Below are 72,089 nucleotides of genomic sequence, written 5' to 3'. Positions count from 1 at the left end.
GTAGCAACATCTGGTCGTGCATTGTCTTACTGAAAAATGGTGTCTGGGGCGTTATGCAGAAAGGGTATGGCTACAGCTCGCAGGATGTCATTTACCTAGGTCACACTGGTAACAGTGCCCTGGACGCGCACCAGCTGTGATTTGTGGTTGTACCCAATATCACCCCACTCCAAATGGCCTTGAGTTGGGGCTGTATGTCTTGTGCGAATGCAGTCACTGTGATGCCGCTCCTCCTAATGCGGCGAATCAAAATGCGGCCATCATTTTCGAACAAAAAGAACTTGGATTCGTCCGAACCATTCCTGTCCCTAGTGACGTCGTTCCATAAACCACTGCCGTCTAGCGTATCTCTGCACATTCGTCAAAGGTAGATGCAGAAGTGGGCGACGCGCACGAAATCCATTCTGTAATAAACGGCGACGGACTGTCACCCCTGATAGTGTAGGATGTGTTAAACTGTTCCACTGTTGCGCCAGAACCGAGGAGGACGCAGATTTGTCCTACAGTGCCATTCGAATGCGGCGTCGATCTTCTCAATGGTGGTCTGGTCGGTGCGTCCTGACCCATCTCGTCGTGTTCTACGGCTTTCCGTGAACCATTCTGCACACACCCATTGCACTGCCGACACACTTCGTCCCACACGAGCAACAGTTCCTCGGATGGATGCATCACATTCTCTCTTGCCAACAAGGCGCCCTCTTTCATAGTCACTGATTTTACGGTTAGGCTCGCGCATACGTCTGCGTGACATTCTGCACGTCTGCTCAAGCTATACTAATCCATAACCTTCAGTTTATAGCAACAACGAGAGCCGCAGGCACATTTTACTGGTGGGTGGTGTAGCGCCTCGACAGCGATGTTCATATTAAACAGGCGGGCTGGCATGTTTCAAATGCTAATCATTTCTGCAGATTATGTACACTCGACAGCAAAAAAATTGGGTCACCCCTGAATTCCAACGTGTAGGCTGCACCTGAATGTATGCAACCAACATAGCATATCTGTGTTGCACATAGTCGCAACCCTCCACAGTACAGTCGTTGTTTAGATACACAATGGGTACCGCTAGAGACTACTAGAGCACACCAGTCTTTATGACAGTCCGTCCAGATGTAAAGTAAAACCACGATAGTACAGAAGAGATCAGACAGTCCTTAACGTTTGTAAGCTAAACTTAATTACAATAGGTGACCTTTCAAATGTTATGGGACAACCAATTTTGTCACATAAATCGTTCAGTAATCCTTAGGCACAATTAAATATTTGAGACAGTATATGGATTTATAAAGTTGTATGGCAATTGGAAACAAGTTCTTTGCTGCCTGAAAGGTTTACCCAACACATGCTGAACGTCGTTCAACGTCCAACGGGGAGTGGTTTCGCATCAATTTTATGTAATACTAAGCAGTTAAGAGAAAACGTGATTAACGGCGGCAAACACTCTACGGAAATCCCAACATTAACAGCGAATCACAAGTAATATCATTGTTCACATTAGTCATCAACAGTTACTTGTACACGAAGTTGTACTTTAAATGACATGACCAACGTTTTCGTTCTGGATCCGGATGCAGACCCAGAACGTAAAGCCATTGTTAACCAAGCAAAGCTTTGTGCCTTATCGAGACTCGATCACTAGGCAGAAAGAGACGTCAAATATTGACGTTTGCACCAGTATCAGTTATCAGTTCTCAACTTCAACGTAAATGACGATAATGTTTGTACGAAAGCAGGAACCCTAACATGACAATTTCCTTCTTGATAATTAACCTCGAAAGATGTTGTATAGTGTTGCATTGTCAAGGAATAAAGGATGCACATGTTTAAAATTGAAATGCCATCATGTAATGCTGGGAACAAGGATGCGAACCCAGCACCTAATCGGATTGTTGAATAAGAATCAGAATATAGATATCACAGTTTGTCACCAGTATTAGGATTGGAACCTTAAATGACGACTGAAGTTGTATTGCCTGACCGGGATTCGAACCCGGCGCCTACCGCCGTCGTTGTCTAACAAGGAACAGACGAGAAATGTCCAATGCTGGTTCACCATCAGCGAGATGTGCACACGTTTAACTAGAAATAAGGTGACGAAAACGTCTATGCTGACTGAGAGTCGAACCCCGCACACATGATTATGAAGACACGTTAATAATCAACTGCATATTCAGTAGTAACTAGGAGTAACATGTTTAGTTGCAAACCTTAAGGATTTACTCATCCCTAGTAACGTGTTGCCTAATATCTGCGATATCATGATGTTAATTGACAAGTGGATTGACTGCCGTAAAGAGCAATGTTCTCTAGTAGTCGTGTATCATTGAGATGTAAATGAAGTGCGTCAGCAGAAAGTAATTTCCGTCGTGCAGCACGTATTGTTTCAGAGACACTGAGAACATGTTATAAGTGCACAAAACGTGTATTATATGCTAAGTATATACTATTATTTGGAGAAGCTGCCGCCAAACGCCGACCGCGGTGGTCTCGCGGTTCTAGGCGCGCAGTCCGGAACCGCGCGACAGCTACGGTCGCAGGTTCGAATCCTGCCTCGGGCATGGATGTGTGTGATATCCTTAGGTTAGTTTGGTTTAAGTAGTTCTAAGTTCTAGGGGACTGATGACCTCAGCTGTTAAGTCCCATAGTGCTCAGAGCCATTTTTTTTTTTTTTTTTTTTTTGCCGCCAAACCTGTTTACTTTTACATTCCGCTCAGTTGTCGTGGTTGAATACAGGTTTTCTTAAGGCTACATCTAATGCACAGCGCTTACAAGAAAATATAGTTTCCTGCGTCATGCTATTGCTAGCTAGGTGAAATATTTTGTGGTAGCTATGTTCAAAATGAATGTATTTTTGAACTTATAGTTCGTCAAATATTTGAATAAATCGTCAACTGTAGGTGTGCCTCCACATGTTATAGCATAATAGCTGTAGCTGCGTTAATTTGTACTAAAGACTTGAGTAGATTAGGTGTAACTTTTGATCCTTCAAGGGGTGATCGTGGCCCTGCGGCCCGGGTCTGTACTAGCCGCGGCTCGCGAGCTACGGGCCAGCCAGGCTGGCCGAGGCGAGACGCAAGTGAGCGAGCTGGCGGTGGCGTTGGTGGGCCAACAGCCCGGGACGAGCCAGCTCGGCTGCGCCGCATACCTCTGCCTCTGCCGCTCTGTTTGACGTAAATATGTTTACCTCTTCTCCTGGCATCAGTATAAGAGCGGCAAGCAGAAATACACATCAGGCTGTCTCTCCCATCCCGGAACTGTGGGACTGCTACGGTCGCAGGTTCGAATCCTGCCTCGGGCATGGGTGTGTGTGATGTCCTTAGGTTAGTTAGGTTTAAGTAGTTCTAAGTTCTAGGGGACTTATGACCTAAGATGTTGAGTCCCATAGTGCTCAGAGCCATTTGAGCCATCTCCCATCCCCGCCCCCTGACACGTCTTCACCGTTGTGTCCCCCCTACCCTCCATCTCTACACCCTCCATCTCCTTTCCCAAGGTGGCTTCCGTCAACTCCCCCTCCCGGACGATGCCCTCTCTCCCTCCATTTATCCTTCCTATCAACTCTGATACTCACTCCCCCTCCTTTCCTCTGTCCTTTCCCTGGGCTCCCTCTTCCCCCCTTCCGTCCTGTTTTCTCCCCACTAAACCTCTCCCTACCTCCCTTCTCCCCCCCCCAAGTCCTTTTGTATTTCACTCCTCTGCCTACCCCACTCCCTGTCGCGTCTGCCCCCCACCCATCTTCAAGGTCCTCATCCTCCATCAGCTCCTTTCCCGGTTTCACCCTTAGCTTTTACTCTCCTTTCCCCCTTTTTTGTTTTCCCATCTTCGGTCCAGTTTCCCCCCACCTGCTCACGACTGTGGTATGTCCGTTTGCCAACTTTTTAGTGCAGTGTTCCAGTGACTATTCAGTGTTGTTTGTCTTTCTCGTGTTGCGAACAGAAAGCATGCTGTCGCTAGGTGTGAATTTTATGTCTTTTGCGAACAGAATCCAGACTGTCGCCGTGTTTTTTAATTGTCTATTGTTTTCCCTGTCTGCTTCGTATGTATTTTATTAGCATCATCATCCCTCTGTTGTTTGTTTTAAATTCCACGATTTCTTTTCGCCATGTTACTCTCTAAGTCTCCGATTTTATCGCCTGTTTTTAATTATTTATTCTCTAAAACTTTCTCACAAAATCTGTAGGCTGAAGAGCGGCATACTAAGCTGCTGCCAGCCCGCCCCCTTCGGGGGGAATTGAAATTCAATAAAGGAAAAAAAAATAATTAGGATGTCTGCCGTAATGGCTCACTGGGAGAAGTCTATTCGAGGTAAAGTCAAAAAATGGTTCAAATGGCTCTGAGCACTATCGGACTTATCATCTGAGGTCATCAGTCCCCTAGAACTTAGAACTACTTAAACCTAACTAACCTAAGGACATCACACACATCCATGCCCGAGGCAGGATTTGAACCTGCGACCGTAGCGGTCGCGCGGTTCCAGACTGAAGCGCCTACAACCGCTCAGGCACTACGGCCGGCCGAGGTAGAGTCGTCGCTCTCATTGAGGAAGGAGCGTGTTCCATCAGAGAAGATGGCAGGCGGTATGGCGTACCACATACCACTACAACGAGATGGTAGAGGATCTGAATTGAAAGAGGCACCACCAACAGGGCTCCTGGCTCAGGCAGGAAGTGGCTGATCTGACAGCAGGAAGACAAGGACCTAGTGTCTAGGAGCAGTTGCGGCGTGAGACCAACTTCCCCGGCTCCAGTGACACGATTCGCCGAAGGCTGAGGGGCGCTGGACTGCATGCACGACGATCCGCCATGAATCGAGAGCTCAGCGAAGACAACGTTTTATACCGGCTAGCATTTGCGGAGCTCCATCTGAGGGTGTCGTGGGACAACGTCATTTTCACTGGTGTGAAGGTGTTTTCCACCAATAACGACGGTCCACGAATCGTTTAAAGACCGCAAGGGACTCGCCATCGACGCGAATATGTAACCACGACGAGAAGAAGTGGCCGGCTATCTGCTACCTGCTGGGGTTGAAATTCTGCGAGAGGGGCAGGAATTCTTCACAGGATAGAAGGAACTCTGGATAGCGCGCAGTATGCCCACATATTGGAAAATGTGATGCTTCCGTCAGTGCGAATGCTGTACGCAGAAGGGGACCATTCTCCCATTCACAAGTCTGCATTTGTTCAGCAGCGGCTCTCCACGACTGGCGCAACGCCACGGGCGGCTGATATGAACTCCATGGAAAACATGTGGGCTGAGGGTGCCAGAACATTAACAGAGAACTGGCCATGAAACCAACCAACTACTGCGGACGCTCTTTGGGTTCAAAATGGTTCAAATGGCTCTGTGCACTATGGGACTTAACATCTGTGGTCATCAGTCCCCTAGAACTTAGAACTAGTTAAACCTAACTAACCTAAGGACATCACACACATCCATGCCCGATGCAGGATTCGAACCTGCGACCGTAGCAGTCGCGCGGTTCCGGACTGAGCGCCTAGAACCGCAAGACCACCGCGGCCGGCTGGACGCTCTTTGGGACTGCGTCCTGGAAGCCTGGGAGGAAGTTGCTTCTTCAGGCTGTTACGTCCGACGGCTTATACATTCTATGCCAAGACGCGTGATAGAAGTACAAAATAATGAAGGATTCTGGATAAAATATTAGAGTTCTTAAAATGTTTTGTTATGTCTTCTTTTTCGTCATTTTTCCTCATTGGAAGCTAGTGGAAGATCGCGTAGCAACAGAAAAGATACAATAAGGGTTAGCTTTCCTTTGAGTTGCCCTTTTAATTCAAGTGGGTTTCTTTTGAATATACAGTTTGTTAAGTATTATATTTTGATTTCATTTATACCATGTCTACACACTTACAAACTAATCAGCGTAGATGGACTCTGTCACAGTAGTTCTTGTTATTTCATATACGTCTCTCTCTTCCCCTCCATCCAAGAATACACCCTCCGTCCTCCACACAATACGCCAACGATTTCATATTATGTTTAATCGCCGCGCGGGATTAGCCGAGAAGTCTTAGGCGCTTCAGTCATGGACTGTGAGGCTGGTCCCGGCGGAGGTTCGAGACCTCCCTCGGGCATGGGTGTGTATGTTTGTCCTTAGGATAATTTAGGTTAAGTAGTGTGTAAGATTAGGGACTGATGACCTTAGCAGTTAAGTCCCATAAGGTGTCACACACATATGAACATTTATGTTTACTCGTTGTTAATAGCTCTTGTCTCTCACACTCTCTCTCTCTGACACTATCGCTGCAAGTGCCTTTCAATTACACTCCCCCAAAACTTTGTAAACAAATCTAGCGGTTTCCAATGAGGCTACATTTTCTCTTTTAACTTCTGCTGTCTTTATTCTCTATCATTCCTCTCATCACCTATGAAACCGTATTCGTTGATCTCCCCTTCCCTATAACCCATTCTTCGTTCTGAGAACAGTCCTTCCTTATCTCTCGGTCCTAAGATAAAACGAACTGTGGCTCACGTCTAAGTAAGCAATACTTTGCAAGCATTTCACGCTTATATTTTGCACTTCTGCACTTCTATCCATTCCCAGATCCCGCCCTCCTTCCTGTTACGCGTCCCTTGACATCTGCATCTACATCTAAATGAATACTCTGCAATTCATAATTCTGTGCTTGGCAGGGGGTTCTGTGGTTTGGTGGATTAATCTTGTATTGATGTGTAAAACGTGTAGGTTCACATCTCACGTCGGGCGTAGATTTTTAAAACACACAAGTAGCTCTCCTTCACCCCTAGTAACTCCAAGTGCAGAACGACTGTAAGCTCCGTAGTTCAATATCCGCAGTAAAGATAACATCCCTTCGCTGCCGACTGGGCATTCGTTTGAGCTGTGACAGATAGAGAAACCCCGTAAGGCAGAGACTCTGTCACCAGCAAGCCGTCGTAAACTAGAAAACGTATTTCATTTAATGAATCAAAGGCCATGTAAGTTCACAAGGGTCTTACTTTATTTGAAACTGAGACGTTGAAAATTGTGGTGCTGGACTGGGATTAGAATTCGATTTCACTATGTTCCCGAAGATTGAAAACTCTTCTAGGCGTCCTCGAAAGGCATCTATCTGGTTTCGAATCCTGATCAGAACAAAGTATTCATTATTTCATTTCAAGCCCTAGCATGTGCACTCCGAACTACTAGTGAAAAATAGTTGCATTTTCAACGTCTCTTCGTGCGTTGTCAGCTGTAACGTGTTCGTTTCAACTCACAGCCACATGATGAGCATTTTATCACAACATTACAAGATCAAACGTTTCCTTACATCTTTTCAAGTTCAAACATTCCTCTCCATCCTCCTGGTGAAAACGGATTTGGGTTTGACGTTGTGTTCGTTGTGATCACCAACGACGACATGTTGTGGATTCAAATTCTAGCCAGCAGAGTATTTTCCATCACATCATTGACAGTACAAACATGCCATTTCTAGATATTATTGGAATATAATTTTATAGTTAAAGTTTCTTCATGACCACGTGTGCGGGGTTTGAATTCCATTCAGCACAGAACTTTTCGTCGCCTGATGTCTAGCTAAATATGCGCCCATCTCGCTACTGGTGAACCAACAATAGCTATTTATCGTCTGTTCCTGGCTAGAAAACGACGGTACTAGATGGTTCAAATGGCTCTGAGCACTATGGGACTTAACATCTGAGGTCATCAGTCCCCTAGAACTTAGAACAACTTAAACCTAACTACCCTAAGGACATAACACACATCCACGCCCGAGGCAGGATTCGAGCCTGCGACCGTAGCGGTCGCGCGGTTCCAGACTGAAGCGCCTAGAACCGCTCGGCCACAATGGCCGGCGACGGTGCTAGATGCTGGGTCCGAATCCCAGTCAGGCAAAAACAATTCTATGGTCAATTAAGGTACCAGCATTTCGCTATTGGTGAAAGCATTTGATATTTAACTTCTGATTTTATGTACAGTCGTGCTCAAAAGTATCCGAACGACCTGAATTGCATTTCACCTGACTCCCAAGCGACCTACATAACGCAGCTGTCTAACAGGTCCGCTAATCGCTCCTTGGTACAGTCGTTTGACGATTGAAAATGGTTCCAACAAGTCACCACTAGAAAACACTGCTCTGTGTAACGCAATAACTCAGAATCTAAAGTAATACCACGATACTAAAAATATCAGGGAACACCTCATCACGGATAAGACTGTCCTTAAGGCTTGTAAGCTCGTATTTATTACAATAACTGACATACCTGAATTGTTCGTCGTATTCATGATTTCCTCTTCAAAGTAACATACCATACTTGTTGTTTAACACAAAATGTCATTAAAAATTTACGTTATTCACGAGCAGCTAGTTCAGAATATGTGTGAACTTCAAATGACACGACGAACCTCATCGTTCTGCATATGGATTGAAACACAGGTCATGCAGGCTAGGCCGCGGTGGCCGTGCGGTTCTAGGCACTTCAGTCCGGAACCGCGTGACTGCTACGGTCGCAGTTTCGAATCCTGCCTCGGGCATGGATGTGTGTGATGTCCTTAGGTTAGTTAGGTCGAAGTAGTTCTAGGTTCTAGGGGACTGATGACCTCAGATGTTGAGTCCCATAGTGCTCAGAGCCATTTGTACCAATCATGCAGGCTAAGATTTCGTGACTGACGGAAATTAACAGTCACTCCTGACTAGGCATAAAAAGAGTGATATACCTCATTTTTTGACAGTATCAGTTAGCAAATATCAACTTTAAATTACAGAATGTAACATTTTTAACGGTCACGAATTCCTACCCAGCATCTATTGTCCTCGTTAACGAACTACGAGAGATGTTAAATATTGCTACTTCACAAGTAACTTACTTGAAATTCAGTGAGGTAATGCCTTGTTTTGGACACGGATTCGAACCCAGAATCTAATCGGATTGTTATCGAAGCACAATCAACTTTGACATATCGGATTTTCTCGGCAGTAGCTAGAGATATTAAATGAAATGACGAGACGAAATATTAATTTTTCCTTTCCAGGACTCCAACCCGGCACATATCGCTGTTATATTCCAGAGAAAAGGAACGTTAAGTATGGGTTTGTTACACCAGCAGTGACATGTGAGCATGTTTGAACTAGAAATAATATGACGAAGTGTTCGGTGCTGACTGAGAATCGAACCCCAAACATATCGTTGTTGACTACACACAAAGAGGCGACACTTACCGAATTTTTCTCCACCAGCAGCTCGGCATAACATCCCTGAACTTACAGTGATCTCGCAAATAGTTCTGTGTCTCACTGGGAGTCAAAAACGTCAGATATCGTTAGTGTTGACAACGAATGAAAATGCATTAAAAATAAAAAGTATTATCCACCAGCAGATATGTGTTTTCATGCTAGAGCTTGAGAATACATTGTGAAAAGTTTAGTGCTGGGCCAGGATTCCAACCCATTCATGCGCAATATGTGGAGATGTTGAGGAATCTGCAGTTTTGAACAAACAACAAACTGTAGTCGAGCTGTATTGTCACGAAGGGATCAAATTCCGCGTTAAGGGCGGTCTGAGTTGCATTCCCAGTTCAGAACCAATTTTATCGACATACAGAAGCTCAAATTAAAGACGGAATAAGTTTCCTGTGGCCATACACAGGGTTTTCTTCGTCACTAGAAATAAATAACTAGTATAAGAAAAGTTACTGGTGATAGAGTTTCTACATGTCGCCACTCCTTACTTTATTGTGGTTCCACCTAACGTCTACTTGGTAGAGAAGGAATATCATGTTTAATGTGATTTTAAGACCACAATGCCATTATGCCCTCTTCACTTGGCGTAGCCAGCAGAGAATAGAATCTACCTCTACCTATCAAAAAACATCGGCAGAAGTTGGAATCGAACCGAGACCAACGGCATATGAAACTAACATCAGTCCAACAGACCACCACACCTATTTCTCTATGATTCATTTCTCTATCATAACACCGTTGCGGCACAAAAGATGAGAATTCCGACACACAGGCTCCCTGTAGTGGTTTGCAGGATGTTCAGTACATTCATTTACTTGGTTGACTGAATCGCCATGAACTAGCTGCCTTGGCTACCCAGTGCATACATTCGACTCTATTTTGTAATCACCGAAATAAAATAACGTAACTGCCACCTCCACAGAACTGCCAACAGTGTAGGATGCAGAAATTTAAATAGGAAGTGTTCCTTTCCATTTGAGCTACTCTATTGCGCTATCTGTTTGTTGAAACCATCGTGCAGTGCAAAAGAAATGCTGTAACTGTCTGTCTCTCAGAAGTCTATATCCGGCCATATGCATTATCTCACAGCACTGTGGAATCCCGAAGTTCTGGAGGAACTGTTGTTCACTTCCAGAGGTGCTGTACCGATGTCACAGCTAGTAGCGTAACGGTAAGTGTCGTGCACTGTTGGTAAGACGTCGCGTGTTGTATTACATTTTTTTTAAACGCAATTCTGCTGTCTGCTAAAGTTATCAATTTAATTGAACTTTGAACATAATTCTCTTCACTTCTCAACCCAAAATAGTCGCATGTGGAAAAAAGGCTAACTTCTGCGCCATTTTGTTCTTTTCAGGTTTAATAGACGGCCAGGCAGCAGATGCGCTCGAAGCTTTTATATTATGTATGGGGAGAGCGCATCGTGCCAAAATAGTCAGAAAAGTATTTTCTACATTAGCTGTCGTCTGGTAGTGGCATTTTATACTTCTTCAAAACTTGTTTGACAACTTTAGCTCAGAACAAGTTTTCTACATGCATGTAATCAATAAACTGCATGTGCATTGTCAGACTGTTATAGATAACATCAGAGAATTCGCATATATCGTTGATGATTAATTTCTCTCTCATGTTTAGTATTGTTTTAACAACACTAAAAGAAACCGTACGAAAACTGTGGACTGTATTGTAAGAAATGAAATAAAACAACCCACGATAACCTTACGACGAAAGTCTGTTTTAACAAAACTGAGTATCTGTACACAAGCGTGCCTCTATCTGCACGAATTAGTAAAACACTATTCACTTTGATTCCGATTGGGTCTGTGTTTAAACGGTATGCTGTGTCATACTCAACAGATATGCAAACGTGGCATATCATAAATAAAGTTACGTATTCCTAGAAACCCTTAAATTTGCTTGTCAGCAGCGGAAAGAGGCGTTACCTGTTGTGCAGCATTGTAAGTTTTTCACGATTGCACAATGAGCTGAAAGTATTTTCTTTCGATCTGCTAATCAATTTATTTCCTTCATACTATCACCCTGGCATGGGAGTCTTAAGTGAAGAACATTATTGAATTTCGTATCGTTGACGGTCGATTCGAATTTCTTCAGAGACGCTTGTATTGTATAGCAGCTTGGCAGTCAGAAAGCCGAGATCTACTACCATTAACACAACTTACTGAGTCGATCTGCCAAGAGAATTTGATGTGTAAAGGTTTTCTTCTGATTTTGTTACAGAATTTTTTCTGGGAATTCGCAGCTCCATGAAATAATACACAAAGAAAGCTCGCACGGTCTGCCCCTACCACGGTTAGAACTGACGAATTTCTTAACCGGTGGAACACGAGACACGGGCGGTACCACGGGGCTACGGACACACGGCTGCCAGCACTCCACTCTCGTCATGGTATTGGGTGCTCAGCCTCATAACGCATCGTGAAAGATGTTAAAAGTTGTCACTTATGTGAAGAATAGCATTTCTTAAGCCAAAAAATTTAAATTTCTGTCTCAGTGTTTTAGTGAGGATTATATACCACGAGTCATTCAAATCGAAAGGGAATATCAAGTGAATTTAGCAAGTCAGTTCAGTGCCATACGCGGAAGTAATTGCACTGTCACAGTGTTGCCAAATGTTTGTGACGTTGTTGCCAATTCTCAGCTGTGCTAGGAACAGCTCTGTAGCGTTATAGGAGGAAAATCTTGTGCTCGTGTCATAGGAGGATACGGAGAGGAGGCGCGGGGTTTGGTTAATATGCAGCGTTTTCTCCTACCAGCTGTGTCAATCATTTAGGTTTGTAATCTTCCATCACGATTGTAGTTTCCCACAAAATATATACGAATAAAACACTTACCTTGTTACTTTGTTACAAAAGATTATTTCAGTACAATAAAAAGTCTTTGGAAATGAACTTTGCCAACCTGTCACGAAAAGTAAGATAACAAACACTTTGCACCTCGAAATCGATTGCATCTATGTCCAGTCTTGTGATCATACAAGTAGAATTCCATGAATTGCATGAGAATGTAGAAAAATGTTGGTGCGAATGGAAGCTGTGAGAAACACAGTTACCTAATTATTCTGTACCACGTAATAATCAATTCATTTGCTAATTCAGAAGAGAAGAAACTAAAAATTTTGGCCATTAAGACAGAAACTAAAGTGCAGATGCGGGCACTGTGCAGATCTGCGCTTTTTCATCTTCAGATCTATACAAATAATGTATACTAACCGACGTATTCATTGCTTTCGTAATGTTTCCCTCTTGTTTAGTCTTCTTATGATGAACTTATGATGAACTGGACCCACACCCATGAGTCTGATTTTTTCTTTGTATCCTTCCATCTACTATCTTTATGTGTTATTGTTCGGTGTTCAAAAAGCAAAATATTATGTCTGCTCCCACGAGGTATTAAAATGAGGTCGCAAACTGTGGGAAGTTTGTTTTACAACCTTCGTACCTGGATAAAGAGCTTTTCCTATTTGAGATATCTGTGAACGTTGATGCATAAGACGGTTTAAGAAGAAACTAAATTCCTTCAGCTACGCCGATGTTTAAAGAAATCGTGTTAACGGCACTAAATCGTGGTTTGTAAATCGTTTACCAGCCGTACTCTGCCGCATTTCGCTGGTTCGAAAGTAAAAAGCCTTCTGACAAATTTCACAGAAGGAAAAGGGGGCGAAATGTCTCCTACTCGAAGGTCATGTTGTTTTACTTAAATGATTACAAAATCGGGTAAAACGAACAATGAGGTTGTCAGTATAAGCACATTACTGTTATCAATATGATGTTGCACCGCCCAGGGACTGTAATGATAAAGGGCCCGTTTAGGTCAGTCATATTGTACACAGAAGTGGAAGAGAGAGCACCACTAAATTCTACAATCCGTATGCATTGCATGCACACAGAAATTACTGTTACAGTGTACTTAAGGAGCCCAATGAGTGACTTGCATATTTTCCGGTGAGAAAGAGCACTGGCAAACAGTCTTCGCTACATTAGGTTACTTAAACTGGCGTCACTTTGAGCTAGAAATTATGGACAGCGACTAAGTTTAAGGACAGTGAGTCGGATGCGGGTTTTGCAACTGTGAAATACTTTCCTTACATTATGGAAGCGAATATTAAATTTGAGCTAATATTGCGAAAATTTTGGACTTTGATAGCTTAGAATGAAAATCTTTCTGTTTATTGCAAAGAAAAACAATTGATTTTCTAAAACATTCTGTGTCATATACAACTTGAAACAGGCCACGTCGACCAAATCATATCGAAGAACCGACAGCAACATATATTGGAAGGCAGTAAGATCCCTTGGCTTTTGGTTTGGCAGTATTCGACAGCCATTTCTCGGCGCAAGTAAATGAAGAAAGGCAGCGCGTTTTCGTTATCAAGTAAGGTCTTCATCAATTACTTTAGTTTTAATGTGATGTACGAGTAATTGGTGATTTTTGATATTAACATGAAAAGGATTCCGTCGACGGGGAAAGAGCTTGTTCTTGGGCAACTACTTCTATAAAGACCAAAAGGACTTAAATGATCTTGAAGCACATGTGTTCCAGCAGCGGTATGAAGAAAATGATAGTAATAATGACGGTGATAATCGAATTATCCGGTAACTTCACGCTTCACAGTGGATTTTCTGGAACTAAGAAATTTCCTGAATTAGTGAAAATTTCAAAATGGCTTCAAATCGAGGCTATGACGCCTAGAAGAGTCTTTACATCCTGCTGACATGAGAATAGCATAATCTCCACTTCAGAAGCTTGCTTCTACTTAACTATTTAATAGACTCGCGTTTTTTCCGCCGTGACTAGTTTAGTAAGCTAAGCACATCACACATTACAGCACACTCCTGGAGCTGGGAAATGTGGCCACAATGGTCTGGTGGAACGAAGTATCACAAGTGCAATGCGTGGGTTCAGGCATTTATTTTTAAGAGGCACAAACGGATTTACTTTACCTCTGGTAACCACAAGAGAAAGCTGTTATAATCCAGAATCCGCATTAAACATCACGTTCCTTCATTCCAAACTGGGCAGAGCCGGTTTACGTTGGAAAATGACATAGGTGGAGGTCAGGGTAAACAGAAATACTGTCACCAGTAAACTTACTTACATTAGAAAATTTTATTTTATTTGAAGAACTGATAGCCGCCTAAAGGAACAGGGCTCTTATTTTACTTGTACTTGATTGAACTAGAGACGTTGAAAAATTTGGTGCTGGACTGTGATTCGAATTCGTATCTCCTCTTTCGAGGATCTGAATCTCTCGGAACAGTATAGTTCAATCATTTCATTCCTTTTCCCAAAACTGCAGTCTTCTCTAGGTCTCCTCCAAAGGTAAATATGTGGGTCCGAATCCTGATCCAGTACAAAAATATTCATAACTTCATTTCAAGCCCTATCACGTGCACACCGACCTGCTAGTGAAAATTAACGTGCATTTTTAATGTCTGTTCATGTTGCCAACAATTTCTGGACAAACACGCACACATCTTACTGTTGGTGAGTAAGCAATTGATACTTAAGCAATATTCGTGGACAGTAAAGAAGAACGATAGGAGTGCGGTTCGATTGTCGCTCAGGCACAAAAATTTGTGTCCTTATTTTAGATTAAACACCTAGTAGCTGGCAAGAAAATCCGATACGTAACATTTGATTTTACTTAGTTAACAATCCGATTACGTCTTGGGTTCGTATCTCCGTCGCAGAACTTCACATCATGCGCTTCATCTTTAAATTCATACACACTTCGTTACTTCTGAAGTGAGGTATGTGAGACATCTTTCATGGTTAGTTAACAGGAATGAAAGGGTCTTGATAGGAGTCCCGGTTTATTACAAAAACTGTCGTCTTTTATTTTCAAGTTTAGATTTGGTTACTGATATAGGCGAAAATTTCGGTACTTCATGACTCATCATGGATAGTCAGCAATATGATATGATTAGATTAATGCTTGTTCCATAGATCATGAATACGACATTTCGTAATGATGTGGAACGAGTTATTTTAATGAAAGATTTCTTTACATACCAGTATTCAATTTCTTTACAACAATTTTTTACCCCCCCCCCTCTCTCTCTCTCTCTCTCTCTCTCTCTCTCTCTCTCTCTCTCTCTCTCCCTCCCTCTCTCTCTATGTCTCTCTCTCTCTCACACACACACATACACACACACACACACACACACACACACACACACACACACACATATTCTCTTTTTCTTTTTATTTGTTTGTTGTGCTCGATTATCTGCGAGTCACGAAAACGTCCGTGAATGAATTTCTTAGTTTTGAGTACATTTACGAAAGAAATATAAAAACAACTATGAGAGTTACTGATTTATGATGCTTAGTAGCAGTCAGTTCTGAGTATTATTAGCAGCTAAGCTCCAGTCCCTAAACCTAGTTACAGAAATGCGAATCAGACGCATTACGTATTTCAGGCCGTAGCAGCCGCGTCTCTGAGGCGCTAGCTATGGTCACTTCCCATCCCGCTGTAGGATCACATCGGTTCGTCTTCTTCCTGCTCGTAATGTAACTGAGACTTGGCAACAACGCAAGGTATGAAACTTCCTGGCAGATTAAAACTGAGTGCCCGACCGAGACTCGAACTCGGGACCTTTGCTGTGAGTACCGGACGTGAGTCGTGCTTCGGTAGCTCAGTTGGTAGAGCACTTGCCCGCGAAAGGCAAAGGTCCCGAGTTCGAGTCTCGGTCGGGCACTCAGTTTTAATCTGCCAGGAAGTTTCATATCAGCGCACACTCCGCTGCAGAGTGAAAATCTCATTCTGGAAACATCCCCCAGGCTGTGGCTAAGCCATGTCTCCGCAATATCCTTTCTTTCAGGAGTGCTAGTTCTGCAAGTTTCGCAGGAGAGCTTCTGTAAAGTTTGGAAGGTAGGAGACGAGGTACTGGCAGAAGTAAAGCTGTGAGTACCGGACGTGAGTCGTGCTTCGGTAGCTCAGTTGGTAGAGCACTTGCCCGCGAAAGGCAAAGGTCCCGAGTTCGAGTCTCGGTCGGGCACTCAGTTTTAATCTGCCAGGAAGTTTCATATCAGCGCACACTCCGCTGCAGAGTGAAAATCTCATTCTGGAAACATCCCCCAGGCTGTGGCTAAGCCATGTCTCCGCAATATCCTTTCTTTCAGGAGTGCTAGTTCTGCAAGTTTCGCAGGAGAGCTTCTGTAAAGTTTGGAAGGTAGGAGACGAGGTACTGGCAGAAGTAAAGCTGTGAGTACCGGACGTGAGTCGTGCTTCGGTAGCTCAGTTGGTAGAGCACTTGCCCGCGAAAGGCAAAGGTCCCGAGTTCGAGTCTCGGTCGGGCACTCAGTTTTAATCTGCCAGGAAGTTTCATATCAGCGCACACTCCGCTGCAGAGTGAAAATCTCATTCTGGAAACGCAAGGTATGTTTGGCAACTCTGTGATCGACGAGTTACTTCCTGGTGTGCTCGGAATTAAGCCTCAAAGTTCACTTGATTTCTCGTGTCATTTCCATTGAATAACCTCAGTTCTTATCGCTTGAAGTGTAACAGAAGATTGTAAATTTACGGTTTTCAGCCCAGCAAAGTCATTGAACGTGGCAATCGTAACTAATCTCGTCCTGTAAATAGCGGTTTACGAGTTATAGCCACTATTGACCTAAGAGGATAGCGCAAACCATATCTATCCGCTAGCTCTGTGTTGACGTGCTGACCTGTGGAAGCGGGACTGTTATGGTTCGCTGTTACAGCCTCGCTGAATGTACCGTTTTTATACCTTCTATGTAAGAGGTCCAAGCAATCAGATCAAACATCGATAAGCAAATCGTAAGAAAATACTTTCAGCTCATAGTGCAATGGAGAAAAACTTACAATCCTGCACAACAGGTAAAAAAGAGTGCTCTGAGCACTATGGGACTTAACTTCTGTGGTCATCAGTCCCCTAGAACTTAGAACTACTTAAACCTAACTAACTTAAGGACATCACACACATCCATGCAAGAGGCAGGATTCGAACCTGCGACCGTAGCGGTCACGCGGTTCCAGACTGCAGCGCCTTTAACCGCACGGCCACACCGGCCGGCCAAACAACAACAACAACTGGTAACGCCTCTTTCCGCTGCTGACAAGCAAATTTAAGGGTTTCTAGGAATACGTAACTTTATTTATGATATGCCACGTTTGCATACATGTTGAGTATGACACAGCATACCGTTTAAACACAGACCCAATCGGAATCAAAGTGAATAGTGTTTTACTAATTCGTGCAGATAGAGGCACGCTTGTGTACAGATACTCAGTTTTGTTAAAACAGACCTTCGTCGCAAGGTTATCGTGGGTAGTTTTATTTCATTTCCTACAATACAGTCCACAGTTTTCGTACGGTTTCTTTCAGTGTTGTTAAAACAATACTACACATGAGAGAGAAATTAATCATCAACGATATATGCGAATTCTCTGATGTTATCTATAACAGTCTGACAACGCACATGCAGTTTATTGATTACATGCATGTAGAAAACTTGTTCTGAGCTAAAGTTGTCAAAAAAGGTTTGAAGAAGTATAAAATACCACTACCAGACGACAACTAATGTAGAAAATACTTTTCTGACTATTTTGGCACGATGCGCTCTCCCCATACATAATACAAAAGCTTCGAGCGCATCTGCTGCCTGGCCGTCTATTAAACCTGAAAAGAACAAAATGACGCAGAAGTTAGCCTTTTTTCCACATGCGACTATTTTGGGTTGAGAAGTTCCATTAAATTGATAACTTTAGCAGACAGCAGAATTGCGTTTAAAAAAAATGTAGTAGTGAGTGTAATACAACACGCGACGTCTTATCAACAGTGCACGACACTTACCGTTACGCTACTAGCTGTGACATCGGTACAGCACCTCTGGAAGTGAACAACAGTTCCTCCAGAACTTCGGCATTCCACAGTGCTGTGAGATAATGCATATGGCCGGATATAGACTTCTGAGAGACAGACAGTTACAGCATTTCTTTTGCACTGCACGATGGTTTCAACAAACAGATAGCGCAATAGAGTAGCTCAAATGGAAAGGAACACTTCCTATTTAAATTTCTGCATCCTACACTGTTGGCAGTTCTGTGGAGGTGGCAGTTACGTTATTTTATTTCGGTGATTACAAAATAGAGTCGAATGTATGCACTGGGTAGCCAAGGCAGCTAGTTCATGGCGATTCAGTCAACCAAGTAAATGAATGTACTGAACATCCTGCAAACCACTACAGGGAGCCTGTGTGTCGGAATTCTCATCTTTTGTGCCGCAACGGTGTTATGATAGAGAAATGAGCCATAGAGAAATGGGTGTGGTGGTCTGTTGGACTGATGTTAGTTTCATATGCTATTGGTCTCGGTTCGATTCCAACTTCTGCCGATGTTTTTTGATAGGTAGAGGTAGATTCTATTCTCTTCTGGCTACGCCAAGTGAAGAAGGTATAATGGCATTGTGGTCTTAAAATCACATTAAACATGATATTCCTTCTCTACCAAGTAGACGTTAGGTGGAACCACAATAAAGTAAGGAGTGGCGACATGTAGAAACTCTATCACCAGTAACTTTTCTTATACTAGTTATTTATTTCTAGTGACGAAGAAAATCCTGTGTATGGCCACAGGAAACTTATTCCGTCTTTAATTTGAGCTTCTGTATGTCGATAAAATTGGTTCTGAACTGGGAATGCAACTCAGACCGCCCTTAACGCGGAATTTGATCCCTTCGTGACAATACAGCTCGACTACAGTTTGTTGTTTGTTCAAAACTGCAGATTCCTCAACATCTCCACATATTGCGCATGAATGGGTTGGAATCCTGGCCCAGCACTAAACTTTTCACAATGTATTCTCAAGCTCTAGCATGAAAACACATATCTGCTGGTGGATAATACTTTTTATTTTTAATGCATTTTCATTCGTTGTCAACACTAACGATATCTGACGTTTTTGACTCCCAGTGAGACACAGAACTATTTGCGAGATCACTGTAAGTTCAGGGATGTTATGCCGAGCTGCTGGTGGAGAAAAATTCGGTAAGTGTCGCCTCTTTGTGTGTAGTCAACAACGATATGTTTGGGGTTCGATTCTCAGTCAGCACCGAACACTTCGTCATATTATTTCTAGTTCAAACATGCTCACATGTCACTGCTGGTGTAACAAACCCATACTTAACGTTCCTTTTCTCTAGAATATAACAGCGATATGTGCCGGGTTGGAGTCCTGGAAAGGAAAAATTAATGTTTCGTCTCGTCATTTCATTTAATACATCTAGCTACTGCCGAGAAAATCCGATATGTCAAAGTTGATTGTGCTTCGATAACAATCCGATTCGATTCTGGGTTCGAATCCTTGTCCAAAACAAAAGCTTTACCTCACTGCATTTCAAGTAAGTTACTTGTGAAGTAGCAATATTTAACGTCTCTCGTAGTTCGTTAACAGGGACAATAGGTGCTGGGTAGGAATTCGTGACCGTTAAAAATGTTTACGTTATGTAATTTAAAGTTGATATTTGTTAACTGATACTGTCTAAAATCGAGGTATATCACTCTCTCTATGCCTCGTCAGGAATGACTGTTAATTTCCGTCAGTCACGAAATCTTAGTTTGCATGACCTGGGTTTGAATCCGTAAGCAGAACGATGCGGTTCGTCGTGTCATTTGAAGTTCATACATATTCTGAACTATCTGCTCGTGAATAACGTAAATTTTTAATGACATTTTGTGTTAAATAACAAGTATGGTATGTTACTTTGAAGAGGAAGTCATGTATACGACGAACTTTACGTGCATTACCTATCTGACGTAATAATGAGTCTGCTAACATTTCAGGTATGTCAGTTATTGCGAGCTTACAAGCCTTAAGGACAGTCTTATCCGTGATGAGGTGTTCCCTGATATTTTTAGTATCGTGGTATTACTTTACATCCTGAGTTATTGCGATACAGAGTAGTGTTTTCTAGTGGTGACTTGTTGGAAAAATTTTCAATAGTCAAACGACTGTATCAAGGAGCGATTAGAGGACCTGCTAGACAGCTGCATTATGTGGGTTGCATGGGAATCAGGCGAAATGCAATCCATTTCGTTCGGATACTTTTGAGCATGACTGTACTTCGTTAACAATCCGATTAGGTGCTGGGTTCGCATCCCTGTCACAAGCTTTATATGGTGGCATTTCAATTTTAAACATGAGCATACCTTGTTCCTTGTCAATGACACCACATTTAACGTCGTTGGGGGTAGTTCCCAGGACGGTAACTGTTATGACAGGATTCCCAGTTCAGTACAAACATTTTCGTAATTTATTTTCAGGATCTGAATTGATAACTCATACTGGTGCAAACGTCTATACTTCACGTCTCTTTGTGCCTAGTGATCCGGTCTCAATAAGGCACAAACAAAGCTTAGCTTAGGTGGCAATGGCTATAGGTGCTGGGTTTGAATCCAGGTCCATAACGACGACGTTGGCCATGTCATTTACAGTTCAAATTTGTGTACACGTGGCTGTTGATGTGTTACGAGAACAGTGATATTACTGGTGATTCACTGTTAATGTTGAGATTTCCTTAGAGTGCTTGTTGCCGTTAATCGCGTTTTTCTACTGGTTCGTCCAATATCCAGTTTCCAGAGCCACTTGCCGTTGAACGACCTTCAGCACGTGGATGGAAAACCTTTTAGAAAGCGAAAAACTTTTTTTCCAATTGCCATACAGCTTTGTAACTCCATATGTTGTCTCAAGTATTTAATTTTGACTAGGGATTACTGTACGATATATGTAAAATAATCCGTTTTCTCAGAACTTTTGGAATGTCACTTCTTGTAATTAAAGTTAGTTCATGAGTGTTATGGGGTTTCTCATCGCTAAGAACGTGTTTTCTAATATGTTTTGTATGACGATATTAGTTGACGCTTAGACTGACTGCCATAAAGACCTTTGGTCTCTTAGTAGTCTCTTGTTGTACCCATTGTGTGTAGTCAAATGACTGTACCTCTCGGGGTTTTGGTGTTTAGAGGACCTGCAACACAGCTTCGTTATGTTGGTTGCATTCGGCAGTGACCCACTTTTTTTGCTGTCAAGTGTACATGTCCTGTGAATGTAAACGAGCCGGCAGGTGTGGCCTAGCGGTTCTAGGCGCTACAGTCTGGAACCGCGCGACCGCTACGGTCGCAGGTTCGAATCCTACCTCGGGCATGGATGTGTGTGATGTCCTTAGGTTAGTTAGGTTTAAGTAGTTCTAAGTTCTAGGGGGACTGATGACCTCAGAAATTGAGTCCCATAGTGCTCAGAGCCATTTGAACCATTTGAACCAATGTAAACGACTTATCTCTAGTGTTTTTTCTGAACATGAGTGTATATTAGCATAATATATATTTTATATCATTTTTCAACTGCCTGACGTAAAAAGTGAAGCATCCAGAAGGGAAAGAGGAAACGAAATGGAACTTCACGGGCTGAGAGAGTATGTGATGTTCTTTTAGTAATTACAAAATCGAATCACATTTACAAAGAACATGTTTGAATGAGGTAACATATCATTATGACATTGCCCCCACTCTGGCTTGGATGCTTGAACTGATTCGTTTGGGAAGTGTGCCATAAAGCCATTTTATCCTCTCCTGAAGCTAGCTGGCCCACGTCTATTGTAACTGGCTCTTGATATCTTGGATATGTCTCCGAGGCGGAATTGACGTCCTGTCTGGTCCTGCACATGTGCTATCGGGGGCGGCTCTAGGAACCTTGCAGGGCACAGGAGTGCCTCATCACCACACAGATAGTTCATTGATAAACATAGCATGGCTGGACGAGCATTGTCCTTTGGAAGAATTGCAACCCGAGACTGTGACAGGAGACGTAACGCATGCAGAGGCAGGATGTCCGCGACATACCATTGTGCCATTAGAGTTCTCACAATCTCTAACAGTCGTGACCTGAAGTCATACCCGATGATTCCCCACGATATAACGCTAGGTGTACCACCGCTGTTACTCTCCAAAATATTGGAAGAATTGAGCCTCTCCCCAGGTCACCACCTTGCTCGCTTTCGATGGCCATCCCGGTTAGTAAAGAGCCGTGATTCATCGCTGAATCCAAATGCGACGCCATTCATCAGGAGTCAATGCTTCCTGGTCACGTCACCTCTCCAAACGCAACCGTTTGCCTTGTGTTATCTGCAGCCTACGCATGGAACCCTAATTCCTTTGGCCGGTTGCTTCTAGTCTCCGACTAATGGTGCAATATGACACAGAATGGTGCAGGGAGTCCATTACTTGTCCTCGGATGACAGACGCAGATATGAGAGTGTAACGATGTGCTTGGTGCACAATAGGACGATCATCTCTTCAGGTCAGATGTGGTCGACTAGGGTCTTGTCGTTGAGTATGGGTGCATTCCCATGCAGTCCAACTTCGGACCACTATCACATCAGAGTGCCCCACAAATCTGAATATTCCACGACTGGACCAGGTGGCCAAATTGAGACCCACAATGGTGCCACTTTCTAGCTCCGTCAGATGTTCATAACGCTGGCTCATGCGAGTACGATGTATCTCCGTGTCCTTCACGGTGTTCACTCAACATCTGAATTTGTTCATTAGCCTATCTGGCATGGCAACAACTCTACACACTAATGTGTGTCTTGTGTATTGAACCAGGGACCTGCAAACGACAGAGAGCCATTGTTGTAAACGCAGGGCCTTTGTTGACTTGTTGAATGTTGAGAGTAAGTAGGGACAATGAAAGTCATTACTACTATAAAATATGAGACAACCAGAAAGTATTTTACTTTAGAGTAATCATATTAATGTTGGGTCACACTGACCCGAACATTACGTATGTAACTCTTAAGGTTTATGACCAGATGACTTAAAATATTTTAAAACTTTCTTAACCACATACTACCCTAGCATTTCCAGGCAAAGTCACAAAATTTCATAAAGTTATTTTGATATTTCAATAATAAGAAACGAAATTTATAACCATTTCGGGTCATATAGACCAGAATGGAACAGCAGGATTGAAACAAGTAACCAGTCTCTGCATCACTTTGAAATTATATTAAGATCTGACAATATATTTGTGCAGCTTTTCTCAAATTGTACTTCAGTACAGATATCTGCATCGCCTGCTACAAGTCTGAAATTGCCATTAATATTATTAGCATTACTACTAATATCTGTAACTGATGTCCGCCCCACTGAAAAACGTAAGGTCAGAGAGGAGAAGGTCACGTGCTAAAACTAGCCTCACCAAATGTCATGTGATAACCTATGGAAAGCCATCTTAGCTACCTGTGAATATGTGAAAGAATATGAGAGATTTTTTTACCCACCAAATTAGTTTCCTTCCTTTATGGATGCAACTGGTAATTGAAGTCCGAGGATTTCGACGGGTACCAAAGAATCCACGTGCTGGGACCTTCTGAGGGCCAAGTAACCCGGGACGAACAGAGAAGTTTTCTTTCTGTTAATTTTTTGATTAAACAAATTATTTTGGTGGCAAAACAAAATTGGCAGTAAGTGGTATTCGAATTGAGCCCTGCTGTCAGATGGTAGCTTTCTAGCTTGTCGATTATGCCATAGAACTACAAAAATATTATAAGAACTTACAAAAATATTATAAGAACTATTACGGCCCCAAGGTTTTTCTTACAGATGTTCCATGCTTGGCTCCATTTCACGACATCAGCGATGTTTCGTAGGTAGGAATGCTATGAATGATGCGTAACAGTTTTCTTAAGTATTTCAGGTGATGCATTTTTATACTGACTGACAAGAACGTGTTAGAGCTTCAGTTACACTCACGAAACCAAGTGTTATTTACTTTTATGAACAGTACAACACACGCATTAATGCGGCTGGATGCTGTGTCATATTTCGGGTATTTCTAATTTCAGGCCTGGCTATTTTTCTATTTTGCAATCGTACGTCACGCGCATTACAGAAGTGGTAAGCAGACGGTGCTTTCGCGACAGTCATCATTACTCCAGAGAAAAAGAATTCATCAATAACTCCAATCTTCCTTTGCATCTTGCAATCTGTGAATGAAATCTGCCCTCATAAAAGCAACGGTAGTACTCGACCCGCTGACCCCGCTACAGGCACAATTTAATTTTCATTCGGATCCTCGTAAAAAACCGTAGCCATGACGTCTTCCTATCATGTCGTGTAGTTTCTTCCCTTTTTCTTTTCTTTTTTCAGCAAGGAATCGTGGTGTGAGAGATGTAAAATTCCACACCGTCACAGCGAGCGTGCCTATTTTATGACTTTAGAATGCGACATATGTCCACAACAATAGAGTCAATGTCGCAATAAACGTGTATGCAATTTATGACCCGAGATTATCCACGGCTGTGTACGTAATTCTCGGTCGATTCAGCGCTGGGCAGCTCTTCGCACACTAGTAAGACTCGCCACCACTATATGTTATCTTATGGTGGGTGTTCCAGGAGGAATGGTCAATAGTCAGGGATGTGACAGGAACGACCTCTCGAAGCAAAAACGTCCAGTAAACATGGGCTTTAAAATGCATACCTTAAAATCTACGAGAACTTTTTTATCTTCGATACTATGAAACACAGCGGCGCGGGATTAGCCGAGCGGTCTCAGGCGCTGCAGTCATGGACTGTGCGGCTGGTTCCGGCGGAGGTTCGAGTCCTCCCTCGGGCATGGGTGTGTGTGTTTGTCCTTAGGATAATTTATGTTAAGTATTGTGAAAACTTAGGTACTGATGACCTTAGCAGTTAAATCCCATAAGATTTCACACTTTTTTTTTTACTATGAAACAAATATGTTCTACACCAAGCTTTTTGCTTTCCATATTTTGAGAGGTGATCGTTTAGACCAAGACAAGTACGGTAAGCACGGGCTCTGAAATGCATACGTTAGGAGCTATGAGCACTTTTTCATCTTCGCTACTGTGAAACACGTCTCTTCCACTGAACAAGTGCCCATAGCTCTGAAGGTATGCAGTTCAGAGTGCATGTTTACCTGACTTTTTTTGTTGTTTTCATCCACACTACCTATTCCAAAAATAATAGAGAGCTTTCAGTAAAAGAGATCCGTTTCTCAAGATATGAAAGCAAAGAGCTTGCTGTAGAAGAGATTTGTTCCACAATATTGAAAATGAAGATGTACTCATAGTTCTTAAGGTATGCATTTTAGATTCCATGTTTACTAGACGTTTTGCTTCGAGTGATCATTCCTGTTATATCCATAAATATTGGCCATTCTGCTTGGGACACTCTGTATGGTTCAATCATATGTAGGTGTAATCCATTATGTGGCATCATTCGTGTACATCATTTAGTTACTTGTTCCATTCTCACTATTCTGCAGACAATGAATAAAACTTGGAAAGATTGTAAACTACCCATACCTTCAAAAACCGCACAGTGTTCTGAATGCACAGTGCAAAAAAAAAATACAACACAAACGCAGATAATTTTACAGGATTATCTCTAATGGTGGGAATACTAGTTATGTTCAACAATCAGCAAGAAACATGCACAGACAATGTATGAATCACATAAACTGCATGCTACCTGATATTTTTATCAAGTCAGTAGTTGATACACTTACCGACTGACTCTGTGATGCACTAGTTGGGAAACACAGAAGCACAGTAATATGATAACGAATGTTTGTATGTGATAACATAGTACTTTATACTGGAACAGGATTGAAGTTGGGTCCTTGCCTTTCATTGTCAACAATCAACGCAACATATGTTCCCTGTCGAGCTGAAGTATTTGTTTCTCAGTATGACGAACACAAATCGGGATAGAAGCAAATATGACAAATATTAGTTCAGTATCATCCATTAACGTGTCTCTGCTAACTTTTGAAGTTTATCGTAGGGAGCTATGAATCTTAATCAAAATCATTTTTACTCGCTACAGACGTCTGGTAGATAAGACGTTTTAAATGACTCCTTAAGAGACATGTTGCAGAGCCACACCAGATCAAATAGATAGCCAAGGAATAGATCCGACAATTTCTTACATTTCAGGGAAACACTATTTAAATATAGATGTAGATTCTGTAGACAATTCTTGTGACTTTTCTGGCTTTCCGAGCGGATCTGTTGCGAGTTTTCTGCCGGATAACGTTGTGCAAGTCACACTGCATAATGTTATGCGTCGCCAAAAGCGGTAAGTTTATTCGCGACGGATCCTCCTGAGAAACCCCACAAGTCACATCTGAACCTCTACCGGAGGACATCGCCAATGACATACGTGAGTTTGAAATATTACGTAACTTCCCATAACGTCAGACAGAATACCAGAGAAGCGTTTTTTCAAGATAATTCTTAATTATCGTTATGAATAAAGAAAGTTGCAACCTGATATGCACGGACAAACAAATAGGTGTAAATGATGTGACAAGTTTGAAATTCTTCACTCCGCGACCGCAGTGTACACCACTGCATGTAACGTGGGTGGGCGAACAAACAAGACTGTTAAATAATCGTTCAGTATGCGCGGACACAGCTACTAGTTGATGGCCTTTTCCAAACGTTAAGCTTCTCGTCCTCTGCGCTCTGTACCATTAGGCCCCAAGTAAACTGAGAAAGCGGAGATTGCTGCACCATAGTGAGACCACGGACGGACCGACAAAACGACTTGCTTGCCGCCAATCGGTACACAAAATGTTACGGACGTAATTATCAACAATCAAATATGTACAAACACTCGCTGTTGCTCACAGGAAAACCTCCCCAGCAGCGAACCACCGAAACGAACCACAACATGAATGGACGAGGCTTGGGTACTTAAAACACCACTCAGCTATGACGTCCTGGGTCGGTGAACCAGGAAGCTCGTAGCGATCGGACAGCTCCACACACGCTCCGATACAGCGCAGCGACTGGCAGCGGACCCAGCGACTGCACCGCGCGGAGATATCTTCCCCGGTCCACAGCAACCGATCAACTGACTGCCAGAATGCCGACATCATCTAAAATAGTCGTCAGTGGAAATAACACGAACTACACACACAACCTGACAAACACTTGCAAGAAGACCTGAACGATACCCAACAGTAACTAAGCACGCACGAAGTCAAATCGGGAGTCGATGCACACACACACACACACACACACACACACACACACACAACCGACTCAGGAACGATCGGCGAGCCAAAACCGACCGACGATCCACCAAAACCGTGGCCCGGCTCAAGTATACGTGGTGGCAATGGTCCGCGAGCCATGTCGACGTAGACCTCACTGCTCCAACCTGACTGCACTAGTGCCCCGCGCGACCGTTACGGTCGCAGGTTCGACTCCTGCCTCGGGCATGGATGTGTGTGATATCCTTAGGTTAGTTAGGTTTAAGTAGTTCTAAGTTCTAGGGGACTGATGACCTCAGAAGTTAAGTCCCATAGTGCTCAGAGCCAAGCCACTAGTGCCGCATTGCAACTCTCCGACTGGCCGGTCCGGACTGCGCTCCAGACACGTTCCAAGCGACTGGCAGCCTGAACTCCCGACCCCGAACTCCCTATCCGAACTGGTTTACGACAGACAACGACCGGGAAGTAAAAGCAGTCGAGCAAAGATATTACGAGAGGGGATATATCGATACGTGCTGCTAACACCGCTCACGGTCAGGCAAAACGGCAGCTCAGTGACAGTAGTAATTTAAATTAACATAGTGAGGTGGAAGTACGTTAAAATCAGGGTGTAAAATACATGATGGCGGGAACACGAGCCACGCACGGCTCACTTTTATCTCCTCAACACAGTCAATATTTAAAAACAATATCAATAATTTTCTTAGGATTATTTTCCTGGATTTTCAAACTTTGAGACAAATGGAGCATTGATAGCAGACCTTGACTGGAGTGCGCTAGTGCATTTAATTATCACTGCGTTGTCAATGCAAGGGCTGTGTGGTTTTCGCACTGTACATGTAAGAAAAAACTTTTCATGCTGCATCAACTGTGTGCCTAACCGACTACCACAGCCAAAGAGATATTCAGTCCTAAAGGAAGTCCACTAATATCAGGCATAGCCCTAATGTGAGGAAGAAATTTCTGAGGATGTAACTCTGGAGCACAGTATCTTACGGAAGATACTCTTCGACTCTGGGAAAAGGAGAAAAAAAGAGAATCGAAGAGTGTGAGATGTGATCTTACAGAAGGACGCTGAATATTATGTGGAGTGACAAAATAATAAATGAGGAAAATTGTCAGCAGAATCGCCGAGGAAAGCAATATATGAAAAACTTTCTGTAGAAGAATGAGTAGGGTAATAGGACGCATATTAATAAATCAGCGAACAACTTTTAACTTTTTCTACCATCTTATACTGGGATGACGAGGTCCAGTTTAAAAAATAATGGAAAATCCAAGATGGGATAGTATTCGGGACATTTATAGCCGGAAAAACAGATAGAGAAAGATGGGGGGGGGTCGTCATGTCATTAACAACCTTTAAATTGGGGTCAAGGCAATCTTGAACGTACACAACTTATCTACTTTTGTCTTGTTCTAATTATATTTGACAGTCAGTGATTTCAATAAGAAAAAAAATATCAGTACTAAGTGTGGTTGTCATATAATTTAAATATAATGATAATCTTCGTTCGAGTTCAGTGTCATACTGATACAATATATTATTTTCCTATGTTAAAAATATTGTTCGGATAGGTGTTATTATGATTGATTATAACATTCAAATAACATTAACGGCAAATATTCTCACAAAGTATCTGTTATTTTTACGTAATTAAATCCTAAAAGTCACTAAATATTAATGTTTGGTCACGTGATCGAAAACTGTCTGTTATTTTCTGAAGCTCTGGTGTCATCACAGACTAGGAGTAGGACGAAGTTTACGTATTTTATGTGCATGTTAGCCGAAGTACGTGGTTTTTATGTACTTTTTCTGCAAACAGTTTAGATATTTAGTGATAGGAAACGCATTTACAACTTTTAAGTAAGAATAGAGAGAAATGTTGTGAACGCGGATAGTGGAAACCTTGCGAAAGTTGATGCGTTTATGTTCCATCCATTTAGAGAGGCGAAATGTGCAACAACGGACGTTCTTTTCCCTGCTCCCTGCAACATCATTAACCTCGCTCAAAACTAATGAATTGTAGAATTTTTTTGAAATGTGTCCGTATATTATAACTAGATTGATGACTACCAGTTATGAGCTACGACCCAAAGCATAATAAAGTTATTCTTGGCAAATCGCGGTGCTCATTTCCTCTGCAGAAGACATCCAGCAGAGCTACTGCCCAGAGCAGGCGAACAGACAGTGCAACTAACTCCAAATAAAGGGATCACATATTCGAATTCCGGAAGGGGTATATATTTTTAAAAGTTTTACACGAAACACGAAAACAGTGTTAGCAAGAACTGATTGTACCATTTGTTTCGATGGTGGGATATATTTTATATAGCTGCACATTACTCTTAGTTTGAGAAATGGACAACAGAGTATAAATGCACTTACTTTGTAAAGAACCAATCCACTTTTTTGGAAACCATTGCTAGTAATGAAGATATCACCATACGCCCACCGTACAATGAGGTGTAGGACGACGAGGTTTTCTATAGCGAGAGATATAAAGCATGTACAACATGCAGATAATACAAACGTAAGGGCTGTGGTGTTAGTGAGTATAAACTAACGTCAGTCTCTGACGCATACATCATCTTTATGTAAGATGATAAAAATACGAAAGTTGAAACAACAATGATCCTAGCCGGACAATACGAAGATACAAACATTGTTTCTAGTAAAGCTAAAAATAGGTGGTCACATTAACTAGAAAATGTATTTTTGAACGTGACGTGTGTAAATGGTATGGAAAACACAATACTCTGTTTCTGATCGGTGTAAATGAAGTTTTGTAATAGTGATATGGTTTTCATATGAGAGGAGTTTTGATTTTACAAATAAGTTAAATACTCTGTCCGGCCGTTTTTTAGTAACTGCACTGCCAAAGAGTGTATATTTGCCGAAGAGTGTATGTAATATTGGATATAACGGCAATTTTCACAGGGATTTTATTTTCGTTGAATACCGCTGCCCTTCCTATTAACAGTGGGAAGTAATATCTCCGAGGAAAACTAATGTTAACTTCAGAGTTAGGGAACTTGTGGATCGACGTTGTGGCGTTTTTCCGGTACAGTGCAACCAAATTTTACGCGTCTTCTCATTCTCTGGAGCACTCGAAAACAACTTTTCAGGAGTTTTTATAGATATATTTGTACGGTATCGTACTACACACTATTTGTAACTCATTTCCCAAAAAGTAACTTCCATAACAAGACATCACTGTATTAGCATTATGAGAGTAGGAGCAGTGAGGTAGCCGGTGACGTCACAGGCATCACATGACTCGAATGTGGTATTTAGCTGGCTTTCAAATTATTTGGATTTCATTTACGATTTTATAAAAGAATACTGAAATTCAAGAGGAAAATAAGCTTGTTAGGCGCATAAAATGACATAATTAGTCATTTAAGACAATTTCCAGAAAATAGTCAAATAGCCTATTAGAAGCTGGACTCAAACTAAATTGCATGGAGTAATGTTGACAGATTTAATGACTGATTGCACTAGTTAATTAAACGATTACCTTCAGGTACTGAGGGAGAAGACGGTCTCGCAAGGCTGAACCTCTGTGAGTGTCTCCGCACGCAATCTCACCCCTGGCCGGGTCCTCGGCAGACACAGGATATCGCCTACGTACGTCTCACGAAGCGCGCAGCGGCCGGGATCTCTTGGGGCGCCGCCGTCCTGATCAATGGCGACCGGGCGGCGGCCGCACGCGACCGGCTTTCAACCTAATTATTCGGCCGAATTACGGGGAGTGGCTGGGATGGCAGCAGCATCTCGCCGCCCACAAACGTCGGCCGCGAGAGACGGACGGCCAAGTGGCGCGCTCACGAGATCACACCACTTCTTCTCCCCGCCATAAATAACGGCCGTTGCTTTCCGAGATGCCTCCAGCTATCTTCGTGGCCACTGAGAAACCCTATTTTTCCAAATATGACGCGCAAGCGGACGTCTTCTTGTTATCATGAACTTTCTCCCGCTGCTGTGTTGGAGATTACGTAGCTAAACTCATACAGTTTTTTAGAAGGCTGTACTGACGTGACACACGCGCGTTTGTACAAGAATAAGGACTGTAATTTTATAAACACGTCTCATTCACGTTTATTAGCAATCCTTCGTTGCAAACAACGTGTTACGTCAGTATGCTATCATTAGCAGGTGCACGTCTATTAATTATACGAGGAGCGTTCAATAAGTAAAGCAACACTTTTTTTTTCTCGGGCGATTACTGTTGAAAAAATGTGGAACTTGTTGTGGGACATCGCTGAATATTTCCGCTTCAGCCGCGATGCTTCACCAAGTTCCAATAGGTCGCGGTTCAATACGTAGCCTTCAAAATGGCGTCTATAACGGAGATGCGTTCCAAGCAGAGACATGTAACCGAGTTCCTTTTGGTGGAAAACCATAGCATCGCAGGTATTCATAGGCGCTTGCAGAATGTCTACGGAGACCTAACACCGAAGAAAAACACGGCGAGTCGTTGGGTGAGGCGTCTGTCATCATCGCAATGAGTTCGTGCAAACCTGTCCCATCTCCCGCGCGCCAGCCGGCCACACGCGTTGGTGACTCTTGCAGTTTCGGAACGTGCGGACACTCTCATTCGACGTCACTGACGAATCACAATGAAACACCTCGCTACAGAACTGGACCTCTCTGTAGGTAGTGCTGACACACTCGTCCACTAGTTGGGGTATTCAAAAGTTTGTGCCCGAATCGTGCACCTTCCAACTTCCATTTGTTTGGCCCAATGAAGGATGCAGTCTGCGACAGGTTTCTGACGTAGCAAGACGCTGTCTGCGACGTCTACCAGTAGAGTGGTACCACGCAGACCCTCCCAGTAAGGTGACATAAGGCAATCGCCCTGAACGGAGATTATGTTGTAAAAAGGGTTTTATAGCCAGAAGAGTGGGGAATAATACGGTATAATGGAATCCTGAACAAAACTAACCTTCTTTCGGAAAGAGATGTGTTGCATTACTTCCTGAACCCCCCTCGTTCGCTATTTTGTATGACTAGATATGTAATATATAAGAAACTGTCAGCCTCGTTTGTGGTAATGAAACCAACCTTTATCTAGGTTTCATCCCAAATAAGTGAGCCTTCTTCAGAAGATATACCTGAACCAATAATTTGTCTAAGAAGGCATGGTCGAGAAGTAAAACTAAAACAGCCTGAATATGCGTAGTCACATTTTAAAAATGCGGTACATAAGTACGCAGTCAACACCAAGGCTTAACTTAAGCTCGGGCGTGATCCTCGTCTCCATGGACGCCGTGCGGTGGGCCTCGGGAGCTCACAAGAAACTAAGTAGGACTAGATAACGCGCTGCAAATCAACATGGCGGGGAACATTGCGCATGTCTAACTGAGACCATGACTGTCAAAGATAAAAGACCAATGCAGTTATATCTTAAAACAAATAACTTACAGAAAGGTTGAAAATCTTAAACATGAAGCCTCTGCACCAGGTGATGACTAAAATGAAACAAACTATGCATGGATTTATATAAGTTCGAACACACTACCCCGACTTACACTGTTAGAATATGTCAGCCCTTTCACGACTAATGCTGCATAACGCATCTATAGTTATTAATGAAAGATGACATAGGACATAAAACAGCGAAAATGTAGTGTGTAAATGCCATAATGCAATAATCTCGGTTAACCCGTACACAGATGGTCGAGTAGGTGTTTTTATCAGTTGATGTAGATATACTTCTTATTGCTGACACGCACAGAATGAAGAATATTATCAAGATTAATTTTTTTATCTTATTACTAAAAATAACGCCTATTCAGGCTGTTTTAGTTTCATTTCTAGACCATGCCCTTTTAGACAAATTAATGATTCAGGTATATGTTCTGAAGACGGCTCAATTATTTGGGCTGAAACCTAGGTAAATGTTGGTTTCATTACCGAAATAAAGACTGATAGTTTCTTATATATTAGATTATCACGATTGCTGACTGTGCTGCAATGTTGAAAGTACAAAGACTAGATATGTAACATGACCCGCCCACGTTAGCACACCGCTGTCGGGGAAACAGCGACGCTGCATCGAATTCGCCAGACGGATTAACGACGAGAACCGGTGAGCCGAACAGCTTGGATGTGGTTTATAGGCTGTTTCTCACAGCTGAGCCGGTGAATACTGGGCCGGTACCCACGTACCGCCTAAGTTACACATTTCGCAAGTATATCGAAAAACGTACTCACACTTCCATATGTATGACAGTAGACACTTATGGATGGGGCACAGGCGACCCTCTACCACTAACATTCCCAAATCTACACTCCTGGAAATGGAAAAAAGAACACATTGACACCGGTGTGTCAGACCCACCATACTTGCTCCGGACACTGCGAGAGGGCTGTACAAGCAATGATCACACGCACGGCACAGCGGACACACCAGGAACCGTGGTGTTGGCCGTCCAATGGCGCTAGCTGCGCAGCATTTGTGCACCGCCGCCGTCAGTGTCAGCCAGTTTGCCGTGGCATACGGAGCTCCATCGCAGTCTTTAACACTGGTAGCATGCCGCGACAGCGTGGACGTGAACCGTATGTGCAGTTGACGGACTTTGAGCGAGGGCGTATAGTGGGCATGCGGGAGGCCGGGTGGACGTACCGCCGAATTGCTCAACACGTGGGGCGTGAGGTCTCCACAGTACATCGATGTTGTCGCCAGTGGTCGGCGGAAGGTGCACGTGCCCGTCGACCTGGGACCGGACCGCAGCGACGCACGGATGCACGCCAAGACCGTAGGATCCTACGCAGTGCCGTAGGGGACCGCACCGCCACTTCCCAGCAAATTAGGGACACTGTTGCTCCTGGGGTATCGGCGAGGACCATTCGCAACCGTCTCCATGAAGCTGGGCTACGGTCCCGCACACCGTTAGGCCGCCTTCCGCTCACGCCCCAACATCGTGCAGCCCGCCTCCAGTGGTGTCGCGACAGGCGTGAATGGAGGGACGAATGGAGACGTGTCGTCTTCAGCGATGAGAGTCGCTTCTGCCTTGGTGCCAATGATGGTCGTATGCGTGTTTGGCGCCGTGCAGGTGAGCGCCACAATCAGGACTGCATACGACCGAGGCACACAGGGCCAACACCCGGCATCATGGTGTGGGGAGCGATCTCCTACACTGGCCGTACACCACTGGTGATCGTCGAGGGGACACTGAATAGTGCACGGTACATCCAAACCGTCATCGAACCCATCGTTCTACCATTCCTAGACCGGCAAGGGAACTTGCTGTTCCAACAGGACAATGCACGTCCGCATGTATCCCGTGCCACCCAACGTGCTCTAGAAAGTGTAAGTCAACTACCCTGGCCAGCAAGATCTCCGGATCTGTCCCCCATTGAGCATGTTTGGGACTGGATGAAGCGTCGTCTCACGCGGTCTGCACGTCCAGCACGAACGCTGGTCCAACTGAGGCGCCAGGTGGAAATGGCATGGCAAGCCGTTCCACAGGACTACATCCAGCATCTCTACGATCGTCTCCATGGGAGAATAGCAGCCTGCATTGCTGCGAAAGGTGGATATACACTGTACTAGTGCCGACATTGTGCATGCTCTGTTGCCTGAGTCTATGTGCCTGTGGTTCTGTCAGTGTGATCATGTGATGTATCTGACCCCAGGAATGTGTCAATAAATTTTCCCCTTCCTGGGACAATGAATTCACGGTGTTCTTATTTCAATTTCCAGGAGTGTAGGTCGACATTACCGACCCCGTAAAGAGGAAGACCTTGTTAAGCCACATGTGTAGTGTTGTTAAAGTTGTTGCTGTTGCCGGCCGGTGTGGCCAAGCGGATCTAGGCCCTTCAGTCTGGAACCGCGCGAGCACTACGGTCGCAGGTTCGAGTCCTGCCTCGGGCATGGATATGTGTGATGTCCTTAGGTTAGTTAGGTTTAAGTAGTTCTAAGTTCTAGGGGACTGATGACCTCAGATGTTAAGTCCCATAGTGCTCAGAGCCATTTGACCCATTTTTGTTGTTGTTGCTGTTGTTGTTGTTGAGTGGGCTGGTGACGATAGATGGCGAAGTTCTGTTGCAAAATTTACAACGCAATACTTACTGTTCAGTAACAACTTAACACATGGGTCTTTCTTTAGCCTTTCCGTAATTACAATGAAATATGTAAAAGTGTATCAAAATGCGTTATACATCGCAATACGAAAAAGGAGTTGTGCGACATAAACGAAAGTTGGTACACGTGTTTCTACATCTGAAAGATGAAGTCTATTCAGATTTCACGCCGGTCCCTGTAGCCGAGCCGTTCTAGGCACTTCAGTCCGGAACCGCGTTGCTGCTACGGTCGCAGGATCGAATCCTGCCTCGGGCATGGATGTGTGTGATGTCCTTAGGTTAATTAGGTTTAAGTAGTTCTAAGTCTAGGGGACTGATGACCTCATATGTTATGTCCCATAGTGCTCAGAGCAATTTGAACCATCAAATTTCACGCCAGTCGCATAAGAGCGACTCCAGTAGCGCCACTCTGAGGATGCAAATCGGGTTTGCTTTAAATACACGCTGTAAGGGTGGTGAACGTTGGTTACCTTTGAGACTGAGCGTGGTAAATTGATGTTACTCAAGAATTTCTTTAAGACGACAAAGACGCCATTACCAGCACCTCACTGCGTTTGAACGAGGTCATGTGATAGGGCAACGAAAAGCTTGATGTTCCTTCTGTGATACCGCAGAAACACTTAGCAGGAACGTAGTCACTATACATGATTGCTGGCAGCGGTAGTCACAGGAATGTACGGTCGCAAGAAGATCGGACTCCGGACGTCCACGTGGCACTGCCGAGACGGTAGACCATCGTGTCCGGCGTACGGCGCTGACACATCGTGCTACATCTGCAACAACAATCTGGGCAGCAGTTGGCACCACAGTGACACAACGAACTGTTCCGAATCGGTTACTTCTAGGACAGACGCCTCGTAGCGTGCATTCCACTGATCCCAGATCACCACCATTTGCGAATTCAGTATCGCCAAGCGTGTTTTCTGAAGAAAGCTGGTTCTGCCTCGGTGCTAGTGATGGCCGTGTGTTAGTTCGAAGTAGGCCAGTTGAGGGCCTGCAACCAACCTGACTGTGTGCTAGACACACTGGACCTACGCCTGGAGTTATGGTCTGAGATCGATTTCGTACGACAGCAGGAGCACTCTCTTGGTTATCCCACGCACCCTGACTGCAGATCTGTGTACATCAATCGGGTGATTCGACCTGTTGTGTTGCCATTCATGAACCACATTCCATAGGGTGTTTTCCAACAGGACTATTGTAACCCAAGATGCTCTACATAGTGTCGACATGCTGCCTTCGCCTGAACGATAACTAGATCTGTCACCGATCGAACACACATGGGACATCATGGGACGACATCTCCAGCGGCATCAACAACAAGCATCAACCGTCCCTGTATTGTCCGAAGAAGTACTTCACATATGGAGCTCCATCCAACAAACTGACATCCGGGAGCTGTACAACACAATGAATGCATGTTTACATGCTGGCATTCAACGTTCTATCGGTTACATCGGTCATTAATGTACCACATTTCACATTTGAAATGTCTTCCCTCGCACTTACCTTAAACTGTGATCTTGCAGTGTTAATCACTGAAGTATGTTAACTATACAAAGCTATTCCCGAAATTTTAGTACCCTACGTGAATTATTTTTTGGTGTTGCGATTTTTTTCCGTCAGTGTATTTTCCTGTGATTTCTGTAAGAAAAATTTATCCGTACTAAGAGTGGTCGTAATATAATTCTTATGTAATGAAATCTCGGTTCAAGGTCAGTATCATATTAGTGCAATTATCTCTGACTCCATATTAAAAACAGTACTTTGAAAATGTAAGAAGTGTTACTGTTTTTATGCCGGAAATTGGAAAGCATATTCGCACCATACATAAAACTAATGTTACTTAAAATCCGTCTTGATTGCAAAAAAAAAATTTTTTTTTTATTATTCATATGACCGGTTTCAGTTCATTCAGAACCATCTTCAGATCTGTAAAAATAATTATACTAATTTACTATTTCACGGAAGAATTGCAGACAAAATTGAAAGATGCTTTCGTAAATCCGACGTTAAAATAGGGTTCCGAACAAATAACACGTTGAAATTGAAGTTCCGGCATAGAATATGTAATAGTAGGAATAAATTTCAGGATTCAGGTGTATATAAGATCAAATGTAATGACTGCTGTAAACAATATATAGGACAGACTGGTAGGAACTTTGAAACCAGATTCAGGGAGCACACCTACTCTCAAAACAAAACAGCTTTTGGGGCGCATATGGCTGCGACAAAGCACTCAGTCACGAATATTGAAAACAATTTAGAAATCCTGCATAGAGCTCATAAGGGGCGGTTTCTTAACATTTTGGAAGAGATCGAAATATACACCCACAAAAATAAAGATCCGAATTTAATCCTCAATGAACAAAACGAATTCAATCATAACGCCTATTTTAGCATTTATGACGACCTACTAAGATGACAACTGTTGCGTGTGGAGATTCAGGCCGAGGGATGAGAGATGGTGCGCGGTGGAGAAGCCGGAAGACGCGTGCAGCGCCTGGCGTCGTTGACGGGGCCCTCCAGTGCGGCCCTCTTGCCCGCGGCGATGGACATCAGACGACTGAGCGCACCGCGGCACAACACCAAAATTGCGGGAACCACGGAAGCAGACCGTAGAGGAAAACAAGTTCACACCAGCACCATAGATATATAAATCACCCTATGCTTTTAGATCGTATAACAATGATAATTTTACTGTTTTTTCATCCTGACAAGTACAGATTTTACCTTTGACATCTACATATTTTAACCAAATATTTTGAATATAAAAAAGATCTACTGAATACAGTATGTACAAATGGAATGTAACAAATGTACCAGACGCCACCTGTCGGTAATAGTGTTATAATTAACATAAATGACGTGCACTCTGCCAACCAATTTTATGTGACGTAGCATGTGAAAGTTGCTGGATTTGGACGGGTTACTCCTGTAACTGAAATATCAGGTACGTTCTGGTACATTTGATGTTGATTAGATAGGATGAAAATTTTTTCTTCCGTGAAATAGTAAATTAGTATAATTATTTTTACAGATCTGAAAATGGTTCTGAATGAACTGAAACCGGTCATATGAATAATAAAAAAAATTTTTTTTTGCAATCAAGACGGATTTTAAGTAACATTATAAAATCACTGATTGCTGTTATCCCATAAGACATTATGTCTGTTTTTGCAAAATACATAAAACTTACGTCATTTCATTGAATATATGACATACGGAAGTACGGAAAATGTTAGCTCGTATCTCGCAGTAAATTTCTTGGCAGAACTTTGCCATTCAACCTTAAGGGTTAAAACTACCGTAACGGCCTAAAAGAAGCGTTTCCTTGACCCTTTTTTAATGAGGAAGGAAAGGTGATAGAGAGATAATACTTGGGATGGTTACTGAGAATATATATTAGTATATTACAAAAGATTTTTTCAGAAAAAAATTTCAAAGTGGCAACACTGCAGCAGCTCTCCTGAGGCACGTTGAATTTGAGGCGATCTGTGGCATGCACTATAACTGGTGCCAGTTTGGAAAAAAGATCTATGTTATCCAAATGAATGAAGTTAAGAAAAGACATAGGGGATCTTAGAAATATTGTTTTTGTGTGCCTGTCAGGTTAAATTTTCTAATAAAAAATTTCTAGTGCGAATTTATTAAGTGCAGTGAAATTGCTGTCTACAAAAACTCAAATGCATACACGTGGAAGTCGAAGAAGAATGCAATAAATAAATAATGAGTAACGAAAAGAATAAATACTCTTTATAGCAATAAGTAAAGTTGCGCACTGTTAATGATCGTAACAAATAATACTGTAAAAGAAGAAAATCATAGTGTTACAGTCACCACTGAAGATGCTTTCAAAATAAGGCGAAACGCGCCTGGTCTTAATAAGACTTTTATCACAGTTGCAAAGGCAGCAGTTGACCTATTCACATGAAACATTTCTGTTAAACGTGACTGAAGATGCAAAGAGTGTTCATAAAATTCGTAAAACAGTCGTGGTTCGTACCCAGATCCAATAACATGGATAAATTTAAGCACTCTGCTTGTTCTCTTCAACTAAGATCTAACTTGCAGAGAGTACGTGCAGTGCGTGTTGTTGATGGTCGAAATACAGTCGGTTACTTACGTTTAATATTGCTTTCTCACTCCGGCTAGTGCAGCAGTATCCTGCTATGGAAGACAGAGGTTCGGTAAACAGGAAGTGATAGGTTCGGCAAACAGAAAGTGGTGAAACACTGATTTCACGTATTATTATGAATGGCGTCGACTGTGCAGTGAAATTTTTTCTAAGACATCCGGAATATATTTGTGTGACAATATGAATACTAAATATGACTCTATCCGTCGTACGGAAACACTTACGGACGTTGCAGATTGCAGCTGCTCCCATTATTTGTGAGATGAACTTCCCCGATGAAAATGGTTTGCTGTGACGTTCCTAGAAAGATTTTTATGGAATAAAAGTTTTGTCCAGCGCAATAGCTATTAGATCCTTTCCTTGGTGGTTCAACTGAATTGTCCTCGTGCGACCGATCACATTCATGATGCTTACAAAGATCTGTAAGTACCATGTAAGCGCCTAATCTAATCTACGACGACCACAGTGCAACACATAAAGACGTGCCACAGTTACAGGGTGTTTCAAAAATGACCGGTATATTTGAAACGGCAATAAAAACTAAACGAGCAGCGATAGAAATACACCGTTTGTTGCAATATGCTTGGGACAACAGTACATTTTCAGGCAGACAAACTTTCGAAATTACAGTAGTTACAATTTTCAACAACAGATGGCGCTGCGGTCTGGGAAACTCTATAGTACGATATTTTCCACATATCCACCATGCGTAGCAATAATATGGCGTAGTCTCTGAATGAAATTACCCGAAACCTTTGACAACGTGTCTGGCGGAATGGCTTCACATGCAGATGAGATGTACTGCTTCAGCTGTTCAATTGTTTCTGGATTCTGGCGGTACACTTGGTCTTTCAAGTGTCCCCACAGAAAGAAGTCACAGGGGTTCATGTCTGGCGAATAGGGAAGCCAATCCACGCCGCCTCCTGTATGTTTCGGATAGCCCAAAGCAATCACACGATCATCGAAATATTCATTCAGGAAATTAAAGACGTCGGCCGTGCGATGTGGCCGGGCACCATCTTGCATAAACCACGAGGTGTTCGCAGTGTCGTCTAAGGCAGTTTGTACCGCCACAAATTCACGAACAATGTCCAGATAGCGTGATGCAGTAATCGTTTCGGATCTGAAAAATGGGCCAATGATTCCTTTGGAAGAAATGGCGGCCCAGACCAGTACTTTTTGAGGATGCAGGGACGATGGGACTGCAACATGGGGCTTTTCGGTTCCCCATATGCGCCAGTTCTTTTTACTGACGAAGCCGTCCAGGTAAAAATAAGCTTCGTCAGTAAACCAAATGCTGCCCACATGCATATCGCCGTCGTCGATCCTGTGCACTATATCGTTAGCGAATGTCTCTCGTGCAGCAATGGTAGCGGCGCTGAGGGGTTGCCGCGTTTGAATTTTGTATGGATAGAGGTGTAAACTCTGACGCATGAGACGATACGTGGACGTTGGCGTCATTTGGACCGCAGCTGCAACACGGCGAACGGAAACCCGAGGCCGCTGTTGGATCACCTGCTGCACTAGCTGCGCGTTGCCCTCTGTGGTTCAAATGGTTCAAATGGCTCTGAGCACTATGGGACTCAACTGCTGAGGTCATTAGTCCCCTAGAACGTAGAACTAGTTAAACCTAACTAACCTAAGAACATCACAAACATCCATGCCCCAGGCAGGATTCGAACCTGCGACCGTAGCGGTCTTGCGGTTCCAGACTGCAGCGCCTTCAACCGCACGGCCACTTCGGCCGGCTGCCCTCTGTGGTTGCCGTACGCGGTCGCCCTACCTTTCCAGCACGTTCATCCGTCACGTTCCCAGTCCGTTGAAATTTTTCAAACAGATCCTTTATTGTATCGCTTTTCGGTCCTTTGGTTACATTAAACCTCCGTTGAAAACTTCGTCTTGTTGCAACAACACTGTGTTCTAGGCGGTGGAATTCCAACACCAGAAAAATCCTCTGTCCTAAGGAATAAACCATGTTGTCTACAGCACACTTGCACGTTGTGAACAGCACACGCTTACAGCAGAAAGACGACGTACAGAATGGCGCACCCACAGACTGCGTTGTCTTCTATATCTTTCACATCACTTGCAGCGCCATCTGTTGTTGAAAATTGTAACTACTGTAATTTAGAAAGTTTGTCCGCCTGAAAATGTACTGTTGTCCCAAGCATATTGCAACAAACGGTGTATTTCTATCGCTGCTCGATTATTTTTTATTGCCGTTTCAAATATACCAGTCATTTTTGAAACACCCTGTATGAGTCTTTGTTTCTTCCACCAGTCCATTCCAGACTTCTTCTGAGTACCTTGCTGTTTTTCATATTCCTACTTGCAGTCTCCTTACGATTACTCAAATTACATGGGTGTTCTGCTATTTTTGGTCGACTTCCTGTCGCTATTAAATTCAGTTAAATTATTATAGGTAGATGTTGAGTGGCCAAGGGCGCTTCAAGCTGAGTTCCCACGATTGGAGTTTTCTTTCCCAAACAACTGGCGATGCCAACAAAAAGGAATCTGCTCTAATTATTAACGAACTTTGAGTATGAGAGCGCCACTGGTTTTCGACTTTGTACCAAGTTTTCCTACGATGTGGCAAAATTCATTTCGTTCGATAGCCTCAGTGCTGGTGAGGGAGTAGTTTACTGCAGACTTGTACTTTAGCTCCTCTGAAAGACAAAAACGACGGAGTTGCAGGACAGCCTGATGGAAATGTTACAGGCAGGAAAACGAAATGCAGACCTCTCTGGACTCAGACTAGTGCTGCTTTGAAGGTAACCACTCCTAATTCAACATACCTATTTTCATTTATGTCCTACCTCGTAGAAGATACACTATGTGATCAAAAGTATCCGGACACCTCGCTGAAAATGACCAAGTTCCTGGCGCCCTCCAGCGGTAATGCTGGAATTCAAAATGGTGTTGGCCCACCCTTAGCCCTGATGACAGCTTCCACTCTCGCAGACATACGTTCAATCAGGTGCTGGAAGATTTCTGGAGGAATGGCAGCCCATTCCGCATGGAGTGCTGCAATGAGGAGAGGTATCGATGTCGTTCGGTGAGGCCTGGCACGAAGTCGGCTTTCCAAAACATCCCAAAGGTGTTCTATAGGATTCAGGTCAGGACTCTGCGCAGGCCGGTCCATTACGACGGACGTTATTGTGGTGTAACCGCTCCGCCACAGGCCGTGCATTATGATCAGGTGCTCGATCGTGTTGAAAGATAGAATCGCCATCCCCGAATTGCTCTTAAACAGTGGTAAGCAAGAAGGTGCTTAAAACATCAATGTAGGCCTGTGTTGTGATCGTGCCACCCGAAACAACAAGGGGTGCTAGTCCCATCCATGAAAAAAAAACGGCCACACCGTAACACCACAGCCTCCTAATTTTACTGTTGCCACTACATACTCTGGCAGATGACGGTCACCGGGCATTCGCTCTACCCACACCATGCCATCGGATCGCCACAATGTGTACACAACGAGGCGTCGTTTGGCATTTACCGGCATGATGTGTGGCTTATGAGCAGCCGCTCGACCATGAAATCCGAGTTTTCTCCCATCCCGCACAAACTGTAATGGTATTTGCAGTGAATCCAGGTGCAGTTTTGAATTCCTGTGTGACGGTCTGTATAGATATCTGCCTATTACACATTACGACCCTCTCCAACTGTCGGCTGTCTCTGTCAGTCAACAGACGAGGTCGACCTATACGCTTTTGTGCTGTACGTGTCCCTTCACGTTTCCACTTCACTACCACATCGGAAACAGCGGTCCTATGGATGTTTCGTAGTGTAGAAATCTCGCATACAGACGTATGACAAAAGTGACACCCAATCACCTGACCACGTTCGAAGTCCGTGAGTTCCAGAGAGCGCCCCAATCTGCTCTCTCACGACGTCTAATGACCACTGAGGTCGCTGATATGGAGTACCTGGGTGGCACAATGCACCTAATATGAAATAGTATGTTTTTGGGGGTCTTCAGTCCCGAGACTGGTTTGATGCAGCTCTCCATGCTACTCTATCCTGTGCAAGCTTCTTCATCTCCCAGTACCTACTGCAACCTACATCCTTCTGAATCTGCTTAGTGTATTCATCTCTTGGTCTCCCCCTACGATTTTTACCCTCCACGCCGCCCTCCAATACTAAATTGGTGATCCCTTGATGCCTCAGAACATGTCCTACCAACCGATCCCTTCTTCTGGTCAAGTTGTGCCACAAACTTCTCTTCTCCCCAATCCTATTCAATACTTCCTCATTAGTTATGTGATCTACCCATCTAATCTTCAGCATTCTTCTGTAGCACCACACTTCTAAAGCTTCTATTCTCTTCTTGTCCAAACTATTTACCGTCCATGTTTCACTTCCATACATGGCTACACTCCATACAAATACTTTCAGAAATGACTTCCTGACACTTAAATCTATACTCGATATTAACAAATTTCTCTTCTTCAGAAACGCTTTCCTTGCCATTGCCAGTCTACATTTTATATCCTCTCTACTTCGACCATCATCAGTTATTTTGCACCCCAAATAGCAAAACTCCTTTACTACTTTAAGTGTCTCATTTCCTAATCTAATACCCTCAACATCACCCGACTTAATTCGACTACATTCCATTATTCTCGTTTTGCTTTTGTTGATGTTCATCTTATATCCTCTCTTCAAGACACCATCCATTCCGTTCAACTGCTCTTCCAAGTCCTTTGCTGTCTCTGACAGAATTACAATGTCATCGGCGAACCTCAAAGTTTTTATTTCTTCTCCATGGATTTTAATACCTACTCCGAATTTTTCTTTTGTTTCCTTTACTGCTCACTCAATATACAGATTGATTACATAGTGTAAATTCCAGTGGAGAACATGTCTGTGGCATAGTAAACTGCTCTCCTACTGCTATTTATTTGATTGATTACGTGGCAATATGGCGCAGTGTGAGATACAGTGGCGCATTAATACGGCAAGAGAGCCGTTCTTTATATGGGAGCAGTCTCGTTCTTTTTCTGCCAAACCTCCTATGTTTGATTTGGAGTATACCCTTAGTAGGTTTTCAGGGAGAGATGACTTTATGAAAGGCCGAGCGGTTCTAGACGCTTCAGCCTGGAACCGCGCGACCGCTACGGTCGCAGGTTCGAATCCTGCCTCGGGCATGGATGTGTGTGGTGTCCTTAGCTTAGTTAGGTTTACGTAGTTCTACGTTCTAGTGGACTGATGACCTCAGATGTTAAGTCCCGTAGTGCTCAGAGCCATTTGACTTTATGACATGTTTAGGAGTGCTCGTGCTCACCTCATTTTCATAGACGTACAAGTCGCCCAAATGGTGTAAAATATAAAGACTTGGGACAGTGGCCGAACCCCAGACCGGGTCTCCCAGCCAACAACGCCGAACGACATTTTATTTCATTCCTGAACGGTTTTCGAAAAGAACCAGCGTCGGCAAATCTCCATATACATTGTGTTCACTTTGTCGTCGTAATCATATCGCGAGACGTACGTGGAACATGCACAATGCCTCTCTCCTTACGTCTTCCATTGGAGCTCGTTGAGCACCTCCGTAACATCCTCGCGCTTACTAAACGATCTCGTGACGAAACGCGCCGCTCTGAACAAGATCTTATCTTTCTCTTCTATTAATCCAACCTGGTAAGTGTTCCAAACAGAAAGCACTAAAAAGCTTTGGATACCGCAGAGCCTCAGTCATTCAGCATTTTTGTAGGCATGCACCACCATATGACTGTATATATCTGTATATTTCCTGTGTACAATCTAGGTTTCGGTTTTCACACCATGATCGAGTGCAATGGTCTTAGACCATTAACGTATTTTGCTGTTTACTATGCAGGATGACATATTATTCCACGCTATTATAGAGAACAATGCTTTAACCTTTGATATTTGTGAACAATACTCAAGAATCGGTCGAACAAATGTTTTGAAACGCAGTTTTCCACAAATAGTTGAACGTAAGAGACTGAGTATTTGTATAAATCCTTAATACTACATGCAATACATGTACCTTTCGGCAGGCTGAAGTAACGATATTTTGGACCTACTCACCTTTTTTTAACAGCATTCTGTAGCTCGTAAGAGTGGGAGTATAGCAAAATAGCACACTTCATTATTTACCACGAGTGATTGTCGAAAGAAACAGAGGGAGATTGTGTTAAACTTGCTGACGACACCTTAAGCCACACCTATTTTTTTATTCCATTTACACGTTAACCTAGCGTAACAGGACAGAAATAACTAATTCGCGACGTAACAGTTCGGTTTCACATTTAGTCCAGTTTCTGAATTTAGTTTGAAAAAAATGGTTATGAGCTCAGATGTGTTCCATATGACAGTATTCCACGTTTCATGGCCTCTAGAATACAGTTACAAAAAGCACATCGTCCCCTTAAAGAAAACTACCGTAAAGTAGCTTCTATATGTCAAAACAGGATACAGATTTTCTGAGGGTTAACCTCACAGCACAATATTTGTTCCTTTGCAAACTGCCACTTGCAAAGGCCATCGTTTCGACAGGTCGGCACTGTTGTGAAATATTTACACAGAAGTTTCACACGCTCCCATTAGGTGGTTATAAAATCTGAAACCGAATGAAAGCACCGTCATTCTGTCAGGCTAACCTTCAATTACCAGATCAGAATCTTTCTGCAGTACTTTGTCACACTCGAAATGCGTAAATTTTTAAACTACCAGTCCTGTGATTGATTTAATGCCATTCAGGTGTAAGCAGTGTAAAAGTTCTGTACGACTAATAATTCGCAATGAACTGAGTGGCCGAAATATTCAACACTAATTAACTACCTCAATTTTCAGCACCTAACCAAGAGTAAGTGCAACGGGTTTCCCTTGCGACGTATCGTTTGACGAGACGTTCACGCTTTCCGTTTAATAGAGGGCAGTTCTCCGAAATAGGAGCGACTGAGTGGTGTTTAAAGAAATAGCAACGAAGTTCACCACACCTCTCATAGAACTGCGCAAGCGCCTTTTCATAACGTGTCACAACAGCCTCAAGTTTGGAGTATGAAAGTTTACTAATTTCATTGAAACCTTTAGTTTACCTGGAGATATTGAATTTGTGTCTCACATATTAAAATCGTTTTTTGCTCTTGCAGAATATATCTCAGGTGTGTGGACGTCTGTAATGTTTATTAAAACCCGTGTGATCGGAAATAAATCTACCAAGAGCTGTAGCACGTGAAGTAGTAATATGTAATTTTTTTGTTTAATATTCGTAACCTTTTTATTCGACGATATTTTAAAACGTTTTATTTTCATTTAGTATTTATTATTAATGTTCGAGCGCTCTAGTGACAAGTGATCGCTATTATAGAGGACTAATTAATATTCTCATGAAATAATTCGTATGAATAACGGAGCAGTTTATTAAACGAAATGACGTGGACCATTCAAAAGTATAACTGCTATTCCGATTGCTATGTCAACTTTGCATAAAGGAGGTTTGCCCGTTGCCGTAAGCAGTTCGAAACATCTACTCCTACTTACGTAACCACGACGCTTTTGCCATGCAGTAGATCCTTAGAACTCGCTTCAGATAAACTTCTCGTCCACTGCCAATGAGTTTATCGATTTTGAAAAGTCTTGTTGAAAACTTAAGTAAACACAGTCTTTGGATCTGAAACCTGCGTCTTACTTACGCTCATTCTGTTACACTGATGAGACAAAACATTATGACCACCTGGTTGAAAACGTACTGGTCCATCTTTGGAAACCAAAATATATCAGAGATTCCTTATGGATTCGACGACTCTTTAGTAAGTTTCCGGAGATATGTGGCACACTCTAAGACGGAAAATCGGTAGGTGTGATTTACATGTGCATAGAAACAAATGACTATAACATTTTTTTTTTAAGTTGATGCGGTATTCAACTGAAAGACCTCCACAAATTGAGCAACTCAATTACGAGTTTGTCCACCTCTGCCCTTAAAAACAGTAATTCGGCTTGGCACTGATTCATACAGTTGTCGGATGTCCTCCTGAGAGATATAGTGCGAAATTCTGTCCAGTTGGTTGGATAGCCCGGCCATAAAGCTCAAAACGTTGTCAATTGGGGAGAGATCCAGAAACCTTGCTGGCCAAGGTAAGGTTTGACAAGCACAAAGATAAGCAGTACAAACTCTCGCCGTAAGAGGGCGGGCTTTATCTTGCTGAGATCTAACCCCAGGATGGCTTTCGATGAAGGGCAACAGAACGGGGCGTACAATGTCGTCGACATTCCGCTGTGCTGTAAGGGTACTCCAGATCACAATAAAAGGGATCCATTTCATTTCTTAGCGGCACCCTAACAGCACAACTGTATATCGACGAAATTCTACGCACTGTTTTGTTGTCGTTCATGGCAAGCCATCCAGGGGTTAGATTTCAATAAGATATTTCCCGCTCGCACACGGCGAGAGTTTCTACTGCTTATCTTTGTGCTTGCCAGACCCAGCCTTGGCCATCAAGGTCACCGGATCTCTCCCCAGTTGAGAACGTTTGGTGCATTATGGGCAGCCGGCCGGAGTGGCCGCGCGGTTAAAGGCGCTACAGTCTGGAACCGCACGACCGCTACGGTCGCAGGTTCGAATCCTGCCTCGGGCATGGATGTGTGTGATGTCCTTAGGTTAGTTAGGTTTAAGTAGTTCTAAGTTCTAGGGGACTTATGACCACAGCAGTTGAGTCCCATAGTGCTCAGAGCCATTTTTTTTTTTTTTTTTTTTTTTGCATTATGGGCAGCCCCCAACCAAGTCGGGAGTTGACGTTCTAACACACCAGTTGGACAGAATTCGGCACGATATCCCTCATAAGGACATCTAACAACTCTGTCAGTCAATGCCAAGCTGTATAACTGCTTGCATAAGGGCCAGGGTAGTACCAACGCCTTACTGACTCGATCAATTTGTAAGGTTCTTCCTCTTGAATAAATCAGACAGTTTTTCTGAAATTGTAATGATATCTTTGTCTGTACAACACACTATCGATTTCCGTCCCTTTAGGATAATTCTTTTCTGGTGTGCCATTTTTATTTTTAATTTAATTTTATTTTAAATTTTTTTAAATTTCGCGGCTACAACATCTACACGAGTCCGCTTTCATGCACCTCAGACCACCGTAGAACGATTCCGGCCTCCTGACACGGATAGTAAGGTAGTGTAGCACGATTCTGTGCTTCTGACGTGGACAGTTATACTGCTGGAAGATGCCGGCGCCGTCGGGGCGCATCAAGCATAGAGACACACAGGTGGTCTGCTGTAATATCGACGTAGTCAACATCTCTCGTGGTGGCTTAGGTTACACCAGAGGTGTCATGGGGACCCAGGTGAATGTCCTCCATAGCATAATACTGCTCCCACTAGCCTGCGTCCTTGGCGAGGTGCATATTTCGAGGAGTCGTTCGCCTGTATGATGGCGTATTCGAACACGACCATCGACCTGGTGTAACAATAAACGTGAAACATGCGACCAGGTGGCAAGTTTCCACTGATACGCGGTCGGATCTCGCTGATGTAGTGCCCACTGCAAATGTAATTAACGATGTAATTGAGTCTACATGTGAACACGTAGATGTCGTCTACTTTGGAGCCCCTTGTTCAACAATGTGCCCTGAGACACTTGTACCTGCAGCAGCGTTGCACTGGGTGAGCAGACTGCCTCCAGTCGCGCTTTACACAGCGAGCAAGGTACCGTCAACGCTGCCAGGTGGCCATCACTCCCGCGGTGGGCAGTGATTATAATGTTTTCGCTCATCAGTAGTTTCTTTCTAGCAGTTCCCAGTTATTTTCCTTTTGCCCGACAGTAAACTTGTATCTCTGTCACTCTGTTAACACTATCCATACGTTTCTCATCCATATCTATTTCTTTTTTCATCCTTCCTTCGGATCAGGTAGCCTTAGTTAGCTGTTTCTCGCACTTCTTCTGGTCAGTCAACGTCTTATCCACATTTTATTTCATCTGTGATGCTGTCACACAATTCTGTTGGATTTCGTGGTTCAAATGGCTCTGAGCACTATGGGACTTAACATCTATGGTCATCAGTCCCCTAGAACTTAGAACTACTTAAACCTAACTAACCTAAGGACATCACACAACACCCAGTCATCACGAGGCAGAGAAAATCCCTGACCCCGCCGGGAATCGAACCCGGGAACCCGGGCGTGGGAAGCGAGAACGCTACCGCACGACCACGAGCTGCTGACTTTGGATTTCGTTACATCCGTCAGTTTCTCAACATTATATTAGTATGAATGACTTTACTTATATTCCGTATGTGCATTATTGTATCTTTATTAATATTACTGTTATTATCATCATGTACTGCTCATGTACCATACAAATCGTAATGTTCACTCACTAAAGACATCTGGTAGGATGTAAGAGAGGACCTGTAGCCCCTAATTTTGCCACTTGAAATAACTTCATAAATAAATAAATGGAAAGATGCCAAACGTAAACTTTCAGTAATAGCACAAAAATGAAGATTTGTTTATAATGTATCTCTTTGGGTGAGCAATTTGCACCCAATGTTTGTATAAGTTTTTCTGACGTATCATTTCATTGTTGACTGAATATATATTAGCGAAGAAAAGCACTTCACTATGTCGATGAATTTTTATACATTATTTATTAAGAGATAATTGAAAAGTCAGTGTAAAATAGGACACACTCTAATCTTTATCGAAAAGCCTATCTCTATTTCGGTTCGATGTAAATGTCTGAAAAATAACGAGGAATAAATTGATTGTTTGACAAAAAGACAGAAACCGAGAGAGACAAGGATTACGTATTCAGGCAAGATAGTGTGCTAATTGAAAATGGAAAACACTGTGTGTAATCTGTAGCCGAAAGCTAAGGTGTTTAGATTTTAATTCTAAATTTAGATAATGTTGTGGTATAGGTACCAGAGTGACTGATTTGCATTACGACCGCCGGCCGACGTGGCCGAGCGGTTCTAGGCGCTACAGTCTGGAACGGCGCGACCGCTACGGTCACGGGGTCGAATCCTGCCTCGGGCATGGATGTGTGTGATGTCCTTACGTCAGTTAGGTTTAAGTAGTTCTAAGTTCTAGGGGACTGTTGACCTCAGAAGTTAAGTCCCATAGTGCTCAGAGCCATTTGAACCATTTTGCACTACGACCTTCTAGATAAAATTCTAAATAATATTACGGCTGTGAAAATTATATTATAGTGTATAATAATGTATAACACAAGAAAAGTAGTATAGGTGTGTCAAAAATGCTTTTACAAACGTCTAGGTAAGATTCTTCGCACAGAACAAAACCACCCCTTGTTGAGTCCAGTTAGACGGGGACTTAATCGGAAAGCTTACAACTGGTTTATTTTTTATCAAATATATTTGTACTATGTAGGAGAATATCTCCTAATTCAGTGGCGGCTCTTGACCGCACATTCGCAATTTTTTAAGTGGAGCGGTTATGCGTCTATTATCGTATACTTTCAGAGGAGTTAGTGTTTGCTATTAATTATGATACACCCTCTATAGGTCAGATGATCTAGATCCTTAAATTCTAGCATACGCTGCATTGGTTCACTGAGATCGTTGTATATATTTGTCATAACTAACTAATTAACGCATTAACCGTTTCTTTCTTTTCTCATTTGAATTTATGCGGAACTTCCGTCTGTGTGATTTGAACTGTTCAGCAGTTACGCTAATTTCGCTGGTTTTAATTTAGTTTCGTGTACCAGTGCCTCTTATTTCCAACTTCCACAGAGATGGCACTCGTATGAAATTATTCTCTTCCTTCAATTTTAAAAATGATGAAATTCACTCTGTTGTATTACGTACGGTAGACAAATGTTCTTTATTGCACATCATTTGTTTGTATTCTCCGCGCAGGTTTCCGCCTGCCCAGTGTTTGACGCCATGTTCCTTCTTGCAGCCATTCCTGTTGTTGGGAAACTCTGGGCCCAAAGTGACGTAACACTCAAATGGTTCAAATGGCTCTGAGCACTACGGGACTTAACATCTATGGTCATCAGTCCCCTAGAACTTAGAACTACTTAAACCTAACTAACCTAAGGACATCACACAACACCCAGGCATCACGAGGCAGAGAAAATCCCTGACCCCGCCGGGAATCGAACCCGGGAACCCGGGCGCGGGAAGCGAGAACGCTATCGCACGGCCACGAGCTGCGGACGTAACACTCAGACTTCACTGTGTTCTGAGGGCAAAGTTTTAAAATATCGATATATACTGTATCGATGTTATGAGAGACTTTGATATTGTTGATACAAAAATATCGATTTTTTGAAACGTACGAGCTTTTCGCCCAACCCTTCGTGTGAGAAGCATCGGGAGTAAAATACTTCTCATATGTGTTTTGCACATGAAACATTGTACTTTCCATAAACATTTCAGACAGCAAGAGTCCATTTCCTATTACACTACAGTCACATTTGGGCCGAGTCTACGTTACTTTCACAGTGCATCTCTCTTTTCTTGATCCAGGTACTCCGGGGGTAACGAGAGCGCACATTCTGCCTCATAGTTTGGAGAAGGGATTGGCAGTTTCCGCCATTCTCATACCGTGCTGTCACCAAAGGAGTCCGTTTTTCACCCAGTACCTATCATTTGCAATGGTAGAAATGATATACGGAAGTAACAAATTTTCATGAATATGCACTACAGATACCTCATTTGTAAGTACTGAATATGAAATTAAATTAAGCCCATTGTAAGACATTTACTGTTAGATTGCGAAGATCGATAGTAGCTGGAATGGGCAAGAAATCTGCCTATGAGAACTATAGTGCCTGTGAGATAAGAAAAGACGAAAAATAAAATATATCAGTTTCGATATTCAATATATAACATCAGTTAATCGATAGAGGTATAATTTATGTATCGGCGATATATACCGACATTATTATGAAAAAATACTGATATTTAGAGCACTTCTCTGGATATTTTGCTAGTGTGTAACTTTTCGTAATGTGATGAATAACACAAATTAAATAAATTCTTCGTCGATTTCAAGGGGAGTATCCAGTCGACTGAAGGTAAAACCGCACTGAACTGAACTGCACTGCAGCAGAGTGGAGCGGCACGACACGGTCAGACATTGTTTATTGTTTACGTGACGCCGTATGAGACAGAATGCCCTGCGGGGCAGCGTAACTGCGCGGCGCAGCGGTGGGCGCCGAAGTTGAGCAACTGGCTAACTATGACGCCCCGTGCGGCGTCGCGTAGTTCCGTTCTAGTTAGCGCGGTAGAGAAAGTGAACCGACACTGCACGTCATTCAAATTGTAGCTCTTCTGACACCGAAATTAAAGTTCGTTTACCATAATGACGTTATATGAGTGAATGTCCGGAGCGATACGACCTTCAAAATGAAAATTGCAAGAATATTACCAGAAAAATAAGTTGCAAATGAAATGGGAGTAAATATGACGTACGAATACTTGCAAATTACACTTTTTTTATTTTGTGAAACACTATTACTTCTCTATTATGACTGCAGGCTTATTATTACATTTCTTCTACTTATTTCATCTTCGACAACATCCCCTGTTTAGATGTCGATTTGCCAGAACAAACTAACTTGCGGGGAACTGAAATAATATCTGAATTTATCAGGTATCTGGACGGCATTATTTACAAAATTCTCACCTACATGAGGAATGTCTCGTAATTGTATCTCTTCAGTCTCTTCACTGTCAAACAACACTGTATCGTTTCTAAGAAAATTGTACATGACACAAGTGGCAACAATCAGACAGATATTGCAAGACTAAATCCTAAATGTTTGGCACAGTATTCCAAAAGCGATTCCTGGAGCTCTTCGGGCTCTCTTCTATCTGCAGCCTTATAATTTTTTTCCGATTTGTCATCTAACTGTGTACCAGGATAAGGCCTCGTCAAAGGGCTTTTAATGGAGAAGCTTACAAGGGAACCTCCCCATCGCACCCCCCTCAGATTTAGTTATAAGTTGGCCAGTGGATAGGCCTTGAAAAACTGAACACAGATCAATCGAGAAAACAGGAAGAAGTTGTGTGGAACTATGAAAAAATAAGCAAAATATACAAACTGAGTAGTTCATGTGCAAGATAGCTAACATCAAGGATAGTGTGAACTCTGGAGCGCAGTGGTCCCGTGGTTAGCGTGAGCAGCTGCGAAACGAAAGGTCCTTGGTTCAAGTCCTCCCTCGAGTGAAAAGTTTAATTTTTTATTTTCAGACCATTATTGTCTGTCCGTTTACTTTCTTTATTTTCGCGGACTATATTTGCTGGATTCATATTGCCCACGGAATACATCTCACGTATTTAATGCACTCTCATCCAAAGTAGCGAACAGTCAACTGCCAGCCATTTAGCCACGTTAGCAGGAATACTCTCTCTTCCGTGCGCTGTAGTCGACTGACGTCGTGTGTTTCGATGTTTGTTTAGGTGTAGCGGACAGATAATAATTGCCTGAAAATAAAAAATTAAACTGTTCACCCGAACGAGGACTTGAACCAAGGACCTCTCGCTTTGTAGCTGCTCAAGCTAACCACGGGACCACGGAGCTCCTGAGCTTACACTATCCTTGATGTTGCCTATCTTGGGCATGGACTACTCAGTTTGTATATTTTGCTTGTTTTTTCATAGTTCCACACAACTTCTTCCTGTTTTCTCGATTGATCTGTGTTCAGTTTTTCAAGGCCTATCCACTGTGCCAACTTATAACTAAATCTGAGGGGGGTGCGATGGGGAGGTTCCCTTGTTAGCCTCCAAGAAACATGTCAGTCAGTCTGACTCTCGTGCCGAGAAATTCTTTTGAGGTTGGTATATTCAAGATATTTATTTCTAGTTAGTTTTTGGTAAATCTGACCGTGAAAAGATCCCATCATCGCTATTCTTTGCAAGGCCATCAACGTTCACATACACACAATACTCCGGTTGCCAGAACTCCTGGAGATAGACACAGTCCCTTTGATTGTTGAGAGATGTCACTAAATCCTCCAAAAGAGGTAAACAACCATGCATGAGCAGCGCCTATTAGACGGAGGGAGTCCGACAGCCGATCAGTTCCAGTCATTCCACCAGGAAGGAGGTACACGGCTCGTGTTGTCTGTAGTTCAGCCATGCCTAGACGGTCAATACCTTAGTTCGATCGCGTCCGCACTGTTACTTTGTGCCAGGAAGGGATCTCAAGAAGGGAAGTGTCCACGCGTCTCGGAGTGAACCAAAGAGATGTCGTTCGGACACTGAGATACAGAGAGATAGGAACTGCCGATGACATGGCTCGCTCAGGCCGCCGAAGGGCTACTAGTGCAGTGGACGACCTCCACCTACGGATTATGGCTCGGAGGAACCCTCACAGCAACGCCACCATGTTGAATAATGATTTTCGTGCAGCCACAGGACGTCGTGTTACGAGTCAAACTATGCGCAATACGCTGCATGATGCACAACTACACTCCCGACGTCCATGGCGAGGTCCATCTTTCCAAAAAAATGGTTCAAATGGCTCTGAGCACTATGGGACTTAACTTCTGAGGTCATTAGTCCCCTAGAACTTAGAACTACTTAAACCTAACTAACATAAGGACATCACACACATCCATGCCCGAGGCAGGATTCGAACCTGCGACCGTAGCGGTCGCGTGGTTCCAGCCTGAATCGCCTAGAACCGCTCGGCCACAACGGCCGGCTCAGGATTGGCATCACGTTCTCTTCACCGATGAGTGTCGCATATTCCTTCAACCAGACAGTCATCAGAAACGTGTTTGGAGCCAACATGGTCAGACTGAACGCCTTAGACACACTTTCCAGCGAGTGCAGCAAGGTGGAGGTTCCCTGCTGTTTTGGGGTGACATTATGTGGGGCCGACGTACGCCGCTGGTGGTCATGGAAGGCGCCGTAACGTTTGTACGATACGTGAATGCCATCCTCCGACCGATAGTGCAACCATATCGGCTGCATATTTGCGAGGCATTCGTCTTCATGGACGACAATTCGCTCCCCCAACGTGCACATCCTGTGAATGACTTCCTTCAAGATAACGACTTCGCTCGCCTAGAGTGGCAAGCAAGTTCTCCAGACATGAACTCTATCGAACATGCCTGGGATAGATTGAAAAGGGCTGTTTATGGACGACGTGACCCACCAACCATTCTGAGGGATCTACGCCGAATCGCCGTGGAGGAGTGGGACGATCTGGACCAACAATGCCTTGACGAACTTGTGGATAGTATGCCACGACGAATACAGGCATGCGTCAATGCAAAAGGACGTGCTACTGCGTATTAGAGGTACCGGTGTGTACAGCAATCTGGACCACCACCTCTGTAGGTCTCACTGTATGGTGTTACAACGTGCAATGTGTGGTATTGAAGAGCAATAAAAAGGGCGGAAATGTTTATGTTGATCTCTATTCCAATTTTGTGTGCAGCTTCCGGAACTCTTGGAACCGAGGTGATGCAAAACTGTTTTTGATGTGTGTATATAAATTTACAAACTTCCTCACATAAGAAATTATTATCACATCCACGTCAGTTTCGTACATTCCGCTCGGAGGTTTCCGAACGACTTACGTACAGAACCTGCAACGTATTGTCGCGGCGCTGCAGTTCAAATGCCGTGTACTAAATGGAACTGCACTGCTCTGTGGCAGTGAAGTTCCACTCAGTGTGGTCTTACCTTTGTGCTCAGTGCAAGTGTTGTCTATTGTGACAAGTTACACTCAAATACTTACAGATAGGTAACATCTATGGTCACTGGCATCTTCAGTACAGTTAAATTTTAGGTAATCCAGTATAATAATCATCAGTGCAGTCAAATTCTTCGGAAAAACCACTGACTGCCGAGCTGATGTTTTTTTAATTTATTAAAAGAATATGAAGCAGCGGTAGTATTTTGTGTTGAGAGGGAAGTGAGAGTGACCCTGATATGATATCGGCAGTTTGCAACGTGAAGTATTTTTGAAGTGATGAGTAAATTGAGTTGATTATCAGTTTCAAAACCTTCGAAAAGTATTACAGTAGCAAAACTGAGAAGTTAAAACAGTAGTCACAAAAGTAAGTTTCGCTATTCTGTTTTTCTATGACGTTTATAGAGGAAATCAAAATACTATGACTACAAAAACATCTTCCCTTACAGGGGAGGGCAAAAATAGGGGAAAACAAAAAATTCAACGCATCACCATGCCCAATACAGTGTAGGAATATCGTTGACATTCAAAACAGCTTCCAGTCGTTTCGGAATGGATAAACACCTTGACCTTGCATTTCTCATCCGTTTGGTCCTGAGAAACTAGACGTGTAAATAAATAAAAATAAAACAGGTCCTATATGATTTTCAAGTGTATCTTATGACGCTCTTTCTCCAAAGTAGTGAGAAGTTCAGCCAACTGTCATTGAGGTGGATTGTGATCACGTACCATACTCTCAAAAGTAGACCACAATGGCTCTATAATATTGTGATCTGGTGAATTTAGTGGTAGACCGACATGCGGAAATTCATCCTCTTTCTCAAAATGATCAGTCCTGGATATGCGAGCTGTGTGAACAGGTGACCTGTCGTTTTGGCATACAGCATCACCATTGGAGAACAAACATTATACCCTGGGATGGACTTGATCAGCCAAAATGGTCTCATAATCCTTGTGAACTTGCAGGGTAACCATGGAGCACAATGAATGTCACGATATCTCTGCCTAAGATATTACCGAACCCGCGCCATATTTCACTCTTGGGTCATAAAGCCAGCCAAAAGTTGGAAACAGCGTGAAACAAGACGCATCCGACCAAATGACATTTTTCAATTGCTCCACAGTCCAGGTTTTATGTGTTCGTCTCCACGTTTTCCTATTACGGGCATACGCTTCAGTGATCAGTGGTTTTTTTAATTCCTGCTAGCCCTACAATTCCCAGCTTATGTAGGTCACTTCGTGGTGTTTTGTTGCTGACACGGTTCGGGAGTGCGACATTCAGCTCTGCTGTGACGTTTGGAGCTATCGTTCTCTTATTTTGCGGCGCTGTCTTTTCCAGTGACCGTCTGTCACGGTCACTCAACCGATATTTTTGTCCGCGCTGTGACTTAGCGGGTGATATTTTTCCGCTTTCCCTACATGCGACGTAAAGCTTCGATACGGTGCATTTTGAAACACCGAACACTTCCGCTTCCTTGGTTATGGCAGCAAACACAATACGGGTACCGACGTTCGAATTCACTTACCTCTGACGCCATACAGTCACAACTACAAAGAGCACTGTTCTGGTCACGACAGACACTCGCAGCCTACAGAGGACACCGCACAGGTTTCTTCCAACCCTTTTACTTCTCCACGAGTAGGGTGTATTTCCATAAACAGTGAGACACCTATCATACATGACAATGAGATTTATCAAACGCAGACATCAGACTCTGTGACATGTTCCGCCTGGAGAAATGCATAGGGCCATCAGTATCTTCGCTCAAGCCTTATAAATATACACTACTGGCCATTAAAATTGCTACACCACGAAGATGACGTGCTACAGACGCGAAATTTAACCGTCAAGAAGAACATGCTGTGATATGCAAATGATTAGCTTTTCAGAGCATTCACACAAGGTTGGCGTTGGTGACGACACCTACAACGTGCTGACATGAGGAAAGTTTCCAACCGATTTCTCATACACAAACAGCAGTTGACCGGGATTGCCTGGAGAAACGTATTTGTGACGCCTCGTGTAAGGAGGAGGAATGCGTACCATCACGTTTCCGACTTTGATAAAGGTCGGATTTTAGCCTATCGCGATTGCGGTTTATCGTATCGCGACATTGCTGCTCGTGTTGGTCGAGATCCGATGACTGTTAGCAGAATATGGAATCGGTGCGTTCAGGAGGGCAATACGGAACGCCGTACTGGATCCCAACGGCCTCGTATCACTAGCAGTCGAGATGACAGGCATCTTATCCGCATGGCTGTAATGGATCTTGCAGTCACGTCTCGATCCCTGAGTCAACAGATGGGGACGTCTGCAAGACAACAACCATCTGCACGAACAGTTCGACGACGTTTGCAGTAGCATGGACTATCAGCTCGAAGACAACGGCTGCGGTTACCCTTGACGCTGCATCTCAGACATGAACGCCTGCGATGGTGTACTCAACGACGAACCTGGGTGCACGAATGGCAAAACGTCATTTTTTCGGATGAATCCAGGTTCTGTTTACAGCGTCATGATGGCCGCATCCGTGATTGGCGACATCGCGGTGAACACACATTGGAAGTGTGTATTCGTAATCGCCATACTGGCGTATCATCCTTCGTGATGGTATGCGGTGCCATTGGTTACACCTCTCGGTCACCTCTTGTTCGCACTGACGGCACTTTGAACAGTGGACGTTACATTTCAGATGTGTTACGACCCGTGGGTCTACCCTTCATTCGATCCCTCGAAACCCTACATTTCAGCAGGACAATGCACGACCGCATGTTGCAGGTCCTGTACGGGCCTTTCTGGGTACAGAAAATGTTCGACTGCTGCCCTGGCCAGCACATTCTCCAGTTCTTTCACCACTTGAAAACGTCTGGTCAATGGTGACCGAGTAACTGGCTCGTCACAATATTCCAGTCACTACTCTCGATGAACTGTGGTATCGTGTTGAAGCTGCATGGGCAGCTGTACCTGTACACGCCATCCAAGCTCCGTTTGACTCAATGCCCAAGCGTATCAAGGCCGTTATTACGGCCTGAGGTGGTTGTTCTGGGTACTGATTTCTCAGGATCTATGCACCCAAATTGCGTGGAAATGTAATCACATGTCAGATATAGTATAATATATTTGTCCAATGAATACCCGTGTATCATCATCATTTCTTCTTGGTGTAGCAATTTTAATTGCTAGTAGTGTACAAAAGCCTCGCTCTTCGAAGCCGAGAATCCAGGACCCCGACTACATGAAGAATTACGCAACAGCTCCAGACATGCAGTTGTCGTCACAATTTAGGGTCATGCTTTATCATGAAGAAGCACGAGACCCAATAAATGGATCAAATGGCTCTGAGCACTATGGGAATAACATCTGAGGTCATCAGTCCCCTATAACTTAGAACTACTTAAACCTAACTAACCTAAGGACATCACACACATACATGCCCGAGGAAGGATTCGAAACTGGGACCGTAGCGGTCGCGCGGTTCTGGACTGAATCGCCTAGAACATCTCGGCCACTGTGGCCGGCCGAGACCTCCTGTTTCTTTCTTCAGATAGCGGCTTCCAGACTGCTCAACTTGATTTTCTTGTTGAACCGAAATCTTCGATGCTCGAATTCACTGGAGGCATTCTCTTCAAGGTGTAACGGTAAGCCCAACTTTCGTCGCACATCACAATTACGTACAAAAATGTACGTATAGCGAAAGAGATGATGTAGTTAAGGTTGAACATCTACCAAGAAGTGACAGAGGAATCATAAATAAGATAGTGTATATTAACGTCCAATCTTTGAAACACAGGGCAAAGAGTCAGCTGTTGTAGCGCCAATCGTGCAGTTACTCCGAGCCACTCGATAATCTCCTTTATACTGCATTGTTCTAGGGCACGTTCGATATTCAGATCCGTGAAAAGATAACGCACGATTACTCGCCCATAGCCGGCAATCTAGGCCATTCGTTCATTCGACCGTCAATAATATAGTCAAAGGTGCTATATGTTCAAGCTTCTGTTCATCTGACACACGGCTTGTTTAGATTTCTACACCAGTTGTCATAACTGTCCATTTTTAACGAGAAACAACCTTAAAACTGTATTTCTAAGATATATCTAACGCCCTGTTGTATGAGGGAGAGAGGTCACACCGAGCAGGTCGTTGCACTCAGGCTAAATTTGCCAGTCCATGTCTACATAAATAACCTGCAAACCGCTGTAATGTGCGTCGCAGAGGTATTTCCCGTTGAAGCACGTATTACGGTTTGTTCTGCCTGTTCCACTCGAGTACGGAGCGCGAGCAGAATAATTGCTTACGCCTCCGTGAGTGCTGTAATTAGTGTAATCTTGTCTTCGCAGTCAGTGCTGGAACGAGGAGATGTGTAGTACACGTATAATCCTAAATTCTTGACTTAATACGGGTTCTTAGAACCCTGCAAGTAGGCTTTCGCAGAGTAGTCGGCATCTCCGCGACGTTCTCTCGTGAGTCAAATAAAAACACGGTGGCCATTCGCGCAGATCTTTGTATACGATTAACATCCTACGATGGTCCTATTTCGTTCGGGTCCCACACACTTGAGTAATACTCTTGCTTCGATAGGACGACAGGTTTGTCAGCAATCTCCTGTGTAGACTGATGACATTTTCCGAGTATCGTACCAGTGAACCGAAGTCTACCACCTGTTACTACTCCAAATGCCAAAACATTTTGTTGAATCCCATAGAAAGAAATGACGTCGTGATAAATCAGAGCTCGCGTGAAAAGACTTAAGTCGAAAAATAGGTAGAAGACTAGTCAAAAACTGATTCTATGAACACTCAGCCAAACACTTACTTGTGAATAGTAGAGTAATTATGTAGATATAAATGGCTTAACCTACAATTGTGCCTGTATGATAATTCCATTTCATATCTCTACAGACTTTTATACCAGGTATTTGTATGAGTTCATTTATTCCACTTGTAACTCATAGATGTAGCTGTAGGACACTACATTGACGCGTTTGATGAAATGGAAAATTTTGCATTGCTGAATATTTAAAACTATTTGACAGTCTTTGCACCATTTTTAAATCTCATCAGTGAGAAGTATGCGATCACATGGCGCGTAAGAACAAGGGCAGATCTCAAACTGCAAAAGAGAACAAAATTATCTTTGGTAATAGACACACATAAATATCTGCACAAGAAACTTCTAACAGACGCACGTTATGGCTTTCGGATGCAGGTGGGACAGTAATAACAGGGGGCACGGGAAGTTGCACGTGGCGGGGAACGAACCGAGTTTTGCGCTGAGCAGCGCTGGGATGAGCACGCAGATGAACGCTCGCGGCCCGCCGTTTTGTTTCCAGGGAGATTAAAGTTTTCCCCTCCCTTTCTCTCCGCCGACTCGTGCCTGAAAAGAAGAAGGTATTTCTCTTTCTCCGCAACATCAAAAGGGGGCTGGACGAGATTTCTTCTGTTTAAAATTATGCGGAGATCTAAAAGTTGCCTCTGGGATTAATCAGAAATTTGTACGTGTCGCAGCAGGAAGTTGTTTTTCGGATGTCGTGTGTCATCAAAAGCTCTCACTTACTGACGTAACTCGAGAGTATTCACTTTCACAAGCAAATACATTTCCATCAGCGCATTTCTGTAAATTATTCAGCTGGTCTGGTAATGTACTTCTCTCTACTCTTATTGCCGAAAGCATATCATACACATAAAAAGTCAGTTTACCAATGATCGGATTGCTCGCTACAGTTATTTAATAGATAACTTTATCACCTTACTTCCTGCAGTCATTAAACCAACACCTGTGTACCATACATCAGGAAAAGCGGTATTTATAGTGTAATGAGAGTTCGAATCACGTAGCGATTTGTCGATTTTCATATGCTCTAGCATATTCCAGAGTTAAAAGCCTCTGCGAGTCTCAGAAAAAATCTGTAAATCAATTTTAATCTTTGAAATTTATACCTACACTCAAAGATAAGAGCCGTCGAGGTCAGACACTCACACTGAGGTGACAAAAGTCATGGGATAGCGTTATTCATATATAAAGATGGCGGTATTATTACGTACACAAATTATAAAAGGGCAGTGCATTAGCAGAGCTATCGTTTGTACTCAGGAGTGATTACGGCCGCATGACGGGAGTTAACTTAACAGACTTGGAACGCGGAATCGTAGTTAGAGCTTGACGCATGGGATATACCATTCCAAATATCGTTAGGAAATTCAGTATTCCGAGACCCACAGTGCCAAGAGTGTGCCGAGAATACCAGATTACATTTCCCTCACGACGAACAACGCACTAGCCGACGGCCTTCACTTAACTACCAAGAGCAGCGGCGTCTTCGCAGAATTGTCAGTGCTAACAGACAAGAAACACTGCATGAAATAACCGCAGAAATTAATGCGGGACGTACATGGACGTTGGCGTTAATGTGCTATGGCAGCAGACCACCGACGCGAGTGCCTTTGCTGGCAGCACGACATCGCCTGCAGCGCCTCTCCTGGGCTCGTGATCGTGTCGGTTGGACCCTAGACAACTGGAAAACCGTGGCCTGATCAGATGATTCCCTATTTCGGTTGGTCAGAGCTGATGGTAGGGTTCGAGTGTGGCGCAGCCATGGACCCAAGTTGTCAACAAGGCACTGTGCAAGTTGGTGGTGGCTCGATAGTGGCGCCGACTATGTTTACATGGAATTGACTGGTTCCTCTGGTCCAACTGAACGATCATTGACAGGAAATCGTTATGTTCGGTTACTTCGAGACCATCTACAGCTATTCATGGACTTAATGTTCCTAAACGACGATGGTACTTTTATGGATGACAGTGTGCCATGTTACCGGGCCACAATTGTTCGCGATTGGTTCGAAGTACATTCCTGACCGTTCGAGCGGATGACTTGGTCATCCAGATCATCCCACATGAATCCCATCAAACATTTATGGGACATAATCGAGAGGTCAGTTCGTGCACAAAATCTTGAATCAGCAACACTTTCTCAATTATGAACGGCTGTAGAGGGAGCATGATTCAGTTTTTCTGTATGGGACTTCCAACTACTTATTGAGCCCACGCCACGTCGAGTTCATGCAGTTCGCCGGGCAAAAGGAGGTCGGGCACGATATGAGGAGGTACCCTACGATTTTAGTCACCTCATTGTATTGCCACTTAAACAAAAATTTCAACAACCACAGATATAGGTTAAGGCTGGGTACTAGAATGATTCCTGCCTTACTGGATCAGCACTGTCTTAACTGAGCCGTCAAAGTGCGCCTTGGCAACTGTCTTCGCTTCATGTATAGCTTGTGCGACGCATCCATATACAGGGTTTAACGGATATAAGGTCAGATATTTCAATTGGTGACCGACGATGGTGTACCGAACAAAACTGCATCAGTATTTACATCATTTGCAGATTAATAATTACAGCTATTAGAAGTCGTATGTTTCTAGGTTGTTTAGTTCCTCCAAGAACATGAGGCAAGATCAAACCGTTAATGCTTATTTTCTACTGGGCAGTAGGTCAGGCGTTGAATTATGGACGTGTGGGTACAAAACGGTTAGTCTATACTGATAGGCGTAGTCCACAAACTGGTGCAGTTTCGGCCATCTAGAAAACATCAGGTCGAAAAGTTAGTGAAGTGTTTGTGGGAATACTGTTCGGTGCAGAGAAAAAAATAGCCAAAACATTGATGTGTGTACATTTTAAGGTAGGACATATGAAAATTGCTGCACTTATATGCCCACACCCTGTATACACTGATGACCCAAAATATTAAGACCACCTGTTTAATAGTGTGTTAGTCCACCTTTGGCAGCTATCCTGTATTGCTTGAATCAACGGGTCCTTGGTGGGTTTCCGGAGGTATGAAGCATCAGGTGTATAGACATATATCACGCTATTCCCTTAAAAAATTTATCATGTTGGAAAGTGTCACCGCCATTGCAGAAGACTTCAAACATGGAGGGATGCAGTTGGTCAGCAATAATGTTCATGTAGGCCGCAGCTGACATGGTGCTTTCGATTTCTACCTAACGTTCCATGGACGCCCAAGTAAATGTCCCCCACTGCATAATACTGCTCCCTCCGGTTTGCATCTGTAGTATGGTGCATGTTTCGAGCAACGGTTCGCCTGCATGACACTGTATTTTGACATGGCCATTGATCGGGAATAACAAAAAATCTTATTTCTCCAACCAGGCGCACATTTACATTGCTCCACGATCACATCTCAATGTTACCATGCCTATCTTTACAGAGAGGGCAAACTTTCGATGTCCATGTTCTGTGATGGCGCGTGGATGTCCAACACCTTTTCGTCTACTTGTGGTTTCACCATACCCCAACCACTTTTCACAGATGCTCGTGACAGAAGAAAGCGTGCAGCCGACAGGTTGCGTTGTAACTGAGATGCCCGTTCTCAGGCACCAGGCCATAACAATCTGCCATTTGTCAAAGTCACTTATATAAGTGTATTTTCCCTTTTTTGGCCCCTGTCGTCTCTTGAATGGTTCCCCATTCGTTTCTGCTCCGTGTTTGTGGTTTCCTTACAACGTCAACTGCCCGAAACGACTTCAGGCGTCATTCAGTTTCGCGTTGGGAGGTAGTCATGTTGTTTTGCTTCCTTAGTTTATTATGTTTATGTCGAGTCGGTAGTGCAGGTCGACACATTGAGCTCTCAGGACATTCCTTGTCACTTCATCTGTTAATTTTTTGCAACGTCCTTCAAAAGTGTGGTATAATACACTACTGGCCATTAAAATTGCTACACCAAGAAGAAATGCTGATGATAAACTGGTATTCATTGGACAAATATAATATACTAGAACTGACTGACATGTGATTACATTTTCACGCAATTTGGGTGCATAAATACTGAGAAGTCAGTACCCAGAGCAACCACCTCTGGCCGTAATAACGGCCTTGATATGCCTGGGCATTGAGTCAAACACAGCTTAAATGGCGTGTACAGGTACAGCTGCCCATGCACCTTCAACACGATACCACAGTTCATCAAGAGTAGTGACTGGCGTATTGTGACTAGCCAGTTGCTCGGCCACCATTGACCAGACGTTTTCAATTGGTGAGAGGTCATGACAATGTGCTGGCAAGGGCAGCAGTCGAACATTTTCTCTATTCAGAAAAGCCCGTACAGGACTTGCAACATGCGATCGTGCATTATCCTGCTGAAATGTGGGGTTTCGCAGGGATCGAATGAAGGGTAGAGCCACGGGTCGTAACAAATCTGAAATGTAACGTCCACTGTTTAAAGTGCCGTCAATGCGAAAAGGAGGTGACCGAGACGTGTAAACAATGGCACCCAATACCATCACGCCGGGTGATACGCCAGTATGGCGATGACGAATACACGCTTCCAATGTGTGTTCACCGCGATGTCGCCAAACACGGATGCGACCATCATGATGCTGTAAACAGAACCTGGATTCATCCGAAAGAATGACGTTTTGCCATTCGTGCACCCTGGTTCGTCGTTGAGTACAACATCGCAGGCGCGTGATACAGCGTCAAGGGTAACCGCAGCCATGGTCTCCGAGCTGATAGTCCATGCTGCTGCAAACGTCGTCGAACTGTTCGTGCAGATGGTTGTTGTCTTCCAAACGTCTCCATCTGTTGACTCAGGGATCGAGACGTGGCTGCACGATCGTTACAGCCATGCGGATAATATGTCTGTCTTCTTGTCTGCTATTGATACGAGGCCGTTGGGATCCAGCACGCCGTTCTGTATTACCCTCCTGAACGCACCGATTCCATATTCTGCTAACAGCCATTGGATCTCGACCAACGCGAGCAGCAACGTCGCAATACGATAAACCATAATCGCGATAGGCCACAATCCGACCTTTATCAAAGTCGGAAACGTAATGATACGCATTTCTCCTCCTTACACGAGGCATCACAACAACGTTTCACCAGCCAACTCGGGTCAACTGCAGTTTGTGTATGAGAAATCGGTTGGAAACTTTCCTCATGTCGGCACGTTGTAAGTGTCGCCACCGGGTCAGCCTTGTGTGAATGGTCTGAAAAGCTAATCATTTGCGTATCACAGCATCTGCTTCTTGTCGGTTAAATTTCGCGTCTGTAGTACGTCATCTTCGTGGTGTAGCAATTTTAATGGCTAGTAGTGTAGTTGAGGGACACGGATTTCCATAAAACACCTGAATACTGCAGACTGCCATAGTTTGTCGAAGGTACCTGCTTTAGAGCTGGTAACATAGAAGCCTTTCCTAAACTGTGGTCATTGCATTGATTAAAGAAATTGGTCGGTAGTTTTTCCGTTACCGTTCGTCTTTATTTGTACCGATCTCAGTAATTACTGTTCTGCCTTTTATCTAGATGTCCGGTAACTTCTCACTACTCGATGATTATGGACATTGAGAAGGGCACGATGACTAGCGATACCCATCGTAAAATATTGAAGCAGATGTGTTACATAATGATGGAAGCAAACGAAATGAATTAAAATGTGTGTTGTTGATCGATTAACTCAATTTTTTTATTACAGAGGGCAGCTAGCCCTCTGACCGAACACGCTGAGCTACCGTGCCGGCGGACTCGAACCCGTGTCTTGTTACTTGTTAGGCAGAAATGCTAAGCATGACACCACCGCAGTACGGTGATCAACGAACTACCTAAGCTTAGTGCCTTCCCCAACACAAACTTCAATTCATTTTTCCCTTACATATTGTCACTACTGCCAGGGCTCTCCGATATTGGCAAGAATTGGACGTAATGGGACATCCTTGACCATTGGTGATCTTATAGATCTTATAATTAAATGTTTCCCTGCGACATTTAAGCCTCTTATTGTTATCTACGATAATGATCGAAGCAGACGAAATGAATTAAAATTCGTGCGTCGGCCAAGATTCGAACGCAGGTCTTCTTGCTTGTTAGGCATAAACGCTAACCATTACACCACAGGGAAACATTTAATTATAACATGTGTTTCAGATCTGGTGCGTTCCCTTTTTTTGCATAGAAATAGCCGGCACGACATGCTGGACAAATGGAATGACAATAGAAGTTTTCCTGTACTTTAGCTGCATTTCCTGTCTGAGACTCAAATTATTCTGTGTGTAATGATATATCCTGCGAACAGTGGATGAGGGGCAAAAGACAGAGACTATATTCCTAGATTTACGAAAAGCGTTTGACACAGCGCCCTATTGCACACTGTTAACGAACGTTCGAGTATGCGGAATAGGTTCGCAGGAATGTGCGTGGTTTGCAGACTTCTTAAGGAACAGAACCCAGTACTTTGTCTTCATCGGAGACAAAGGTGTCGTCAGTAGTGCCTCAGGAACGTGTGATAGGACAGCTGTTATTTTCTGTATACATAATAGATTTAGCGGACGGAGTGAGCAGCAGTCGGCGGCTGTTTACTGATGATGATGTTGTGGTGCACGGGTAGGTGTCGTAGTTGACTGACCGTAGGAGGTTACAAAATGACTTAGAAAAAAAAATTTAGTTAGTATGAGTATGTAAGTTAATGCAGGTGAGAAGGAAAAACAAATCCGTAATGGCTGAATACAGCATTGGTAGTGTAGTGCTTGACACATTCACATTATTTAAATATCTGTGTGTAACTTTGCGATGCGATATGAAGTGGAAAGAGCCCGTAAGGACTGTAGCAGGGAAGCCGAATGGTCGACTTCGGTTTATTGCGAGAATTTTTAGGGAAGTGTCGTTCATCTGTAAAGGAGGCGTCAGACAGGACCCTAGTGCGACCTGTTCTTGAGAACTGGTCGAGTGTTTGAGATCCACATAAGGTCCGATTAAAGGAGGTCATCGAAGCAATTCAGAGGCTGGCTGCTCGATTTGTTCCCGGTATTACGGAGCTGCTTCGCGGAACTCAAATGGGAATCCCCGGGCGAAGGCAACGTTCTTTTACAGGAATACTATTGAGTAAATTTAGAGAACCAGCATTTGAAGCTGATTGCAGAACGGTTCTAGTTTCACCAACGTTTATTTCTCGTAAGGAGCACGGAGATAACATAAGAGAAATTTCTGCTCGTACGGAGGAATATAGATAGTCGTTTTTCCTCGCTCTGTTTGCGAGTGGAACAGGAAAGAAAATTGCTAAACCGGCCGTCACGAAAAAAAAGGCAACTCAAGGTTATCTCACCGTCTTACAATATTGCCAGTTAGTGATCATTTCAAAATTTAGTGAAAACTCTGAAAAATATTAGACATCCCTGGTTTTAGAATAGAATATGATGTATTACTTTCCAGAAGAAAATTCTTGTCAGCTGCTACGAAAAAAAAACATTTACGTTACAACAGATTTTTAAAAAAATAGTTTCTTACTTCAGCAAGTGGAAAAAACCGAACCACTGACATATTTGGATTGAAAAAGATTTAAGAGATTTCTTAAAGTTTATAGATGCATGTGATACAAACGTAGAAGTATTCCGAGATAAAAATAAAATAACGTAGGAAGTGTGAAATTGTTCCGCCTGCGTAACGAAACACGTCGCCGCTGATGGATATTTGTTCTCTTTGACTTTGTAGAAACTTTCAGCGAGAGAGTTGTTAAGAAAAAACTTTTTTTCTGCGTCATCAGTCTTCTGGCCGGTTTGATGCGGCTCGCCACGAATTCCTCTCCTGTGCCAGCCTCTTCATCCCAGAGTAGTACTTGCAACATACGTCCTCAATTATTTGCTATATGTATTCCAATTTCTTTCTTCCTCTACAGTTTTTGCCCTCTACAGCACCGTCTAGTACTTTAAAGCCATTCTCTGATGTCTCAACAGATGTCCTATCATCCTGTCCCTTGTACTTGTCAGTGTTTTCCACATATTCCTTTCCTCTCCGATTCTGCACAGAACCTCCTCATTCTTTACCCTATCAGTCCACCTTATTTTCAACATTCTCCCGTAGCACAACATCTCAAATGCTTCGACTTTCTTCTGTTCCAGCTTTCCCACAGTCCTTGCTTCACTACCATACAATGCTGTGCTCCAAACATATATTCTCAGAAGTGTCTTCCTCAGATTTAGACCAATGTTTGATATTAAAAGACTTTTCTTGACCAGGAATGCCCTTTTTGCCAGTGCTAGTCTGCTTCTGATGTCCTCCTTGCTTCTTATGTCACTGGTAATTTTGCTGCCTAGATAGAAGAATTCCTTAACTTTAGTTATCATGTACCCATCAATTCTGATGTTAAGTTTCTTGCTGTTCACATTTCTGTTTCTTCTTATTACTTTAGTCTTTCTGTCATTTACTCTCAGTCCATAGTTTTTAGTTATTAGACGGTTGATTCTATTCAGCAGATCATGTAATTCCTCTCCACTGAGGATAGCAATGTCATCAGCGAATCTTTCACTGGTATCCATTCACCTTGAATTTTAATTCGACTCCTGAACCTTCCCTTTATTTCCATCATCGCTTCTTCGATGTGTAGATTAAAGATTTTTGGCGAAAGACTACATCCCTCTCTTCCACCCTTTTTAATTCGAACACTTTAAGTGAAATACGTAACTTGGTCAAATATTACTTTTGAAACTTCGATAAACGTGAAAAAAAGATATAAACTGTATTCCATATTTTTAACACCAGATAATAGTCAGGTATTCGGCTTACAACGACTAATACTTGAGCCACTTACGTTCCATTCGATATGGCTGCTAATGCACTCTGATTAATTAATTTTGAATACCAATTTGTTGTCGTTACCACACTCAACACCAATGCAGATTTTCAGCTTATATGTTTCCCTGTTCCGGGCGCTCTTATCTCAGCTCTGTTGACTTCGTCCCCATTCAGACTTGTTGACGATGATGATCCACGACAAATTTGAGAATACTGAGGCGTTCACGCTCACTTCTTGATTTGATGCCCGTTGGTTCTTGTCTCTGAGTCCTCGACAAACAGTCCTTTAAAGGATTTGTTGACATTTCGCTATTGCGAGTTGCAAGTACTGTGAGAGATTTATTTCTTCCCCCTCCTCCCCCGTCATTGCCGGTCGCCATCGTAGATAAAGGGCGAATCATCAACAACGGTAGTCACTCATGCTGGTATGCTCGTTGGTAGTGGTGGTTGATTCGGGTAAAGGGACCAAACCGCGAGGTCATCGTTCCCATAGGATTAGGGAAGGATGGGGAAGGAAGTCGGCCGTGGCCTTTCAAAGGAACCATCCTTACATATCCCTGAAGCGACTTAGGGTAATGACGGAAAACCTAAATAAGGATTGCCGGACGCAGTTTTGAACCGCCGTCCTTCCGACTGCGAGTTCAGTGTGCTAACTACTACGCCAGCTCGCTCGGCACTCGTGCTGGCCAAAAGTCAGAAAAACCACTAAATGACCATCGGTCGAAGATCCTGAGAAGAACGTCAACAGACAATCACGTCAAAAAATGACGATTTCACAAATATTACTCGTATTTTATCCATAATATGCAAAAATTGTGATAAATATCTTTAATATTCTTTAATTAATGTTGTTCTCTGCACATACATTGTAGACAAGAAAATGTTGAAGTTACTTCGTACAGTCACTGATATTATAAAGTCATACTTGACTCGTCGATCAATGGTTTGCAAAGAAGAAATAAAGGAAAATAAATAAAATGTTCAATGTATCTTATATCATTATGTACAGCGTAAAACTCGAGCTTCTCTTCATCTGTGTATCTACTGGAACTTTTATTACTAACGGTTTAGTTCCTGTTATTAATTTCCTCCGAAATTGTAACAAAAAAGTAAAGAAGAAGATAAGGGCTTAACCTCCGCCACCCAGAGTGACATTACACACGGACCATAAGTTTGTATAGGGTGAGTATGAGGAAGTAAGTCCATAGTGTCCTTTTCAAAGAAATCATCCTTGCTTTAGCCGTAACTCATGTGGAGAAACTATGGGACATCTAAAACTGGTTAGGCGGCCGGTGATTCGAACATCGCTCAATACAAACGAAAGTCTAGTGCCTTAAATAATGTGTCCATTTTCTGGGTTAATTTTGGATAGTTGAGTATTGGATATATGGAAATGGAAATGAGCGTTTGGCATCATTGGCCATGAGGCCCCTTACGGGGAAGGTCCGGCCGCCTTGGTGCAGGTCTTATTACATTCGACGCCATATTGGGCGACCTGCGCGCCGGTTGGGGATGAAATGATGATGAAGACAACACCCAGTCCCTGAGCGGAGAAAATCCCCGACCCAGCCGGGAATCGAACCCGGGCCCGTAGGACGGCAATCCGTCACGCTGACCACTCTGTTATCGGGGCGGACATTGGATATATGTTTTGTCTGAATAAAATTTTTGAAGTGAGCAGCATTTTCAATTGCTTAATAAACTGCCCAAAAAAGTTGCATCACCTACATATCTTCGGATGTGTATCCTTGTGTTCGAGCCAAGCTATGAGTGAAATAATAAGCCTTAAAAATAATTTTACTCTGAAATAAAAGCATAACAGTACCCAAAAGAAAGGCAGTTTTTACGAAGATGTGCATATTTGCACATCTGTGTGTTAAAACTTTACTGCTGGGTGATATTAACATAGCGCGTTGCCCCACCGGGTGCATTGCATCATGCCTGGATCCTCCTTGGTAAGTTTTCCGTAAGATGGTCAACACTTTGCTGCTGAAGACTGTTTCCCTCTTAGCAGTGTTCGTCCTCCTAAGATTATGTAGTGTGCGAGGAGGGTCCCTGCGACGACACACTAAGTTTTAACTAGTCCAAAGCACGCTCAGTAGGGTTCATATCTGCAGATACCTCAGGCCATTTCATTCTGTTGATGCCTGCCTACTAGAGGATGATGTTTCTGAAGTGGTCGCAGTGTGCCCATGCGTGCAGTATCCGTTCATGACACCGGCCCAAAACGTGACTGACCTACCTCAATGCTCAACTCTTTGGTTTGCGTGCCTGAGATGTGCATTACTACTTGGCCACCTCCACACTCTTCAAACAAAGATCATCTGGTATTATCA

This window comes from Schistocerca cancellata, chromosome 4 (genome assembly GCF_023864275.1).
Source record: "Schistocerca cancellata isolate TAMUIC-IGC-003103 chromosome 4, iqSchCanc2.1, whole genome shotgun sequence".
NCBI lineage: Eukaryota > Metazoa > Arthropoda > Insecta > Orthoptera > Acrididae > Schistocerca > Schistocerca cancellata.
This window is presented reverse-complemented; position numbering follows the sequence as displayed.